At 36.6% G+C, this 72,089-nt stretch overlaps 3 protein-coding genes, 2 long non-coding RNA genes and 1 pseudogene across 5 annotated transcripts in view; 4 read left to right on the plus strand and 2 right to left on the minus strand.

The window, feature by feature from the left end:
- The first annotated feature begins 25,270 nt into the window (after window positions 1–25,270).
- LOC122296037 (protein FAR1-RELATED SEQUENCE 5-like) lies at window positions 25,271–27,518 on the plus strand. The gene is made up of 2 exons (XM_043105422.1): window positions 25,271–26,380; window positions 26,477–27,518. Exons 1-2 carry the CDS (start codon window positions 25,272–25,274, stop codon window positions 27,516–27,518), a joined length of 2,151 nt encoding a protein of 716 aa, XP_042961356.1. The 5' UTR covers window position 25,271.
- A 1,002-nt stretch (window positions 27,519–28,520) lies between these two features.
- On the minus strand, window positions 28,521–30,340 carry LOC122297745. Its single transcript, XR_006238874.1, has 2 exons — window positions 29,764–30,340; window positions 28,521–28,856 (listed from the first exon to the last, which is right to left on the minus strand). It is a non-coding gene; the product is annotated as an uncharacterized LOC122297745 (long non-coding RNA).
- Window positions 30,341–30,523: 183 nt separating this feature from the next.
- On the plus strand, window positions 30,524–44,126 carry LOC122296038. Its single transcript, XM_043105423.1, has 16 exons — window positions 30,524–30,724; window positions 31,017–31,168; window positions 31,509–31,753; window positions 31,928–32,053; window positions 32,619–33,219; window positions 33,362–33,723; window positions 33,853–34,042; window positions 37,578–38,231; window positions 38,859–39,189; window positions 40,549–40,716; window positions 40,996–41,147; window positions 41,669–41,913; window positions 42,258–42,383; window positions 42,669–43,266; window positions 43,374–43,732; window positions 43,892–44,126. Exons 1-16 carry the CDS (start codon window positions 30,617–30,619, stop codon window positions 44,080–44,082), a joined length of 4,608 nt encoding a protein of 1,535 aa, XP_042961357.1. The 5' UTR covers window positions 30,524–30,616; the 3' UTR covers window positions 44,083–44,126.
- Window positions 44,127–60,934: 16,808 nt separating this feature from the next.
- LOC122296039 lies at window positions 60,935–62,602 on the plus strand (annotated as a pseudogene).
- A 2,651-nt stretch (window positions 62,603–65,253) lies between these two features.
- LOC122295713 lies at window positions 65,254–67,988 on the minus strand. Its single transcript, XR_006238230.1, has 2 exons — window positions 67,204–67,988; window positions 65,254–65,495 (listed from the first exon to the last, which is right to left on the minus strand). It is a non-coding gene; the product is annotated as an uncharacterized LOC122295713 (long non-coding RNA).
- A 643-nt stretch (window positions 67,989–68,631) lies between these two features.
- Window positions 68,632–72,089, plus strand: part of LOC122297158 (laccase-15-like) — a 4,837-nt gene continuing 1,379 nt past the window's right edge. Inside the window, exons 1-5 of the mRNA XM_043107072.1 lie at window positions 68,632–68,791; window positions 69,299–69,450; window positions 70,218–70,462; window positions 71,234–71,359; window positions 71,510–72,089. The exon at window positions 71,510–72,089 is cut by the window's right edge and continues 18 nt beyond it. Of these exons, the coding sequence (XP_042963006.1) occupies window positions 68,684–68,791; window positions 69,299–69,450; window positions 70,218–70,462; window positions 71,234–71,359; window positions 71,510–72,089 (1,211 nt within the window). The 5' untranslated portion in view covers window positions 68,632–68,683. The remainder of the gene's footprint in view (window positions 68,792–69,298; window positions 69,451–70,217; window positions 70,463–71,233; window positions 71,360–71,509) is intronic.

Below are 72,089 nucleotides of genomic sequence, written 5' to 3' on the forward strand. Positions count from 1 at the left end.
TGGAAAAGCACTGTCCGTTACTGCTCCTCCACTTTCGGCATCACCCGTGATCTTGTACATCTTTCATTTTTCAGATTTATTACTTTTAAAGTGATGTAAGTATTTTCCAAACTTCCTTTAAAATTTAAATATATTTTTACTTTAACAATACATTGTGATTTGGTTTGATGTGTCAGACTGAGTCCAAGTAGTCGAGGGTATGATGGATTCGAGGATCGAGTTATTTATATTTGGATGATGTTGGGTTTATTGAATAATTTGTCTTGTAATTTGCATTGCATGGTGCATGCATATACATGTGTTGGAAATTGAAAACTAGGTTTTCAAATGCTAAAGGATTTTTGGGTGCATGTGTATCACAACTCCAAGCTGGGATGGGATATTATTTCGGTGGAGCTCTTCTGGTTATTTGGGAGTAGAATAGACTGAGTGACATCCCATGGGTTGTAGCTAGGTGACAATAGGCTCGGACGATACGGTAACGCTATTGTGCCAACTCTGTGATCCCTCAGCTGGTGGGAGTTAGAGGATGTCTGGTCATGGTATGCGCTAGACGCGGAGCTGGGTATCGTTCGTTAAGATGTCACATGCATAGTCGTTACCTATGGTGTGACATGAGAGTCAGGGTGTGTGGATGATCCCTAGGAGAGATCATGGTACATAAGGATAAAATTGAAAATTGGTTTTTACATTGGTTAATGGGTCATTTTCTGGAAAAATTGCGAGATTTGGTTCAAGGATATTTGTTGGCCATTTTATGGGAAAATGAAGGGATTTTATTAATGGATTTTCGTGGACCATTTTTTGGAAAAATGGTGGATTCTTGTTTTGGGCCATTATTTGGGATAACGGAGAGGAAATGTGAAAATGCAGTGGTTCTACACAACACTACACCTAGAGGGGGGGGTGAATAGGTGTAATCTAATTTTTATGGCCTTTTGAAAATTAATCAAACAAGCAGATAATAAATGAAACAAATAACACAAATAATCAACACATGATTTTGTTCACGGAGTGGAAACTCATTTGAAGAACCTCTTCAAAATCTAAAACCACTCCGGGTGTAAGACACCACCTCAAATCCACTATAGAAACTTTAGTTTGTTACAACCAATTTAGAACACTCACAAAACCTTTGTAGTAGCTAAACTTGGCTTGCAACACCACGAGTGACCCACTCGATCTCTACACGCATGTAGTGTCGGAACTCCGACCTTCCTATAGCTTCCCACGAGAACCTCTCGATCTCTGCATCAACGGCAGCTCCGGACTCTTCCGGCCAACAGCAATGTCCACTTCAATGGACTCAAATAAGAGTTGATTTTGAATGTGTTATGATGGAGTAATATTTTTCCAAGAGAGAATCAACCAAATGGGGAAGAGGTTGCTCTAAGAAGTTCTTGGAGGCCCTTAGGGTTTTTGCTCTGATTCTCCACACATAGAACAGAAGCTAACATGTTCTATTTATAGTTCCCATCAAATGAGGCGTTCAAAACCCTACATTGTAAGTGATCTGGAACATTGGCTCGAGCGAAGGGTCGAGCGAAGGTCGAGCGCCGAAATCTACCTGAGTTCGCTCGAGCGCCATGTCGAGCGAGTATCGAGCGGTCGACTCTGCCTGAGTTCGCTCGAGCTCAGTGTCGAGCGAGGGTCGAGCGACACACTCTGCCTGGGTTCGCTTGAGCTCAGTGTCGAGCGAGGGTCGAGCGGTTGAATCTGCCTGAGTTCGCTCGAGCCGTATGTCGAGCGAGGGTCGAGCGGTTGAATCTGCCTGAGTTCGCTCGAGCGCTCTGTCGAGCGAGGGTCGAGCGAAGTCGCTTCTTTTGACCAATAATGAGCACACTACAAGCCCACTTCAATCCTTCCGCAACAACACTTGTTACAACACTATTTTACACAGGTTTTCACAAGAATATGCCAACACGCTCATTCTTCCCTCAACAATCTCCCCCTTTGGCATTTCTGTGACAAAACCTCTAACCTATACATATGATCTAATCCTAGCACACCCAATTAGATCCATATTCTTGAACATGTTGAAAATTTTCTGCACACGCTTAGCAAACGGTTAAACATACCCATTCACATATGCACAAAAACGTATTTGCAATTCTCAAATCATAATTAGAAAAGAAATACTTTATTAAGCAACAAATCAGGAGTTCAAGAAATATTTGTCAAACAATCAGCAGCTAACAAGAAATATAAGTCAACAGAAATAACCAAAAGCTGCTGTTCCCCCAAAACAAAAAATAATGTGTTAGTACAAGTAACACTCCCCCTGAGTTAATACTGTACTACTCCCCCTCAACAATATCTCCCCCTCAACAATCAATCTCCCCCTTTTTGTCACAAGAAGCCAAGGGTCTCAATCATCACCATCGACATCCTCATCATCCTCATTGAGCTGCCTCTCGATGTCATTGAAGCGTTGAGTCACAAGTTGTTGCAGGTTGTCAACTTTCACCTCAAGACGGTCGAACCGGGCGTCAAGGCGAGCTAGATACTCAAGTACCTGCTGAAGACCGGGCTCCGACGAACCGGGGGCTGAGGAAGATGGCTGAGAGCTGGATGGGGCCGAGGTAGACGGCTGAGAACTAGATGGTCGAGAGCTCGAAGGCTGAGAGGAGGGAGCGGGAGGGTGCTCAACACGGATAGGCTGTGGAGTTGTGTGAGCACGACTCAGCTGAACCGTCCTACGACCAATAGGAGCCTTAAGAGCAATCCTAGGCTCCTGAGGATGGAAAGCAACAGATTGGGAGAGAGCTATTCGGGTGATCAAACACGGTAAGGGCAAACCAGTCCGTGTTTTGGAGGACCGATACGCCTCAACAATAACCCGACACAAAAGACTTCCTAGATCAATGGAGACACCATTGATCAAGGCATACAGCAGACGGGCACGGTCAAGACCCACATCACTATTATGACCAGTAGGATCTAAGTTCGTAAGAACAATCCTACTAAGAATGAGGTGATCGGGGGTAAAACGAGCAGTTGAAATAGGGGTTGTCCCTTCCCAACTACTAGGTCGGCCACAAAGACAAGTAGCAATGACTTGTGGACTTGGAGGAGATGTCCGTGAGTAGGGAAACTCAGGATAGAGCTCACGAGGGGCATTTAGCAGAGTCGCTATCATGCCCGGAGTGACTCGGAAAACAACATTCCTGAGACTGACTTCAAATGAGTCATCAACAGATATGTCATGAATATTGGAGTAAAACTCCCTAACCAACTCCACAGAAGGAGTGGGATGACCAGTGGTCAATGCCTGCCACTGACGAGACTCAAAAATACGGGGAATTATAGTCTCGGTAAGCTCACCTAATGTCACTTCACGCTCGACTATGGGAGTACGATGCGAGAAGTTCTGAGAGTATAACTCTTGGGCTCGAGCACTATGGAATTGGGCTTGAGCGGGTGCAGGGGGGTTTTGGCGAGGACGAACACGTCGAGACATGGTTTCAGCTGTAGACAGAGTCAACGACGTTAGACAAGGCTAAGGCAATGCAAAGATGTGATGAATGCATGCATGCTGACGCAACAATGCCAACTAACAATGCAAGACTCGGTGCATGCCCGATGTCACTCCTCATTTTTCAAAACAATAACAAATGCATAGGTCAAATTGTCCCATATGCATGCTAATGCCTACTCATGTGAAAGACCAACATGCATGCTAATGCCAACCACATTCATGACACATATGCAATGACAACTCAAGCCATTTACAAGCTAATGCCAACCCATGTGCATGACTCATGTTAAACGATGCCAAACCTCATGCATGACCCATGTGCAAACCAATGCCAATTCTAAACCAAAACACCTTCAAAACATAATGCAATCCTATTTAAACGGTGTCTCAAACCTAGGATAGACATGAAATAGATATGGGAGCAATGCTATGCCAATGCATGATGAAAAACCAAAAACACACTTCATTGAGACATTTTATCGAACACTTGGAGTGCATCCAAGTGAGAAACTCGGGTATAGACCCATGGGAGTTTCAAAAACCTCCTAAATACAACCAATCCCAACAATGGCTATACAATAGCCTCAATAAAACAAGATAAAAGAAAAACAATCGAAGAAAGACTCTCAAACACCCAATCCGAAACCCAAATGCATAACAACACACGGAAAACCCTAAAATAAAAGCATCAAATCACGAAAATACAAGAGAGAAAAGGATTTACCTTGGTTTGAGGATGATTTCGGGAGGAAAACACTTGTTTAAACGAAGAAATTTGAGAAAAGGAGGAAGAAAATCGCACGGGAGGGAGAAAGAGGCCACTGTGCTCGAGCGGCTCGAGCGGCGCTGGGTTTTTATACCAGGCATTCGCTCGAGCGAACTTAAAACCCTCGAGCGGCTGTCGAGCGGTTGTCGCTCGAGCGGTGTAGAGCGAGGGTCGAGCGAGACCTTCAGAAAAACACATTTTGCCCAGTTTTGAAGCACATAACACTCACATGACTTGGACAAAAATTGGGAATGTCAATTTTCACACCAAGAGTACTTATCTAATGTAGAGAAGCATCATATTCCCATAAAACACGCAATTTAAAACAAAGTATCACAAGTAATATAGACGTGCGTGTTTAAAGCGGTCCTTGCTCAATCAAGAAATTTCAACCGTAAGGCGTGAGTGGGGCTAGGCTGAACATGAAACCATAGGTGCTTGGGAAGCTCATTCAAGACACAGAAAGTCAAACCTAATGCTGCTAGGACCTAAATCTTTCTGTTTAAAAACTTGTCTCAGTATGTTCAAGAAAACAGAAAACTTATTCTGTTTTTCACCCTCCTTTTTCTTTTCCCTTCTTTTTTTTTTTTTTTTTTTTTTTTTTTTTTTTTTTATTTCAACTTCACTTTTTCTTTTCCTTTTAAGATACATATTTTTGCACAAATGAACCATGATGAGGTCATCTAGCCCGTGGTCAATTCTGTATGAAGATAGAGCTTCCTACCACTTTTGATTGCCTCCCCAATAAACTCACAAGTGGTGAAATGTCAATTGACCGAGTTTGGAGTGAAGTGTGTGATGCCAGTCACAGATTACACGAGATACTCATGTTCCAAATCTTTGTAAAATATAGAAATATGATACAAATCTCAAAAGACACATGCACTTAGATTTTAGAATTAACAACCCCACTATCATATAGCCCAATCATGAAGTGCATGTAGGGGCAGCAAACAACGATAAATAAACTAGACAACAACAAACAAGAAAAATAAACAACAACAAAATAAAACAAAAATGCATGTAATGTATGTAATGCATGCCTGTCAGTCTACAGCACCAAAACCATGTGTGGCTCGCGTCTTTCCCTTTTGGATGATCCACCTTGGTATCCATTTCTTTGAGAAAGGCTTTTCAATTTTCTTGGTGTGCCTCTTAAGCTCAAAACAGTTTGGTCGGATGTGACCAATCTTACCACAATGATGACACACGGGGCTTGCTTTGTGAGGTCTTTGTCTCAAGAAGGTTGAGACATTCTTAGAGTCATTCATGTAATTCTTACCCCTTCCAGAAGGATAAGCAGTTCTACTATTAACAAATGCAGGAGCATGCACAAAATGACTCATTAATTTAAAACAGTTTGGTCTAATATGGCCTAGCTTCCCACAATGATGACATATGGGGCTCATGTTGCGAGCTCCTTGTCTTTTGGGAGGAGGAACAGACTTTTGCACTTGCACAGGCTTCTTGCCCTTTTCAGATGGATGAGCCTTCTTTTTCTCAGTCATTTCAGGAACAAACACTGTGGTTCTCACATTTTTACCGAAAGCTTTTGAGCTTGAAGGAGCATCAGGATTCTCTTCAAAATAGCCTAAACCACTTTTATCACTAGATGACTTTCCTAAACCTAGGATTTTGTCAAGCTGGTTTGTCCCAATGGAGAATTTTTGCAACTTAGTATTTAACAAAGTTAGCTCATTTTCATGAGTTGTCACTTTATCTTCCAAAGTCACATTTCTCTTTTGCAACTCATCTGTTAGACCAATGGCTTCTCTCAGTTTGCTCTGAAGCCCTTCATTTTCTCTTTTGCATAAATCTATTTCCTCAATATGTGCTTTATTGAGTTTCCTCAATTTCACACATTCCTTGTACAACTTCTCATAGATTTCCTGCAAGTCATCTTCATCCCCGGATTCATTTTCAGAAACACTCTCAATTTCAACCACAGATTCACTGTTATGACTTTTTCCTGCAACAGAGGAAGTGAAAGCCATGTAGTTGAAATTTTTCTTCCTGGGAGAACTCTCTTGTGAGTCACTTGACTCAGACTCACTATCAGTCAAGGAAGCAGCATTCGCTTTCTCTTTGGCCCTTTTGTAATTTGCACACTCAAGTCGAATGTGACCAAAACCATGACATTCATGGCACTGAATATTGTCATTGACAGCTCTAGTTTCTCTCTTATACCTCCCTTCTCGGTTTTCTGAACTAGAACCTCCATTGATACCCTTGAACCTTCTCTTTTCTTGTCTTGGGTTTTTCTGGGCAAACATCTTCCTGAATTTTTTAGCATAAAATGCTATCTCCTTGTCACTCATGGCAAGTTCGTCAGAAGATTCACCAGACTCTTCTCTAATAGCTTTGAGGGCTATGGACTTGTTTTTCTTATCCATAGGAAGAGTATGTTCATAGGTTTGTAAGGAACCCACCAACTCTTCAACTCTCATGTTGTCCAAGTCTTTGCTTTCTTCTATAGCAGTGACTTTGGGACGAAACCTCTCAGGAAGAGATCTAAGGACTTTTCTCACAATTCTGTCCTCAGGAATTCTATCCCCTAAATTAAAACGAGAATTGACAATATCATTAAGTTTGCTATAGAAGACATCAAAAGTTTCATCATCCTTCATCCTAAGTTCTTCAAAGTTGGTGGTCAGCATTTGAAGTTTAGAATTTTTTACAGCCTTGGTACCTTCATGGGTAACCTCAAGAATGTCCCATGCCTCTTTGCAATTTTCACACATGGAGATTCTTTTGAACTCCTCCTGGGACACGGCCATGAATATCGCATTTAGGCCTTTGCTATTCCAACTACACTCGTTGACTTCATCCCTAGAGTAATTTTCCACACCCTTGGGGGTTTCGACTCCCTCAATGAATACAACCGGTTGTTTCCATCCCTTTGTTACAGAGGTCCACACTCGTTCATCCACAGACTTAAGGAAAGCTCTCATTCGAACCTTCCAATACGCATAGTTACTTCCATCAAAAAATGGTGGAGATGTGAGTGATTGAGACCTATCCATATAAACCACTACAGCAGGATCACACTCAGGAACTAAATCCTAGCGGAGTGAACCCGCTCTGATACCAATTGAAAATGCAGTGGTTCTACACAACACTACACCTAGAGGGGGGGGTGAATAGGTGTAATCTAATTTTTATGGCCTTTTGAAAATTAATCAAACAAGCAGATAATAAATGAAACAAATAACACAAATAATCAACACATGATTTTGTTCACGGAGTGGAAACTCATTTGAAGAACCTCTTCAAAATCTAAAACCACTCCGGGTGTAAGACACCACCTCAAATCCACTATAGAAACTTTAGTTTGTTACAACCAATTTAGAACACTCACAAAACCTTTGTAGTAGCTAAACTTGGCTTGCAACACCACGAGTGACCCACTCGATCTCTACACGCATGTAGTGTCGGAACTCCGACCTTCCTATAGCTTCCCACGAGAACCTCTCGATCTCTGCATCAACGGCAGCTCCGGACTCTTCCGGCCAACAGCAATGTCCACTTCAATGGACTCAAATAAGAGTTGATTTTGAATGTGTTATGATGGAGTAATATTTTTCCAAGAGAGAATCAACCAAATGGGGAAGAGGTTGCTCTAAGAAGTTCTTGGAGGCCCTTAGGGTTTTTGCTCTGATTCTCCACACATAGAACAGAAGCTAACATGTTCTATTTATAGTTCCCATCAAATGAGGCGTTCAAAACCCTACATTGTAAGTGATCTGGAACATTGGCTCGAGCGAAGGGTCGAGCGAAGGTCGAGCGCCGAAATCTACCTGAGTTCGCTCGAGCGCCATGTCGAGCGAGTATCGAGCGGTCGACTCTGCCTGAGTTCGCTCGAGCTCAGTGTCGAGCGAGGGTCGAGCGACACACTCTGCCTGGGTTCGCTTGAGCTCAGTGTCGAGCGAGGGTCGAGCGGTTGAATCTGCCTGAGTTCGCTCGAGCCGTATGTCGAGCGAGGGTCGAGCGGTTGAATCTGCCTGAGTTCGCTCGAGCGCTCTGTCGAGCGAGGGTCGAGCGAAGTCGCTTCTTTTGACCAATAATGAGCACACTACAAGCCCACTTCAATCCTTCCGCAACAACACTTGTTACAACACTATTTTACACAGGTTTTCACAAGAATATGCCAACACGCTCATTCTTCCCTCAACAAAATGTTTTAATGGAACTGTTTGGGCCAAAAATGAGATTTTTGGCGTGTGTTGGAAAAAAGTTTATTTTTGGGAAAAGATCTTTTTTGGATCTCATGCATATGACATCCTGTTCATGCATATTTTTTAGGTTTTAATATATTTCTACCGTGTGGATTGCTTGGATTATTACTTACCTGCGGTACCATCTTTGGTACCGTAGATTTTGATGTAGATGAAGAGGAGGCTATGGTTGACGAGGCGGCTTCGCCAAAGGACTGATTAGGAGTTTGGCTTGTTTTATTTGGAAATTATTTTCCGTCTTTAATTATGTATTTTGTATTTGTGACATTATTGGGACTTGTAATATTTTGATAAGTTTGTTTTAAGCGAGTTTGTATTTTTTAAAAAATTCTGGTACTTAGTTAAAAGACTTTTATTATCCGCTGCGTTATTTTTTATGTACACGTGTTGCATGTACACACACTTGAAACTTGGCAATGGGATGCATGATCCATGTTGTCATCATTTCGAGGCCTCGATTTCTGCGTGTCCGAATGTGGGGGTTTCGGGGGTGTGACATTCATCTTCCATATAGCCTTTCATCGAGCTTGCTATCTACTATCATTAGAGCTTTCTCTTGGGAATCAATTGGGCTTTTCTTAATCAATCTATAGGCACTTCTCACACTAAAATTTCCACTTTTGTCTAGTGACCTTGTCCACTTATCAAGCTATTCATCATGATAGATGATAATCTTTTCGATGTCTGTAGCTACATTTGGATTGAATAAAGCTCTTATCTACTCCACATGCTGCCATTTTGTATTCCCATCAATGATACTATCCATTATATCATCCCTAATCTCTTCCCCTATATCTCCATTTGTAGAGCTTGATGCCCCTGGATCCAACTGTCTCTCCATATTTTAGCCTTCTTTACATCAATAATTCTCCATCTGCTACTTAGGACCAGCCACTTTTTAGCTTCCCAAATTCCTCTCCATGTATATGATAGATTATGCCCCAACCCAGAATCAAAGAATTGACCATTTGGAAGGTATCTTGCCTTACAAACTATGTCCAACCTAGTGTTCTCCTCTTGTAGAATTCTCCATCCTTGTTTGGCTAACAAGGCTAAATTGAATGTCTTCAAATCCTTAAAACCTAAACCCCCTTTACATTTAGTTTCACACATTTGTTCCCAACTTATCCTTTGATTTCTCCTCTCACTATTTTTTTTTTTTACCCCACCAAAATCTGGACATCATGGACTTTAATTCTGAACACAAACTACCAGGTAATAGGAAGCAACACATTGAATAGGTAGGGATTGAAAGAGCTACATCTTTTATTAGCAATTCCTTTCCACCTTGAGAGAGCAGTTGTTCCATCTAGCTTTGTAGTTTTTTCTAAACTTTAAATTTAATATCTGAGAAGAACTTTCTTTTTTATCTACCTACAGCAAGAGGTAAACCGAAGTACTTCTTATACTGTTGAGCACTACCGACCCCCCACAGTTGCAATATTTCCTCTTGGACCTCAGCTTTCACACTTTTGCTAAAAACCATAAAAGTTTTTTCCATATTAATTTTCTGTCCTGAAGCCTTCTTATACTTATTGAGCAACCTTTAGAGATTTCTATTATGCTGAAGGTCTTCTTTGCAAAAAATAAAACTGTCATCTGCAAAAAATAGATGATTTATTTTAGGGCCCCATGCAAATGTTGATAACTAACATTGTGTGATCCCTCTCAACAACTTCAGTAAAGAAATAAGTCCCTCAGTGTATAAAATAAATAGATAAGGGAAGAGAAGATCCCTTTGTCTCAAACCTCTACTAGGAATAATAGGCCCTATTAGATCTCCATTAATCAACACACATAAGGAAACAGAAGATACATAAACTTATAAACTACATTGCAAAGACTTATAGGCTAAAAGTTAGCCACTTTAACAAGAGAGTTTTTTCTTTAGGATCAATGTAATAAATGTGTGATTCAGGGAGCTGGGAAACTCACCTATGTTTAAGGCAGTAAGATACCTAGCATGACTAATCTACCCATTATATGCCAGAATGTTTGGAAAAAGATTGGAGCAACGCCACTAGGTCCTGGTTCTTTGAAGAAATTATTTGCTTCAATGCTTCAACTACCTCATTCTCAGTATAATCCCTTGCTAACTCTTCATTCATTGCAATAGTCACCCCCTTTTATGTCTTTCCAAAAAATCCATAGTGTCTCTTTGAGCAAAAGTTCAGAAAAGTTGCTGAAAATAATCTTGAATTAGCTTGTCTCAAGACTCTCCTTCTTGCTACTCTCCAGATTCATCTTGAAGTTTTAAAATTCCTATTCTTTTTTCTTCTGGGTGAAAAAATCTGAATTTTGGTTACCTTCCTTTAGCAACAATGTCTTTGATCTCTGTGTCTACATAATCTCCTCCTTCTCTAACCATTTATGAACCTCAACTCAAGCACTATTATGTTCTTCTCATGCCTCATATCACTACAACAAAAAACATATTTTGGGACGAAAATTTTCGTCCCAAAATATATAGATTTCATTCCGAAAGATTTTTTAGGACGAAAAAATTTTGTCCCAAGGTCGTCCCAACATCACTGTCCCAGAAGATATATTGGGACGAAAATCACAATTTCATCCTAAAATATATCTTTTGGAACGATTTTGAAATTGACCGTTCGATACCGTTCGAACGATGGATTTTTTTGTCACGATTAAAATTCGTTCCAGAATAGCGTTTGAATGCTTCTCATATACCATTCGAACGTTAACGTTTCTTTTGAACGGTTATCAAGATACGTTCAAACGATCAGTAGAAATACGTTCGAACGTTAAATGAGACGATCGAACAGTATAAGAGATCGAACGGTGATGATCAACGTTCGAACGATATGGTATTGTCTTGCGTTTGAACGGTTTTTTGAGCATCTGGTATCGTTCGAACGGTTTGCGCATTGTTGTTTAAACGGTACATTATCGTTTGAACAGCATGCCCATTAATGTTCGAACGTGACTCGGTCGTTCGAACGGATATTATTTTTATTAAAACCAATAATTATAAAAAAACTAAATAGACATCCATATTATTTGAAAAACATAAATTAGGAACTGTTTAATTACTCACAAAAGTTTTATAATAAGTGCGAAGAAATAAATAACCATAAAACTAGTATTGTTCATACATAATTAGATAATGTCATAAGCTAGACGTAAAAAACCATCAGTTGGTTAGAGGCCTGTACTGTTGCATAAGCTGTTGCATTTGGAGTTGCATATCTCTCCTGAACTCTGCTTGTTCTTCTTCATGTTGTTTGAGGCGCATCTCCATGTCTCCTTGTCTCGCCAATTGAGCCTCTAACTCTTGTTGTTTTGCAACCAATTCTTCAATTCTACGATTCGTATTCTCTTGAGCTATAGAGGCAGACCCAGAAGAAAAGGAAGAGGGAGAAGGTTTTACACAACGATCCAAACCCCTCAAATATCCTGAACGTTCACCCAGAACTTGTGTAAAAATCTCAACATCTGTATTTGAGGAATTTTGATCTGACGCAGATTCAGCACGCAGGGCAACCATTTTATCCTACACATAAGATAAAGAGTTAATATCATCATAAATATTCAAATATATTTATTTAAAACAAATTATAATACTTACATAATTTTCACGGGCATCAGGATGACTCCACTCTCCATTACGATTAGTATGTGATGCAGCATATAATTTTGTCAGATCATAATTGGCATCTGAATCTTACTATAATAAAGATTTGTTAAGATATAAAGTCATTATGATTGATATATTCAGTTAACTATATACAAATGAAAGAATAGCAATACCAATTTTTTAGAGAGGCGGTGGAAAGATCTTGAGCTTGCATGATGAGTAATCTTCAATTTTGATCTATTTGTTTTGTTTATAGAACTTCGCTCCTACATAAGAATTGAAAATATTAGAAAACGAAATTAAAAATAGGACTAAAATAATTAAATTAATTATACATTATATGATGGATCCTCAAACATGTCACAAAGTTTTTCCCAATCAGAAGGTTGCACATCTTGAAAAGGATGTTGGCGTGCTTCTTCACTATTCTCAAACTTATTATAATGCTCATGACACCTCGCCTTATACTTGCAGAATGCATTACTCATAAGCTCTTCCACAGTTTTACGCTCCTCTCTCCGACCAAAATTTAATTCGAAATCATCCTTACAGAAAAAAGTTTGGACAAAAATATTATCATTTATAATATTCTAACTTTAAAGTAAAATAAAATTATAAGTCCAATTAAATTTCATTTATTAAACATTACCAAACAACGCTTCTTGATAAGGTCCTTAACATCTTGGGGGACTTTCTTCCATGAACTTGTTGCCAAAGGTGCATAAGTTCGTGTAAGAGCACCCACATGCGATGCAAGCCAAGCTGCTGGTTGTCCTTCACCTCCGGTATGTTCATCAAGAATGTTAACTTTGATCTTACCCATCTTACGATATTTTTCCAACGTCACGCCTCTCGTAGTGCCTCGACCTTGACGAGATTGTACTGTGAAGTCATCATGATATATAACATTATAATCAATTTTCTATTATAATCTTAATTAATAACTTTTATGACTATTAGAATTTTACCTTGTTCTGTAGAGTCAATCTCTAATGGTGAGTCTGAAGGAGAGCTAGGAACAGGTGGAGATGGGTTGCGCACTTCCTTTCTCTTCGGAGGCATAATTTCAAAAAACTGATACAATATTCATTAAGTAAAATAGTGCTCATCATCACGTAATGTGAAAATATAATTCGTCAATTACTATCGGTATCAGTATCATTTGACAATTCAGTATCATGTGAAAATATAGTTTGCGAGAATGATCTTACAATTCCAAACTGTCCACTCTGGACAATTCAAGAGTTATCAATCTTTCAATTAAGGCAGATTGATAACTCTCAAACGGGTCTAAGGTTAATATTGATGAACAAGCAATATAAGATATGCCAATATTTAACATGTATCAAACAAATAATTCAACATCATAAATAATTAAGTTTTGTAATAAATCTTAGATGATTTGTAATTTAATTCATTCTCATTTGATTATTTGAATCTTTTAAGTATTTAAGTATTATTAAATGTAGATTATAATTAATTAATTTTTAATTACACTCCTGCATTTAAAATGTTAATTATTTTAACACTGCCCAAGAAATCGTTCAAACGGTGCTCGTCACCATTCGATCTAATATATTACGTTCGAACGGAACACGAATACCGTTCGAACGGAACACGAATACCGTTCGAACGGATTACTTCTAGAAATTACTCGTTTTCAACCTCCGAAAACCCCAAAATTTACAGTCCATATTACATCAAAAGATAGCAAACTATATGACGAACTCATGTAAGCAAACGAAAACACTTATATAAAAACTAAAATGAGGTTAAATTTAAGGAGAATACCTGATTTGGAGAGATAAAGCGGAAAATCCACCAAACGGTAAAAACAACCTCTTAATCCGAAAATACAAGAGATTGATAGGAGTTAGTAATATTTGAGGGCTATATTGAAGAATAATGGCGTTGGTTGGAACAAAATGAGCGTGGGAGTGATGCTCGGTCGACTGGAACGAGTGCGAGATTGTGAGGTTCTGTCGTGTAAATGCAGAACATTTACGTTCGAACGGTTGTTTAATGAATGTTCGAACGTCAAATCGACAAGCGGGAAAAATTTCCCCCTCTAATTTAACGTTCGAACGTGAAAATATACGTTCGAACGTTTTTATTAAACGTTGGAATGGTTATATTAGACCGTTCAAACGTCAAATCGATTAGCGGGAAACATTTTCCCCCCTAATTTAACGTTCAAACGTTAATATATACGTTCGAACGTATTCTTAAACGTTTGAACGCCAATAGTAAACCGTTCAAACGTTTAAGTTATATTGTTGATCCAAAGTATTTTTTTGAATTAATTCTTTAAATATAATAATTTCTAAATGTACTATAGTTTAGAGCCATAGTAATATAACTATATAATATATAATCAAACATATATTATATAGTTTAGTAACATATATAGTATAAAATATCATATTACATCTAATATTATAGTCAAGTACATATATTAACCTATTATATATAACATATATATGGTATCATAGCATAGGGTTATATGTATCACATGCATATATATATAATGTTTAGTACTATAATATTAATAGTAGATATTTAATAATAGAATATCTAATATTAATATATATAGTGTCATCTATACTAGTATATATATATGTGATACTAGTTAATATCACATATAATATATATGTTATATAAATACATGAACATAGCTTCATGTATATAGTAGTCTATATTATATTAATTATACTATATAATATAACTTATACTATATACTATATAATATTCAATAGTATAATATATTTTAATTAAATATAATATAATATATATCATATATATAAAAAATTATATATATAATACATAGTGTTTAATAATATATAAGTGCATTAAATATATTGCATTTAATATATTTAACAATTAAAATATATTATAATTGAATTAATTATTATATTTAATATAATTAATACCGAATATTACATTTAAATATTATTTATTATCATGAAAACCGATTAATTAGGGATGGATATTAATATTCAGTTAATACGTTCGAACGGTATTAACTTACCGTTCGAACGGAACTGCATATATAAGCCCATCCTGACGTCATTTTCATGCATTTCCTCCGTTCTAAGCCTCCAAACCGTCGATCTCCGCCGTTGAACGCCGTCTTTGCCGCCGTCAACAGTGCCCACTCGAAGCCCCTACCTCTAACTACCAGTATTTTTCATTTTTAAAGCATTTTACCGTTTAGATTTAGGTTTTTGATAGATTAATTGTTTAAGTTAGGGTAAACCGATTTATACATCAAAATAATCGGTAGATTTGCATAAATCCATGTTAGGAACGTTTATTTAGGTTTCTATTGCATTTATTTTGGTGTAAAATCCAGGGAATCGAAGGATTCCATGGATTTCAATGGCCGAGTCGACTCGGCCTGGAATCCCGATCGACACGAAGATCGTTCGAACGCTATGCGTAGCGTTCGAACGATATAACTTAACGGTCGAACGGTTTGTCTATAACCGTTCGACCGTTACAGTAAACGTTCGAACGATATAACTTAACGGTCGAACGGTTTGTCTTTAACCGTTCGACCGTTACAGTAAACGTTCGAACGATATAACTTAACGGTCGAACGGTTTGTCTTTAACCGTTCGACCGTTACAGTAAACGTTCAAACGTTTTTTAATATTATATTTATATTATTAATATTGATATTGAGAAATATATTTATTGTTGATAATGTTGTTCAGAATATCAAATATTATTAAATTGCTGTTTGTTTCAAACTACTGTAAATAGTTATTTATTGTATTTTTCTTGTTAATGTTATATATCTAGTTTGTAATTATAAATTTCAGGTTGATTATAATGTCTACTTCTAGACCGGCACGTAAGCGACGCAATCTTGGTGAGAGTAGTACTGGTCCAGTTCGGGAGAGGACAGTTTCACTGGAGCGACCAGTGAAGATTTCTGATTTCCAGAGTCTTCTCTGGGAGGGTCATTCATTGCCCTCAATATTCAGTGATCGTGGTTGGGGACCTATCTTGGATGAACGGGAGGAAGCATGGGAGCCAGTCTCCTACATTGACATTGTTGCCGAGTTCTATAGAGAACTCGGCAGTGCCAGCGCAGATGATTCTGGGGCCTACAGTATCACTGTCCGAGGAGTACCCGTTGTATTTTCACGAGATGGACTTGCTGAGCATCTCGGTATTCCTAGGCTGCCAGATGCATATCCGAATGTGGTGCCTAGAGAGTCTGATCCTTCAGTTGAGGCGGAGACAACTGAGGAGGAGGCATCAGTTTATACTGATGAGGTCGATACCCTTGTTGATCACGAGGTGAGGGATTTGGTTGTCGGTCCAAATGCTCCACCGTATGACGGGACGAAGAGCATCAAACAGGCAGATTTATCTTCTTTTTTTAAGATATTAAATTTGATAATTGCCAATAACATTGACCCTCGGCAGCACAAGACAGAAGTTGGCATTGATCGGACGAAATTTATGATACGGGTCGCTCGTGGCATTCCTATCGACTTGGTGGGGTATATATTCGATAGGATTCGATCAGAATCTCGGTACATTTCGATGGATATACTACCATTCGGAGTCCTGATCACCCGATATCTACTATGTGCTGGTGTTGTGCCAGATGTTGCTGAGCGTAAACGGGAGCCGATGGGACCGATAAACAGCACCACCCTCTCACGCAGCACGGGACACTCGAGACTGCGTTTTCGTGCATATGTTCCAGAACCAGTTGATCCTCACGGAGATGCACAGCCGGGAGATCATGGAGTCTCAGCTGCAGCTGCAGAGACATCTACACGGGCCGAGGCATCAGTCCACAATGTTACTCGTGAGGAGATGGCTGACATAGTGCGTGCAGCGATCAGTGAGCAGACATCAGCAGTGATCGATGCAGTGCGTATGGAGATCCATTCTGCTGTGTCTGAGCTTCGTACAGAGTTTGCTGCCATGTCTGCGACTTAGGTCACCATCAGTACTTGACTGACACAAATAGAGGAACGTATAGCTGCAGTCGAGGAAGTGTGCAAAGACTTGGGGTCTTAATTACTTTATGATCAATTTTATTTATTTATTTCCTGTTTTTTGTATGGACAATATTTTGTATTTTGTAAATTCAGTATTTAAGTTATATGAAATAGTATTGTTTTATATTTTCTAAACTAATTCCTAATTTAGATTATTCATATTATTTAATTAACCAATTTTTTATAATTACTAGTTAATCTAAGTATAATTTAGCAAAAAACTTAAAAAATTAAAACTCTGTCACCGTTCGACCGATTCAAATAACGTTTGAACGGTTAATATTAACCGTTCGAACGGTTTATCTATTTCCCTCCAAAATATTTTTGCCTATCGCGCCAATATTACGTTCAAACGGGAAAAATTAAACGTTCGAAGGGTTAATTATTAACGGTCGAACGGTTAACTTATTTGGGACAAAAATTTTCATCCCTAAGAATACCGTTCGAACGCGTTCGAACGGTCTGGCATAACCGTCGTCATTTTGGAACGAAATTCAAATTTCGTTCCAAAATCCCACTTTTTGGGACGATTTCCAATTCGTCCCAAAGTAATTTCGTCCCAAAAAATATTTTTTGTTGTAGTGTATATAGGGTCCCTCTCTTGTAGGTCCTTCAATTTTTGTATGGCCTTGTGAAGTTGGTGATGAACATTGCCAAATTTAGTACAATTCCAAATCTTTGGCTTCTAATTGCAATTTGAGATAAGTTCCATCATCTCTGCCATATTATTCCTACCCGGGCCATTTCTTCAGGTTTCTTCAATAATTTCTCCAAGTTTATCCAAGTTACAAATATATTTTCTCATAATTTTATCACAACCCTTTTCTCCTATCCACATGGCCTTAAATTTAAACAACTTATCCTTTCTTTTCTGTATACACCCCTTATTTGTATCAAGCCAAATAAGCAAGTGATTTGAGTAGGTTGTTGTACCATTGGTCACGTACACTGGCATGTGGAAACAGACTCCCCCATTGTGGATTGGCCATGAATCTATCTAGCCTTTAACTGATGTTATACACTTTCTCTTTTTTGTTACATCATGTGAATTTTGGCCCTCTATACCCCAAGTCCCTCAAGACACAATCATTTAGCACTTTTTGGAAAACATTCATTTGCTTCTCAAGATGTTCCCTTCCTCCCCATTTTTTATCATGGTTTAAAATTTCATTAAAATCACCAAAAACCAACTATGCCTCCCCCATTTTCTAGACAATGATCTAAGTAGTTCCCAAGTAACATGTCTATGGTTTGTACTAGGGTGCCCATAGATATCTATGATGAACCATTCACCATTATTAACATCATTCAGCTCCTTAACACAACCGTCAATGCAAAAATTAGAAAAATTTAGAATCAACATAATAATCTCATCATTCCACAGCATAGAAATTCCCCTACTCCTACCATCACAATCAACTTCCAAACAATTCTTATACCCGAATTTATACTTACAACTTTCAAATTAATAGCGAGCTTTCAATTTGGTTTCCTGCAAAAACAATATGTTGGGTACTTCCTTCTTGACTAAGTCTTGAAGAGTATGAATGCACCGTAGGCTCCAAAGCCCACGGACATTCCAACCGAGGATTTTTATTACTCTTAGCGGGGCTGGACGCTAGCCAAAAGATCAGTTTTGAGAACACATCCATCTTGCTCAACCCCAGCACGTAGTACTACGAGATCGATCGAGTACTTCTACAACATGCAGTAATCCACCCGCCCCCAACGTACGTTAAGCTTTATATTGCCAGTTTTGTCGCTGTGCATTTAATAGTGTTGATCAGACAAGCCTCCGAACACTTCAGGGTGGTCGATCCTATATTTTAGCTTGATCAACATGCGCATGCAATTGATAAATAAAGTCTTCCGGTCCGGCAGTAGTTCAACGCTTGAAGGTCCTAACTATAATTAATGAAGAGTTAGGTGGATTTTCATTTCTAAGTCAGAAGGAACGACTTCTCGTTGCCTGAAGTTCAAAATCGCAAACCCCAAGTCCTGGTCTATTTTTAACAAGAATGCCAGCAACTAGCCAGCTAGAGATCTAAGGGCAGAATCTTGAACTGAGAGCCCTCGTCGAGATGTGGAAATTGAAAACATTAGATATGCAGTACTTTTCCCAACTTCCAAAGGTCTCATATTCAACAAATTAGACCAACAATATCCGCTTAGAGCTCTGGTATTAGCCTAGTAAAATGTCAATTCTTAGTCAAATTTTGATTAATTTGAATAAAAATGATCTATGTTGAAATAGTCAAAATATCATAACTTGAGTTTACAGCTATAATAATTTCAAAACTATTTTTAAATTTAACCAGCTATTATTCATCTCTAAAATAATATTTTACTTTAAAAATATTTTCAAATATGTTTGTTGGATAATTAAGTTGAGAAAAAAAATAATTGGAAAATAATAATTTTAAGTAAAAATTAAATCATTAATTAATATATAGAGTGTATTTACAAAATATAAAAAAAAATTAAAAAATTATTATTAAAATATATAATATTATAGTATTATTTTAATTTTATAATGGATAATCCAATATAGATTAATATCTCCATTAATTTTGGGTTTAGCCAAAATTTAAACTTTTAGTAAGATTTTGAATTTGGCTATGGTCTATGCTCTAAGCTTGGATGGGTTGCCATCTGATTCGTGGCAAAAGCTCCTGGCCTTTATACGTACGTTCATGCAATATATATATCTTCTATATATAAAAGGTGTGTATGAAACGGAAAATCTTATTTTTCCGTTAAAGTTAACACCGTTTGTTTTAACGGTTTGGCACATAAAATAAAGACATAAATGTTGAGAGAGATAGAATTCAATGTTGTTATATGATTTATTAATCTCAATAATTATAATACTTAATAGTTTATATAATAATAAGTAATTAAAGATTAGTTATTATATTTTTCTCTTTCTCCTTAACATATACACGTGTATTAGGTGCATAAGACGTGAATCCCTAAGTATAATATACGTGTATTATACGTTTCATTAACTCAAATTATTGAGTATTTCAAATTTAAAAATCTCATATAATATATAATATAAGTGTGTTTAATCAAAGTGTTTTTTTTCCCCATGTTAGTAGGGCGTAGCTTCCGCTAAGTCATATTCCATACATGGGCTTGCTATGATAGGCACGTGACAAAGGCCGTGATCCTTGAGCTAATCAAGAAAGAGTAAATTCGGCCAACAATTTTAAAATATATTTTATGATTTATATATATGCTATATATAGAAAATATTATACCACAAATTTTATAAAAAGATTATGTTTTAACTTTATGTTGTCCCTGATCGACTCAACCAACAACAAAATAAGAATTTCAATGTTGTCTCTATTGATTGTCTACAGGATGACATAAATTGATGAATTATAATACAAACATCAAACGACACATATTTTGAACTACCGTTTGTGTTAGACTTTTATTAAATTTTTCGTATACATCTTTGCTAAAATTATAGATGTTATAAACATGTATTAGATTATATGATACTTTGAACTAATTTTTTTATTTTCTCCAATATGCCTTAAATTATTAAGTGACATCAATAATTTTTATAAAATATATATTATTTTTTACAAATAATCATTTCATAAAATTAGACAAACGTGCTTTGCACGTTACTCCCACCTAGTATATATATATATATATTTAATATTACTCTTCTCATCTTCTTCATTAATGCATTAGTTAGTAGAAAAAATGTGGCATCTAGTTTATCATACGTGCAATTAGATTCTTACAAGAGAGGATTTTTTGGCAATTGTATAATACTACATATTTATATGTATTTTTACTAAATGATTATCTAAATTATTATAATAAGTGATTCTTTTATTTTAAATTAAACGTATTTTTTGTTATATTGTTTTATAATTTTTAAGTTGTGAGATTTAAATAATAAGTCTTCTTTATATTAATAATTACTTCGCATTTAAATTATTCTTTAACTTGAATTATTTTATTGTTGGGGCTTTAACTATTTTATTTTATTAATATTGAGTTATAGTATTTTTATTTGGATTTTATTTATTTTATTGTGCTCTTTATTTTAAAATAGTTTATTGTTGAATTCTAATATTTTATTTTATAAAGTCATTATGTTTAAATTATTTCATTTAATCCGTCGTTTTAAAATTTATTTTCGTTGGATCAGTTTGAGACTCCAAGTTGAAAAAACTGGATCTCATTTTCTTTCCCTTCTTTTTTCTTTTTCTTTTTTTCTTTTTTCTCTTTCCTTTCTTTTTCTTCTTTCCTTCTTTTTTCCTCCTTTTCCTCCTGTCTCTAACCTGTGCATGCCCCCCTCCCCTCTTCCCTTCCGTGCGTCTCTCTCACTGCCGTTGGTACCACCGTACATCGTACACCACCGTCTGGCATCACCGCCTAGCCTACCATCTTCCCCACTCTCTGACAACCTCCCTTGCACCGGCCACCACCCCCCAGAGCCCACTCTCTCTCTCTCTTAGCCGTGTAGGGCCCGAAATGGCCATGAATTTACTAGGCCGCCGTGTGCCGCCCAACGACGCCACCACCACCACAGCTTCCCCTCCCGCCGGCCAACATCCTCCACCAAGCTCAGCCCCTAACTCACCACCATTCGCCACCATGAAGCCCACCAAGACCCATGGCGTTCCCTCCGTTCCTTTGCCGTACGCCACCACCAACAGCTTCCCCATCCACCGGTGACCTCCCCTGTCCAATCTTATGCCCCACCGTGACCTATAGCCACCACACTCTCCCACGGCCTCTTTTCCCCAAAGTGGGCCGATCTCCTCCGTGCACCGCCACCCACGACCACCAGCCACCACGATCAACTCCATTGACCTCCATGAGCCATTCCCTAGCCTTCCCTAGCATTTGTTTGCCTCCATTCAGATTTGAATATTTTGGTATCCACGGCCACTGTGCATTTTGTACTGTTACGTTGCTTTGTTAACGCCTTTTGTAGCTAGTTGATCTTCCAAATTTTATTTTATAGCGTTATAAGTATTTTTCAAACTTTATTTAAAATTTAAATATATTTTTTTTAACAATAAATTGTGATTAGTTAGTTATGCCGAATTGAATCCGAAGAGTTCTGGGGTCGAATGGATTAAAGGATAGAGTTATTTGTATGTTAGTTGATGTTGAGATTTATTAAATATTTTGTGTCTTGATGTGTGCATTGCATGGAGCATCCATGTTCATGATTGAAAAGGAAAAATTGAATTTTTCGCATAATGGCATGCATGTACATGTGTTGGATATTGAAAACTAGGTTTTCAATTGTAAATAGATTTTTGGGTGCATGTGTATCATGACCTCAAGTCGAGATGAGACATTATTTCGGTGGAGATCCTTTGGTCACTGGGGAGTGCAATATATTGAATGACATCCCATGAGTTGTTGCTGGGCGACAACGGGAGCGGGTGGGATAGTAATGCTCTTATGTCGCCTCCGTGGCCCCTCTGCTGGCAGAGGTTAGAGGATGCTTGGCTACGTACGTGTTGGGCGAAGAACTTGGCATAGCTCGTTATAAGGTCACACACATGGTCGTTACTCATAGTGTGATGAAGGGAGTTAGGTTGTGCGGATGACCTCTATGGGAGGTCATGGTGCATATGGTTAATGAAAATGAATTTTGAGTTGAGGCTTGAATTTTGGACTATTTTCTAGGAAAAATGTGAGGAAAAGTTTTTAGAAGAAATATTTTGGGCCAAATGTGATTTTTGGCATAAGTTGGAAATGGAATTATTTTTTGTGTGCGTTGGAAAATAATTATTTTCGGATATCATACATATTATTGAGGTTTTAATGTATTTTTATCTTATGGGTGTTTGGATTATTACTTACCTGCGGTACTGTTTTCGGTACCGTAGATTTTGAATGCAGTTGAGGAGGAGGCTGAGTCTGAAGAGGTGGCTCCGCTGGAGGACTGATTTGAAGTTTGGCTTAATTTATTTGAAAATTATTTTCCGTCTTTAAATTATGTATTTTAGATTTACGATGTTACTAGAACTGGTAATATTTTTAGTACGCTTGTTTTAAGCGAGATAGTATTTAAATAAATTGTATTTTTATCTTGTGGGTGTTTAGATTATTATTTACTTGCAGTACTGTTTTTGATATCGTAGATTTTGGATGCAGTTGAGGAGGAGGAGGCTCTGCCGGAGGACTGATTTGAAGTTTGGCTTAATTTATTTGGAAATTAAATTATATATTTTAGATTTACGATGTTATTAGAATTAGTAATATTTTTAGTACGCTTGTTTTAAGTGAGATTATATTTAAATAAATTATGGTACTTAGTCGATCGACTTTGTTATTCTACTGTGTTATTTTTGTAGTACACTTTTGCTTGTACACACACTTGACACTTAACAATGGGAGATGTGACCCATGTTATTGTCATCCCAACATCTCGATTTCCACGTATCCGTACGTGAGAGTTGACAGCGTCACAACGTACATGCAATATATATATTTATATAATATTACTCTTCTCATCTTCTTCATTAATGCATTGTTAATTTGTTATTGTTCTGGTTAATTTAGTAGAAAAAATGTGGCATCCAGTTTATCATCCGTGCTATTAGATTCTTACAAGAGACGATTTTTTCGCAGGTGTGTGGTTTTGGCATTACTGTCACTTGGATCGACATCTGAGTTGGGGTATAAACACAGTATTCACAGTGAAAAATGGGGTCACTGCTGAGAGTCTGAGACAAGCATCCACCAACCCCCAGCCTACATGCCACTTGTAAAGTTCCATTAAGATCTTCGCTGGAAAATGATCATCAGGCCGGATGTGTTGGACACGACAAATTGAGAAAATTAGGATCAGTCACGCTAGCTAGACTTGATCATCATCATCATATATTATTGTATGGATAATGATACGTTTACACCCCTATACCACTCATTTACCACCCATCCTCACGTGGCTTTATTTTTTTTTTTTCTAACTCTGCTGCTGCCGGTTACTTTTTCCTTGCGTCAGACTGCTTTACTGCAGATGCTTTGGACTGAAATTTCTCTACAGTGAAGGATGTGATTTGGTCCAGCTGATTGAAACTATTCCTGTCAGAAACATGAATTATCTCGCGCCAAAACATCTCACTTTCAACCCTCTCCTCTACTCTCTCTCTCTCTCTCTCTCTCTCTCTCTCTCTCTCTCTCTCTCTCTCTCTCTCTCTCTCTCAAGTTCATCCAAGCTTTTATTTCTTTACGACGGGAACTGCATTCGTTTCCCGTTCTAAAAAATTTTTCCGTCCGTTTTCCGTGGGTTGCCACCGTCGAGCCCACCATTCGAATCCAGTCAACGTTGAGCCCACTCCTGAAGCCCAGACAACGTCAAGCCCACCCTCCAGCCCAAACATCGGGCCCACTTCCAGCCCACCCCTTCAGCCCAAACGTGAAGACCATCCAGTCAGATCCTCCACGACGCACCACTTACAGTGGGTATAACTTCTGTCTCACTTCCATCGTTACACCTCCTATGATATGAAAAAAAATTAGTTATTCGTGTAATGAAATTCTTAATTTTTGATTGTAATTAATTGAGTATTCACAATGAATTTTTTGATGTATTTTAGACTTCTATGAGTGAATTTAATTTGTTATTAAAATTTTAATTTTTACTTATGTAATCTGTTAAATATTTTTCATACTGAACCATATGTGTATTTGCCTCCAATATAAGTGAATTTAATTTATTATTGTAATTTTCCTTTTTACTTGTGTAATTAGTTGAATATTTTTCACAACAAACCCCACTAGTACAAGTGAATTTAACTTTTTGTAATTTTCATTTTTGCTTGGATTTGATTATCTGGTATTATGCCATGATTGGGGTAGGACAATCATTTTTGCCTACTTTTGTTTGCATAACTTTCTTTAATAGTTTTAGATTCGAAAGTAAAATTTGATGATGAATAAAAAATATACACTATATTTGGAAGTTAAAAAAAAAAAAAAAAAAGACTATCATTTCTAAGATCTAGATATGCTATCATAAAAGGGATTTTATTATATAATTTTAGACATTTTAAATGCTTGCTAGTTGTGGTTTTGACCCATAAATAAAGTTAAACCAAAATAAATGGAAATGATAAATCCGAAATTTTGAATTTGCCTGCTATGAAGTTTAGTAGTGATATATACAAAAAAAATGCATTGGATGTACGATGTGTGTATGTATGTATGTCTTTATTTGTTATGTTATATCTATGTAGGGATGGAACCAAATATTGGAGACGAGGGTGTTGTTGAAGAGCCAAAGGAGGGAATGTCATTTTCATCAATTGAGGAAGTAAGGGCATATTACACGAGGTATGCAAAACAAGTTGGGTTTGGAGTGACAAAACGAAATTCTAAAACTGGAGCCGATGGGCAAATAAGGTATTTCACACTTGCTTGTGTCCGTCAAGGCACGTATGTTAGCAAAGCGTCGAATATTCTTAAACCGAGGCCAATGGAACATAACGGATGCAAGGCAAAGATCAATGCTATATTAGGTTCCGAGGGGAAGTTTCGTTTAACCCATGTTGTCCTTGAGCACAGTCATGTTCTTAGTCCTGGAAAAGCAAGATATATTAGATGTCATAAGAGGTTGGATGAGTCGAGCAAAAGAAAACTAGAATATAATGATATGGCTGGCATTCAATTGAGCAAGAACTACAATTCTTGTGTTGCTGAGGCAGGAGGATATGAGAATCTCACGTTTGGAGAGAGAGATGCGCGAAATTACATACGTGAGGTTAGATTACTTCGGCTTGGGTTAGGAGGCGCCGAAGCACTACAAAACTACTTCACTCGTATGCAGGCACAAAATGATGGTTTTTATTATATTATAGACGTTGATGATGAAACCAGATTGAGGAATGTGTTTTGGGCGGATGCCCGTAGTAGAGCTGCTTATGAATCGTTTGGTGATGTTATAACTTTTGACACGACGTACTTGACCAATTCATACAAAATGCCATTTGCTCCTTTTGTGGGAGTTAATCATCATGGTCAATCGATTTTATTTGGATGTGGCTTGATTTCTGGAGAGGATACGGACACGTTTGTATGGTTATTTGAGTCATGGCTTAAGTGCATGAATGGCCGAGCACCACAAGCCATAATAACAGATCAAGATAAAGCTATGCAAAATGCAATTGCAAGAGTGTTTCCAAAATCTCGACACCGATTTTGCTTGTGGCATATAATGAAAAAGGTTCCCGAAAAATTTGGAGCGTACAGTCAATATGATGACATCAAAAGTCAGCTGCACAGGTATTTGTTTTCCTTGATTATTTCTAGAATACTATGATATTTTGTTGTGGCATATTGTGGGTAATTGACCCATTGATCGTTGGATTGTTCACACAGGTGTGTTTATGACACGTTGAGTCGTGATGAATTCAACAAGTGTTGGCTGCAGCTTCTTGACAATTTTGATTTGCATGATCATTCATGGCTTGAATGGTTATATTCTGAGCGTCATCTATGGGTGCCAGCCTACGTCAGAAATGAATTTTGGGCAGGAATGTCATCTACTCAGCGAAGCGAGGGTATGAATGCATTTTTTGATGATTACGTAAATTCAAAGACAACGTTAAAGCAATTTGTAGATCAATATGATAATGCACTTAGACGCAAAATTGAAAATGAGCTTGCAGCTGACTTTAGTTCATTTCACACGCAAATTCCATGCATAACTTTTTATGGCATTGAGAGACAATTTCAAGCAAGTTATACGAATGCAAAATTTAAAGAAGTTCAAGAAGAGTTAAGAGGTTTGATTTATTGCTGCGCATCATTGATTCAGAGTGAAGGAGGGATTTTTATATACCATGTGGCTGATCAGGTCCAAGTTATAGATGGATTTAGAAAAAGTACAAAATATGTTGTTGAGTTTAATGAGATAGAGTGTGAAGCAAACTGCACATGTCAGTTGTTTGCTTTTAAAGGCATTTTGTGTAGACATGTCATTCGTGTATTGACACTCCATGATAAGGAAGAGTTGCCTGCAAAATACATACTTGATAGATGGAGGAAGGACCTGAAACGAGATTATACGCTTGTTCGAAGTAGCCGCGATGATCTGAGTTATAGTCCAAACGCATACCGAATGAATAAACTAAACAAGGCCTTTTACGAGATTTCTTCAATTGCAGGCACCTCAGATGATGGTTGTGCGAAGTTACTGACTCAATTAAGTAAGTTAAAGCTGGAGTGGGTTGAGGTTCAGCCTGTGTGTGATAATCGGTCTACTGAGTCATTAGGGGTGACAAAGAGATCTGACAAATTAAAAAGTCCAGTTGCTGCTCGTAGTAAAGGTAGGCCAGTTTCTAAAAGGAAACAATCATCAGCTGAGAAAGCGATTAATCGCTTGAAAGCAAGGAAGACTCAAAGGGCTCCGGTAAGTTAGGCAGTTTTTATATTTTGTGTTTCTAATTATATTTTCAAACCTATTTGGCATTAACTGCAATGTCTTGAAATTTTTAAAAGAAGAATAGGTCACACCTAGTCACAATCGCTGTCACAGACGTTAGCTCACCTTGTTTGCCAGAGCGTGATTTTCCTATAGCCTCTACTGCTCAATCGACTATGGTAGTATTGTTGATTTGTTCATTTGTTTTGTTTGAAGATATTTATTATCTGAGAATATTAATTTTGATTATCTTATCTTGCCTTGATAGGTACAACCGTCTTTACAGCTCTTAGACGATGAAGATTTAAATGTCGACATTCGTACGTATATTATATTAATTATATTAAAATTAAATTTTACTTAAAATAGCATAATCATTAGTGTAATAATATATTGCAGGTTTAGGACTGTAGGTCCATTCTTTAGGGCCATCTTGCAAGGAAGTTAATAAATTAAAATAGCCTAGCTGCTGTTTATGATGGAAGGTCATGATATTTAAGATGTCTACGTGCAGGCTTTAGTTGTTAAGGTTCATTTTGCTGATTTTGGTGTAAATGCTAGTCGTATTATTTGCGATGTGGCAATTTTGTGCTCAACCTGGAAGATGGTTATTTGTGGTCTGCCTTGTATTCATTCTCAACAATTGATTTTTGTGCGAAATTTCAAGCTGCTGTAAATTAAACCAACTATATACTCATATGAAAGGTTGAGTTATACTGTGTTGTTACTAGCTTTGGAAGAGTTTCTCATCATAGTTCAGATGAGCTATACATTCATTTTGCCATGCCATCATTTCATTAGTCCTCCAATATATTGCAAAAAATCTATAATAGTTTTTCTTAATATGGAATATTGCCAATAAAAAGCAAAATTGTCAAGATCGGATAACTCAAAATTATGTTTTCTAAGTGGGTTTGGAACAAGTTAAAATAATATTTATTGTTGTTCATATAAATATTTCAAAAAATTAGAATTAATACTTGTTTTCATCCTTCCAAATACAATAAGCATAATCCTCATCTCATTTTTGTCAAATACCATACATATTGAATTTGGCATCAAAGAGAAACTGTCAGGGCAAAAAAACAGAACAAGAGAATAAATACTACTTTTGTCAGTGAGACACACATCAAGCTAAAAAAACAAAGCCATACAGGCGTCACTAAGGAACTTGGATAACAAGGCCATATAGCCACTAGTAATCAAAGTCCAACATCATATACGATATTTTTGACAAAAAACCAGCAAAATATCAAAGATGGTTTGGACTTCATTTTGTGTGCTTCATTATGAATTTGTACTTGATGTCCTCTTCCTTCTATCTCCTTTATTGACCTGCAATCATTAATAGACTATCCTAATTAGCTGTATATTAAGTACATAGGTAATGAATAATGTCATTTACATTATGAGTTAATTTATCTATTGTCAAGGGCCTATTTGGTTTCACAATTTTTGAGAATTTTTTAACATTTGTTTTTATATTGGATTTTATAAAAGAGCAGATAAAATTTTAAATACTATTTAGTCCAAAATATGTTTCGTATTGAATTTTTGGGAGAGTGAAAAACTAAACATGCAACTAAAATTATATATTTTCCTTCCCTTTTATTTCTATTTGTTTCTTACTTTTTGTGCTAAATTTGCAATTCTCCAATCAAGTTGCATGCAGCTTATTAAAAATGCAAAAAAGCTCATGAAAAAAGGATGGATAGTGGCCAAAGCTAAATCAAATCTTACAAAAAAATTTAAAATTAAGTCACCATCCCAACAACACCCGAGAGCTTGGAACAACCACAACCCATCCCAATTCCAGAAATTAACTGCAAGCACCAATTAATTCTTTAGGCCTCGATTATTATCCAAAATCGTGCACCTTAATGCCTCAAAGACAACATCCAGTTACACATACAAGCTCGACCTTGAGATTTCAAGATACCCACTCCAAAATCTGGCTTAAGATTCATTTTAAAGCTCTCAAAAGTTTCAAACAAAAACCAAATACTAATGCTAATAATAAGCTTAATATACAACAAGAATAGCAATAATTTCAGGGATAAGATTCGAGAGCGCCCAAGTCATAAACAAGCAGTACAGGATTGAATATTCAACATTATAACTGAAAAGAGAATACCCTTACAGCGATTGAAGTTTAAGTCAAAAGCTCTCTTGTTCTTCGCATCAATTAGAGAAACAGAAAGAGAGAGAGAGTTGAAGGGGAGGGAGAGAGAAGTATCCTTACCTTTGAAGGCGCTGTTGTCTGATGGCCACACCGCAAGAGTCGCGACTTGAAGGGGAGAGGACGCTGGGATGTTCGTTCTCAGCCTGCGTTAGTGAGAGCCCAACGAAAATGAAAATAAACCGTGGGAGATTTGAATTTCAAAATGAAATTTTATTCTATACGGCAGAAGTAGTCTGACACAAGCAAGAAAATCACATCATTACAAAGAGAAAATTTATAAAAAGTAACCGGCAGCAACAGAGTTGAAAAAAAAAAATAAACAAGACACGTGGAATGGGTGGTAAATGAGTGGTACAGGGGTGTAAACGTATCATTATCCTTATTGTATTGCTTGCGACAGTTAGTTGCAGTAGTACTAGCTAGCGCTGTTGAAGTACGACTCCAATATATTTATTGAAAGCTAGGCAAGTAACGGATATATAATATATATATACGTGTGTGTGTAACAAGCAAGCGAAGTACTGCTTTACCCACTATTCAAAGTTCTTTCTTTATTTTGGTTTTAACACATGATAAAATGATTTTTTTTTTTTTTTGGATGGAGCGTGACAAAATGATTTGAAGCTAGGTGGCTTAGATCTGGAATTGCATATATATATGTGAATCACGTGCATGCCTTGCCTTGATCATGAACTTCGATCGACAGATTCATGCTTCTTTTATTTGAGAATGTTTGGTGGGTTACTATTACAGTTAGTTGACAACTAGATAAAGACTACTAGGTAATTTATAGCTTTGATAGGATCCGTCGTTCATCTTAAAGGTGGATCTCATGCTTGTTCTATATATGTGAAACTTAAGTTAGTTAAGAAAAAGTAGCATCTTTAGGCCGTGTGAAGAGCAGGGCAAGAAAATGAATTCGAAATATAAACTAATTTTAGAGATCATTGTAGGCATTTTGCTTCTTGCTGGACAATTTTTCTGCTTGGTTGAAGGCGATTTGCATTACTATGACTTCGTTGTAAGTACTTCGATATTCCCGCTTTCCTATTCTTCAGTGATATATCAATGATGCATGCATGTTCACTTCCTAAACTTCATCTTGGGAACAGTACCATAACATGATCACCTATTATATATGTCTGTGCTTTCTCCAAAGAGTGGGCTTTTTGTTTTTCCTTTTTTGGGCGCTCAATCATGCATGGGGGTTTGGATTAGAAGGTTTTTAGCGTATTAATCGCAGAGCATTAGCTTAATTAATAATGTATATGGGAGATTGCAAATGAATCACTATCATATTCTCCTTTTTGTAGCTTAAGGAGAAGAACTTCACGAGGCTCTGCAGCACAAAGAGCATGCTGGTTGTAAATGGCAGTTTTCCAGGGCCTGTAATCCATGTTCACAAAGGAGATACGGTCTTTGTAAACGTCCACAACAAAGGATATTATGGTGTCACCATTCACTGGTACTGATCTCTTCTCCTACCATTAATACTTATAACATCCATGCAGCATGCACTTATACTAAGGCTATTAGAATTTATCTAGCCGACCAGCAGTAAACAAGAACCAACATACAAGAATATCATGTTGCGTGCTAACTATTGAAACCAATCAATTCCCTCAGGACATGACTTCATGCAACTCGGTAGATCCACATGAATAACGTACTGAACTAAATAATGTAGGCCTTGTTTGTATCTTTCTCTGGTTAGAATTAAAGCAAGGTCCTAACTACAAGAATTCGATCAGAAAATTTCTTGAAATCCCAATCAATCCTATATATCGGATGATATTATCGTGCAGGCATGGAGTAAAACAACCGAGAAATCCATGGGCGGATGGTCCAGAATATATCACACAATGTCCAATAGAACCAGGTTCAAATTTCACATATGAGGTCATTTTTACTACGGAGGAAGGAACTCTTTGGTGGCATGCCCATAGTGACTGGACGAGATCTAGCGTCCATGGCGCCATTGTTATCTACTCGCCTGATGAAACAACTTATCCATATCCCAAGCCCGATGATGAAGAAATTCTTGTACTCGGTATGTTTAAGTACTCCTTTCCATATACGTACATTCATACATTATATATAATATGTTGGCTGAATTTTCCAGCAGCTAATTTAACACAACAAATTAGCAGCAAAGTGAATATAGAAATTAACAAAAGATCATGATTTTCAATACCATTTCTTAGTCGACATAAATTGCAAACAGGATCGTGGTATCTTGGAGATGTTAACAAGTTAGTAGACGAGGATCTCCAAACTGGTGCAGATACACCGCGTTCAAATTCTTATGTGATCAATGGCCAACCAGGAGATTTGTTGGAATGTTCTAAAGGTACGCACGCATTAATTAAGATTGTGAATTACTAAGAATTAAGCCTTAGCAATTAAATCATCGTCCTCAAATGGCCTAATTAGTAAAAGAATAAGGAGGCCAACTTAAATACATTTTGGTAAAGACATTATGACATGCCCCATTTTTAGGATCATTATACTTATAATCTTGACTATTGATCAAAACTTGCAGCTAGTTTCAATGTTAGTACATTCCATACTTCTTAATTAGGAAAACAACACATTAGACATACACACTATCACACATTAATCTTCATTTGTATCCTAAATTATTACAGTTTTTCTTTACATTTTCCATTGATCAATTTGACTATTAAAATGTTCGATCGATCCAATCAAAATTTTCACTCATCCTTACTGCTATCAGGATACAAATTGAAAAATAGAAGTAGTAGTTTAGGAGAATAAGTGATAATAATTTATAGGTAAAAAAATATAGTTATCCATTAAAACAAGTATAAGATATAAGACCCAAAACATGGAAAAAAAACCAGATTGATATTCCAATTATGTATGATTTTTATCACGTTATGTATAATTTACAGACTCGACATATCGTTGGGTGGTTGATTATGGCAAGACATATCTAGTCCGGATAGTCAATGCAGCCATGAATGCAGAACTCTTCTTTGCAATTGCAAATCATAATCTCACAGTGGTAGGAATGGATGGAAATTACGTGAAGCCCATAAACACAGATTATGTAGTGATAAGCCCTGGACAAACCATGAATGTCCTGCTCACGGCGAACCAGTCTCTCGGCCATTACTACATTGCCGCCAGACAGTATGATAGTGCCCGGCCGGATGTCACAGATTACGATCAAACCAATGCGACAGCAATTCTTATGTACAGTGGCAATTATACTGCTCCCAACCATCCTGTCTTCCCTGCCAGCCTGCCTACCTACGAGGACTTCATTGCTGCTGACATGTTTTTGGACCGCCTTAGGAGCTTAGCAAGCGAAGATTACCCTGTAGATGTCCCACTAAATGTAACAACCAAAATGTATATCACAGTTGAAATGAACCAGATTCTCTGTCCAAATGAAACCTGTGAGGGGATCAATGGCAACAGGCTTTCTTCAAGCTTAAATAACATCAGTTTTGTGAACCCCAGCACTGATATACTGATGGCCTATTACAGGTATATACAAATGTGCTCTTACTTTTATTTAATTTACTTCCATTGATAGGGTTTTTTTTTTTTTTTTTTTTTTTTTTTTTTTTTTTTTTTTTTTTTTTTTTTTATGCACGTTTGACATTGATCATTTGAAAATACGAAACAGGAACTTGAGTGCTGGAGTATACACCGATGATTTTCCAAACTGGCCACCATCTATGTTTAACTTTACTCAGGAAGATTTGCCGTTTAACACTACAGTACCAATTCAAGGGACCAAAGTTAAGATGTTGAACTACGATGAAGAGGTGGAAATAACATTTCAAGGGACAGAAGTACTAAATGCATCAGAGAATCATCCAATGCACGTGCATGGTCATAGCTTTTACGTGGTTGGATCAGGTTATGGCAATTTCAATAATGAGACTGATCCCAAATCCTATAACTTGGTTGATCCACTTGAAGTGAGTACCATAGGAGTCCCCAAAAACGGATGGGCTACCATCAGATTCAAAGCAAATAATCCTGGTAATTAATTAATTAAGCTCTTTAACGTTTTGCTATATATATCTTCATCTTGAGTTTTTGGGTTCATTAATTTTCATACATACACCAGAAAAACTTGCTCTAATTCTTTGAATGATTTACATATACCAGGAGTATGGTTTTGGCACTGCCATTTAGATCGACATCTTAGCTGGGGGATGAACACTGTAATGATAGTGAAGAATGGTGGCACTCCTGAGACAAGTATTCGCCCACCCCCTCCTTATATGCCTGCTTGTAATGTACCCTACCTCCCTTGGATCGAAGATTTCGATGATTCTAGTCGCGAAGATGTGTATTAGTTATTAATTATTAATTATAGAAAAAATTTAGTTGTAAGTATAATTGCATATTAATATGTACATTAATTTAATGTAATTGATCAAAAAGTAGATTTTATTGAAAACAGTACTAATTTAAATTTTAAATATAAAAAAATTAGTATTGATATATATATTAGTACACGATTTTACTTATAGGTAACAAAACTCTTAATTATAAGCTATGCACATAGCTAGGAGCAAATATGTTGGACGGTCTGTTGATTTTCTCCGGTCTGATCATACTTCAAAATAAATAAATAAAACGATGTTTATGGTAGAAACAAAATTTGTCCTATATATTTGGAAATCGAACCGAGTCGTTCAGATTTGACTTGAATTGCTAGCTAGGCAGCCAACATTCCTAACTAGACCCACGGAAAACAAAGAATATCAGGTCTCTGATCTGGATTCGTGGGAGACTTGCAGACGACCAGGAACCGCAGCGGCCTCGAGTCAAAAATTTTCGTTGGAAATATGCAAGTCTACCATGAATCCAGGAAGTCTACCTAATATATTCCAGGAAGTAAGAAATACGCGCGTTCTATAATAATGAAATAAAATATTATTCTTTTAATTATTTTATAAGCTGTACTATAATAAGTCTCATGAAAAATAGTGTATTAATAATGATTGTGTCTTAATTAGGATGTTTTTATGCCCAAACTTACACCATTTAACGTTTATTGTTATACAAAAAACATCATAAATATTTTTATTTGATATCATTGGTGACCACACCCACAATGATAAATATTAATTTTTTAACTTTTTTTTTCTTCTTTTCAACATTTTTTAAACATCTGTAAATACTTTTTAAAAAATAAAAAATAAAAATATTAATATATTAATAGTCACTTCTTTAACAATTAATTAAAAAATAAAATACATGAGCAATTAAATTATGAAAACAAACTCAAACGACATAGTATTACTTTATATGATGTAAAACTCCAGATTTATGTGAATTTACACACTAAATATATGAGACCAACTCGTATCTCATAACACACCTTGAAAGGAAAACAAAGCAATATATATATACATATATATATATACACACAACTCCCCTGATATATATATATATATATATATGCTCTCCAATCAAATAAATAATATTATTCCCCATACTTTCTTCATAATTTAATTTAATTTGGGTGTTCGGGAAAAAGTGGACAGCGACTTCATTTGGGCCAAAGAAGAAAAGGTCATATGCACGTGTATATAGTTTGGCTTATAGACAGGCCAGGCGTTGACTTGAATGGGTAGCCAACCGACATTAATTCCTCCAGGAGGGTACAAGGAAAACCCAGGATACTTTGAAGGTTGGTTAATAGTGGATTAACAGTTGGGACTTTCTTCGTAGCTGCGAGTTGAGAACCTTAGTTTGAAAACATGAAAAAGTAAATTAAAAAGGAAAAAGCTAGTATGCCGGCTACGATGTACAGTTCAAACCTAAGGTGTATTGTTTGATATATTAATAAATTAATATTTCTTTTATTTTTAAATATATTAAAAAAACCCATTAAAAAAATTAAAACCTGACGACGACGAGCGATATCAACTTGCGGGATAGTAATCCAATCCAATTAAAAACAATACTGCTACATACCCTGGGGCGTAACCCCGTCATGTCCTCATGACTGATGTGGCAGTTGTCAGCCGGTAAATAAAAAATTAAAAAAATTAAAAAAGAGGAAAAAGGCAAAGAAAGCAAAGTTGAACACGGGAGGAAGCTTTTGACATGATTTTGAAGAGAAGCGAGCAAAGGTCAAAACCGGAACCTCCCATCGCCAACAAGCTTGAACTTGATTTTTCTGTTCTTTCATCTGTATTTGTGAGTAAGTAAGAGAACGGTTGGTTAATCTTTGAAGAACAGTAAAGAAAATTGTGCAGGATCTCAAAACCCCAAGCAGAGACGTTGCCGAGGAGCTAGAACTGGCTTTTAGCTTATTCTTTCATCTGCATTTGTGGGTAAGAGAACGGTTTTAACTGAGTTTGTCTTTAAACATTTGATCTGGGTTGTTGTTACACATTTTCTCGTTTGTTTATTTGTTCTCCTTTGTTATTGTTTTTTTTTTTTTTTTGGCATTTTCTATTGCTTAGTACTGGGTTTTTTTTGGTATTTTCAATAGCTTAGTTTCCGATTGAAATGGGGTTGCTAGAGAGGGGATGTGTGATCTTTATATTCTGTATGATGGGGTTCCTTCGTATATATATCGGCCTTACCCTACTTAATTAATTTTATGGGAAAGTTATAATATTTCTTTGATTTGGCCCCTAGTACTTAACGCGTATTAATTAGTTAAGATGGATTGTTAGCAGACAAAAAAAAAATTATGAAGAATCTAAGCAAGTCAGCTAAACCATAAAACAAATTATCTTCATTGATTTTTGTTTCATATATAATTGAAGCTAGCAAGCTTCAGTTTGTAACTTAAGTAAAAAAAGATCACTAACCTCTTCATTATTATTTTGATAAGGTAGGGTGGCCAGGTGGGGATGATCTCCATGTAGACTCCTCCAAGCTCTCTTATGAGAAAGGAGACAAATGATCCTTTCAAATCACTAACTTCTGCATATTAATTATGCAGATGAGTGCCATGTTACCGTTTACTTAAAGCAAAGGACCAACATAAGTAGCTACTATACGATTTGATTGATAGCCTGATTTTTGTCTTCATTTTGCTTCAACTCCAAAATGCACTAACATAGATATTCGAGATCCCAGCTTGTCAACTTCTATGGAGTTCATTCCATATGAATAGAGTCCATTTGGTGCCATTCCTTATTCTCTTTGGTTGTTACTTGAGGTTGCAATTAATACCATGTGTTCATTTGATTAAATGCCTTTAAAAAGTATTTAAGATTTCATATTTATGTTGAATTACTTAATTTGTGGTAGTTCTATTATATTTTTCAAGCATGGGAAACGAGAAAGAACAGCCAACTATGCAAACATCATTTAGCTCAAATCCTCCATCGGAGTTATGTATCTTATATAATTGTGCACTTCAATAACATTGGTACTGTTGATATTTCTTTTTTGAAAATATATCAATAACTTTATCTAATAATGTTAGGCCATACCATCAACTAGTGAAAACATTCCAACTTACATACCTGGTTACTTTGGACCAGTGCCTACGTGGTCACCAACTTTTCTACCATATCTGGCTGGTAACCAATATCCAATCAACATACAAATAGTGATAACTTGTAGCTCGATTTATTCTTAATAAGTTGGCTTTTTTGCAACTATTACAAAAATAAGGTGGCTTAATTGTAGCAGTTTAATTGATGAGCTTTTACAATTTGTTGCAGAATTCTGGTTACTCTTTTCAACATATCATGGAACCTTCGACTCTTATCAGCAATATAAGCTCTGCCACGAGCAAGATAGTTAGTTCAGAACTTGATAATAAAGCTGATGGTGGGGGAATCTGAAGCGCCATGTGGATCTCCTATAGTTGAATAGCGTACTAAGGAATGACCAAATCATACGGAATCTAATAGTGGCAGTCCCTTGAAATCTCAAAATATCCAAGTGGTTGATGATGATACAATTGAGGAGCCAAAGTCGGAAATGGAGTTTAATTCCCTTGAAGAGCTATTATGTTATTATAAGGAATATGGTAAAAAATGCGGGTTTGGAGTGATGACAAAACGGACTAATAGGGAAGAAGATGACTTTGTTAGATACATCACTCTTTGTTGTACCCGTGGTGGGAAGGCCCGGAATAGGACGTTGAATGTTGCCAAGTCACATCCGACAGGAAAGACAGAATGTAAAGCAAGGTTTAATGCCTTAAGGCAAGATGGAGTGCTGAGGTTGACGACATTACATAATATCCATAACCATGGCCTCAGTCCAAAGAAATCCTGCTTTTGTCAATGTAATAGAGAAGTTAGTGATGCCGTAAAAAGGGTCCTAGATACCAATGATTTGGTTGGCATCCGAGTGAGTAAGAGTTACGAATCTCTCATTGTTGGAGCTGGTGGATTCGAGAATCTCCTATTTCTCGAGAAGGATTGTCGCAATTATATTGACAAGACAAGACATCTACGACTTGGCGTAGGTGGTGATAGAGCGCTTCGACAGCATTTTTTACGGATGCAATACAAAAATCTTGGATTTTTTTATATGATGAACATAGATGATGATGGGAGGTTAAAGAACGTCTTTTGGGAAGACCCCCATAGTAGAGCAGCGTACTAATATTTCAGCGATGTGGTGACATCCGACACCACATACCTAATAAATCGATATGGGATGCCCTTTGCACCATTTGTTGGTGTAAACCACCATAGGCAATCAATTCTATTGGGAGCCGGCTTGATTTCTAGTGAGGATACCGAGAAATTTGATTAGTTATTTGAGACATGGTTGCAATGCATGGATGGTATCGCTCCGAAAGCTATTATTACTAATCAAGATATAGCGATGAAAAATGCAATCACTCTTGTCTTTCCAAATACCCGGCATAGATTTTGTCTTTAGCATATACTGAAGAAAGTTCTCGAGAAACTTGGCTCATATGGTTCCTACAAAATTGGGATGAAAAGTGCCTTGATGAAATGTATATATGACACCCAACGTGTTGATGAGTTTGAGAAGTGTTGGGATGAGTTGCTTACCACTTACAACTTGTATGAGAATGCGTGGTTGCAGAGCCTATACGTTGAGTGTGAATATTGGGTATCGGCATTTTTGAAGGAGTGTTTTTGAGTTGGAATGAGTACAACGCAGCGAAGAGAGAGCATGAATACATTCTTTGACGGTTATGTACATTCTAGGACAAACTTAAAGGAGTTTGTAGACCAATTTGATAACGCGTTGAAAAAAAAGATTGAGAATGAAAATCTCGCAGACTTCCAGTTATTTAATGTCACAATCCCCAACATATTTCGATCTCTGATTGAAAAGAGATTTCAAGAGTTGTACACAATTGCTAAGTTCAAGGAAGTTCAGCAGCAAGTCAACGGTATCATTGACTTGAATCCAAAGTTACATAAAAGTGATGGTGCAGTAAAGACATATATGGTTGAGGACGAAATAGCTTTGGAGGAGTTCACTAAGTTGGTTCGGCATTTTGTGGACTTTAGTGAGGATGTTTGGCTTTGGATGGTTGAGCATCCGCCAACCCCAAGCCCATATGCCACCTTGTAAAATTCCATTAAAATCTTCACTGGAAAATGATCATCAGCATGTTTTGGACACGACAAATTAAGAAAATGAGGATCAGTCACGCAAGCTAGATAGCTTGATCATCATCATCACATATGCCACCTTGATCATCATCACCCAAGTTCTACAGTCACTGCCCAATTGTCTTGATTTCAGATCTTCAACTAACATGGCATGCCACGTGACTTTTTTATTTTTTTTAAAAAGAACAAAAAAAAAAAAACAAAAACAACAACAAACCAAATTTTCATATGCCAACGGCAACAAACACCCAAACCCTATATCGACACTCATCTATCCAAACCAGACCACAACCATGGCTTCTTTCTTGGCTAACGGTACTATTTAACATTTATCTCCCAAAAGATCCAGACCCAACTATGAATCACCTAAACTCCCAAGAGCGTTTTGCCCAAAACCCCCAATTCCCAAGTTCCAAAACCCCAAAATCCCAGCTTAAAGGCCTTTCAAGATTCCAATGGATGTCCTTCTTGGAGCAGAGCTAACGTTGATGGAGGCTTCAATTTGGGAGAGGGTGGAGTTCGGGAGTTGAAGCTTGAAATAGATCCATGGTTTGGGAGAGGGTGGCATGTGGAGCAGATCTATTTTTTCCTTCTTAGATCAAAGACAAATTTTTTTAATATTAAAACATGCCACATGGTATGGGCCTTGTCAGTCAGGATGGAGTATCGGGAGGATTTATCTGTGGGCGTAGCTTTTTCCAGGCCTTATTGTATTGCTTGTGACAGTTAGTTGCAGTAGTACTAGCGCTGTTAAATTACGATTCTAATATATTTAGAGAAATTTTATTTAAAGTTTTTATTTAGAAATTATATATGTAGGTCTTTTATTAAATGAGAAAATACATTATTTTAGGATGGATAATTTTATAATTTTAAAAATTATTAAAGATAAAATTGCCTAAACTTACATTAAGTGTTTTCAAATAGAGAGTATACGTAGTAATGTATATTTATTAAAAGAGGCAAGTAATGAATATTCAAGTGAAGTACTGCTTCACCCTCTATTCAAAGTTCTTTCTTTATTTTGGTTTGAACACGTGATGAAATGATTTGAAGCTAGGTGAATCACGTGCATGTCTTGCTTGATCTTCGACAGCTTGATGCTTTTTTTATTTAAGAATGTATGGTGAGTTACCATTACAGGTAGTTCACAGCTAGACATGCACGTGATTCATGCACCCAGCTTTAAGAAGATTACGAGGTAATTTATAGCTTTGATAGGATCCGTCGTTTATCTTAAACCTGGGTGGATCTCATGCTTGTTCTATACATTTAAAAATTATCGAAGTTAAGAAAAAGTAGCATCTTTAGGCCGTGTGAAGATCAGGGCATGAAAATGAATTCGAAATATACACTACTTTTAGAGATCATTGTGGGAATTATGCTTCTTGCTGGACAGTTTTTCTGCATGGTTGAAGGCGATGTGCATTACTATGACTTCGTTGTAAGTACTTTGATACCACTTTTCCTATCCTTTAGTGATATATCAATCATGCATGGACGGTCATTTCCTAAATTTCAGCTTGGGAACAGTACCATAACATGATCACCTATCATATGTGTCTGTGCTTTCTCCAAATTGTGCGCTTTCTGTTTTTCCTTTTTTGGACACTCAATCATGGGGGTTTGGAATAGAAGCTTTAATTTTAGTGGATTAATCGCAGAGCATTGGCTTATTAATTAATATTGTAAATGATTCAATATCATATACTCTTTTTTGTAGCTTAAGGAGAAGAACTTCACGAGGCTCTGCAGCACAAAGAGCATGCTGGTTGTTAATGGCAGTTTTCCAGGCCCAGTAATCCGTGTTCACAAAGGGGATACGGTCTTCGTTAACGTCCACAACCAAGGATATTATGGTGTCACTATTCACTGGTACTGATCTCTCTCACTCGCGGCTCCCTGGCGCGGGGGAGGGGGCCACAGTACACAATACATTATTGCACAAAACACAAAATATTATATATCTGTAATCCGGTGGCCGGTTACAAGCCGCGACAAAATTAAAGGCAACGTTTGATTTAGGAAAGTTTTTCAATTAAGATAGAGTGAATTTCAAAGAATTTACTCCATCTTAATTCTACCAATCATTAGTAAAATATTAAAATCAAAACAAATTTTACAAATACGTACAAAAACAAAAAAACTTTAAAAAAAATTATATTAATTCAAATATCGAATATCTTATAGTTGAATTAATATATAGTTAGACATATTGTAGTACTCATGTATTTATAAAGGGCAGAATTAGATTTTTGAGTGTTTTGCCCTTAATCATGTGTGTGTGTGTGTATGACACACTTAACACTTGTATGTATGGATTTATACAACTAATATTTAGGTATATATATGAAGTCATTAATCGATGTATGGTAACGTTATGGATAATATGACAGGCATGGTGTTAAGCAGCCAAGAAATCCATGGTCAGATGGTCCAGAATACATAACACAATGTCCGATTCAATCCGGAACAAACTTCACATATGAAGTTATATTTTCTGAGGAGGAGGGAACCCTTTGGTGGCATGCTCATAGTGATTGGACACGAGCAACTGTTCATGGTGCCATAGTTGTCCTGCCGGCTATTGGTTCCGCCTATCCATTTCCCAAGCCGGATGGAGAAGAAGTTGTTGTGCTCGGTATGGTACTTTGACAAACATATAAAACAAATCAATTTGTAAGTTTTTTTTTTTTTTAGCCACTCAATATACCATTTAATTAAGTACTGAGTTGTACAATAAGAAGAAACATTTCTTTTTATTTTTTTATAATTATAATAAATTACACGACAAATAGTATTGTATGTAATATTGATATATATACCAAGCTTGTAATTAGTAAAATTATATATGTATATATAGATCTACACATGATGTTCGACTTTCGAGTCAAATGAAATTAATATGGCAATGTAGAAGCATGCATATATATATATATAATCCCATTAGTTTATTTAATGTTTCTTTATTAATCGAACATGCAGCGGCCTGGTATAAAGGAAATTTGAAGGAATTGGTAGATGAGGCCATGGAAGACGGTACCGACTTGCCACATTCTGATGCATATACCATAAACGGCGAACCAGGAGATTTTTGCGATTGCTCCAACGGTATGTCTTTCACTTCTTATTGAATTGGCAGCTCGAGGATCAAGCCGATCGAATCGAGGCAGTACCGTAAAAACATGATGCATTCTCATATATTTGTTAAAATATAATTTTAAAGATAGATAGAGCTTAGAATTAGAATTCAAATTCAAGTTTCTAATAATTTTTTAATGCACATTACTCGTCGGCCATGAGACTCTATGGTAAATTCAATATGATCTTTGGAACCACCTACATACGTACTAGAATCCGATTCAACCATGCAGTATCTTAATAATATTATTGCAGGAACGGCGTACCGTTGGATGGTTGATTATGGCAAAACCTATCTTCTTCGAGTTGTTAATGGTATCATGAATGCAGAAAACTTCTTTGCAATTGCTCAACACAATTTCACAGTTGTTGGGATGGATGGTCATTACATCAAACCCATTGCAACGAGTTATATCATGATAAGCCCAGGACAAACAATGGACATTTTACTCACAGCAAACCAGTCTCTTGGCTCTTATTACATGGCTACTAGACAATTCTCGAGCGAGGATGCCACCGTCACTGGATTTGACCATGCCAATGTGACAGCAATTCTCGAATACAGAGGAAATTATACTTCCCCATCGCCTCCCTTCTTTCCGATTACACTTCCTATGTACTTGGACTTCTACGCAGCCTTGAAATTCACCAAAAGTATAAGAAGCTTGGCAAGCCAAGACTATCCGATAAACGTCCCCATGAACGTAACCACAAGAATGTACGTAACAGCTTCCATGAATACGATGATTTGCACAAGCTGCTCTGGAGCGGACGATGATCAAATCATAGCTTCAAGCTTGAATAACATAAGTTGGGCCAACCCACATATTGATGTTCTACAAGCCTACTACAGGTCCAGCTTCTTCTCTGTCTTCCTCTGTTTTGCTCTTGGTCGGTATATATCTACGTACTGCACATATGCTGAAAATATGATTAGGTTGAATCGAAACTTTTACACAGGAATATTAGTGGGGTGTATACCACGGACTTCCCGGACTTCCCGCTTTCATTCTACAACTTTACAGGCGATGAATTTGAAGATAACCTTGACAAAACTGTGCAAGGGACCAAGGTGAAGGTGCTGAAATATAACGAATCAGTGGAGATAGTTTTTCAAGGGACCAACCTGATTAAAGGCTCGGTGAATCATCCGATGCATCTGCACGGATATAGCTTCTACGTGGTTGGAACAGGAGGTGGTAATTTCAACAATGAAACCGACCCAAAAGAGTTTAATTTGGTTGATCCTCCCGAGGTGACAACCTTTGGGGTCCCTAAGCTTGGATGGGTTGCCATCAGATTCGTGGCAAAAAATCCAGGTATACGTACGTACATGCAATATATAATACTTTCTCATCTTCTAATTCATTAATGCACTATTTAATTTGTTATTGATCTGGTTAATTTAGTAGAAAAAATGTGGCATCTAGTTTATCATACCTGCAATTAGATGCTTACAAGAGACGATTTTTTGGCAGGTGTGTGGTTTTGGCACTGTCACTTGGATCGACATCTGAGTTGGGGTATGAACACAGTATTCATAGTGAAAAATGGGGGCACAGCTGAGACAAGCATCCGCCAGCCCCCAGCCTACATGCCGCCTTGTAAAGTTCCATTAAAATCTTCGCTGGAAAATGATCATCGGGATGTGTTGGACACGACAAATTAAGAAAATTAGGATCAGTTACGCTAGCTAGATAGCTTGATCATGATCATCATATATTATTGTATTGCTTGCGACAGTTAGTTGCAGTAGTACTAACCGTTGAAGTGCGGACTCTTCGGTCTATATTTAATGAAAGGAAATAAAAGTTTGATTTATCACATTAATAATGGCCACCAACAACCCTTAAGATCGATCTAGATCTAAAGAGATCTAACCTCGAGCAGCGTTGTAAACCCCCGCTTCTAGCTGAGACCGGAGGTTCATAATTAATATTTCCTTAAGTAACTCACCAACCGCTGCAAAGGGTAATTAATTGCCACGTTTAATGCACAGTGCATAATATGTATTTTTTTCTTCCTATATATATACTAAGACAAGATCAACGTGCAAAAAACATTTACTTAGTTAGGTGAAATAATCATTTTTTAAAAAATAATATATATTTCATAAAAGAAAATTTCAATTAATAATTTACAAAAATTTTATTTGCAATCACTTTTGCATACTCTTTTATGCACTCCACTTATGTGATTGGTTGTATATTAAAAAATTAATACAATCAATCACATCAGTAGAATACACAAAGAATATGCAAAAGTAAGTATACCTAACATTACTCAATAATTTATGGCTTAAGGAAAAAATGTGAATTCTAGCAAATATTTGGGCATAATAATAGTGAAGTAGAGTATAATAATTACATGCTTGCAAAATATGAATCCTTTGAAGTTTCTATTATGATCCATCATTTTGTGTTATCCTATACAGAATCAATAGAGATGACATTGAAATTCTTGTGCTACTATTGGTTGAGTCAGTCAGGGTCTACAAAAAGTTGAATTATCCACTCTTTATATGAAACTTGTGCTACAATATGTTCTATATATGGCAAATATTCCTGCAAAATAAATTTTTAATAGCCTTGCATGATTAATAAAAGCTTAAAGAACTTATAAACTGGAAAATGATATTTTGTAAATTAACACCAATCTTATAATACGTACAATGTTTTTAATTAAATTACTATGCATGTTATAAAAAAAATAAAGTATATAAATATCAATTAAAATGATTTTTGTTATAATTTTCTTTCAATAGTGTTATTTTTAATATTTTCTTTGTAGATGCATGAATTGCTTCATCCCCCCAAAACGTCCCGGATCCCCAATTTTTATAGGATAATCTGCCTGCTTGGACAACCACAATATATTATAAGAGATCATCTAGGACTTGAGTAAATAGTTTTTTTTTTTTGTTAGAACTTGAGTAAATATTCACACCATTACAATCATTGAGGCCCCTTTTTTGATCAGCACAATGTTCTCAACTTCATCCAAAATTAACTACCAACTATAACAAGTTTAGTAAATGCATTTGTCATTATTATAACCATCATGCCTATTAACAAAGCCCTCTAACTTTCAAAATTCGACTGGATAGCCCAACTCATCTTGCAAGTAAAGCACGTCTTCGGATCTCAGTGATATCTTACAACTGTCGAACTTACCAAAGAACCGTCATATGGGAATAATACATGGTAAAAAGTAATACTAACCTGCTCGCAAATTTCATCGACAACCCTTGAAATCACCAGAACCTTTTTACCAGTCTCATGCTGGAACTCTCTAATTCAAAATCTTCCTTCATAGGCCCACAAGTCTAGCAATTGAAAACTATCTAATTAAGTAAGTTAATGATCATTATCAATAGAGGAAAGATCAAGGACACGTACTACGTAGTGCATAACCTAGTTATGGTCCTAGCTTATGACGGAAAAATCATGTATAAATTAAGTGTAAAGCCACCTTCAATAATAAAATCAAATAAATCAACATGCGTGCAACATTCATGGCAGAATACTAGAACTAACTGTAATAAAAAAAATATTAGAAACAATAATCTTTGAAATAGCACATCAAGCGAAATATCTATTCCAGATTTGCATGCTTAATAGTCTAGCTAGCAAGACGAGGAACAACTTTTTCGCCATTTGCTAAAATAATCTTCCTTTAGAAGGATCCAAAACCCGTATAATACAGTAAATCCAAAACAAAACAAAGGAAGAACAATTAATAACCTTGCTACAATTAATCAAGCCACGGACTCAATGTTGAAAGCCACCCAAGTGGCCTGCTGCACCGAACGCATATGCACCGTTCGGTGCTTTATTTTTATTAGGCGTCTCCCATATTTTTAGCAGCAGATTGCTACAACGTAGTGATCTGCTCTCTTATAAATAAGAGAGAGCTCAGGTGCAGAAAGTGGGGCGCGACAGCAGCTTTGGGGAGAAAGAAAAACAGAGAGAAAGAGTGACGTGAGTGAGCGATGAGAATTTGTAGATTTTTGTAAATCTTGTACAAATTCTATAAAAGAGCCTTCAATAGACGTAGACAATTTGCTGAACCACTTAAAAATTGTTGTGTGATTTTCAGACAGGCCTGAGGCGCAACAATTGGTATCAGAGCTCTGGTTTGAGCTGTCTGAAAATTCAAGTTACTCAAAATCAATTTTTGACAACTCCAGGGTATTCCTTGCGTCGAGATGAATCCGTTGCCGTAAACGGAATCGAAAACGGAGGTCGGAGGAGCCCACACGTGCCCCAAGAAGATCGGCGCGTGCATTTGCTGCAACCCACGCGCCCCCACGTGCATCGAAGGTTGAAGACGAGTGACCCACACGCGGCCCCACGAGCTCCAGAGGAGGAAGACGCGTGTCAGACATGCGCCCACGCTCTCTCACGCACCTTACAGAGGTTCAGCGCGTGTTATACACATGCCTCACGCGCTCTACACGAGCACACAAAACTATAGGGCGTGTGATACACGCTCCCACGTGCTGCCAGACGCCCTACTCGGCGCGTGCATCCCACGCGCCAGACAAATCAGAACCGTCCGTTTTTCAGATCTTTTTTAGGCTAGATCTAAGCCATTCGGAGTCCAATTTCAACGATCAAATAGTACTTTTCAACTATTTGGATCATTCCGGACTCATCCATACGGTTGGAATGTGGAGATTCACCATCGGTACTGTCGATCTGAACTGTCGATGTGTTGCAGATCATTTTGGGCTAGATCTATGCCAGTTGGAGTCTAATTGCGATGATCAAATGGTGATGTCAAACTATTTGGATCATTTCGGACACATCTATACGGTGAGAATGTTGAGATTCGCCATCGGTACATTCGATCTGAACCGTCCATAGTTGCAGATCATTTTGGGCTAGATCTACACCAGTTGGAGTTCCATTGCGATGATCAAACAGTGCTGACAAACTATTTGGATCATTCCAAACTCATCGGTACGGTGGGAATATTGAGATTCGCCATCGGTACTTTCGATCTGAACCATCCACGTGTTGCAGATCATTTTGGGCAAGATCCACGCCAGTAGGAGTTCCATTGCGATGATCAAATAGTGCTGATAAACTATTTGGATCATTCTGGACTCATCCGTACGGTTGGAATGTGGAGATTCACCATCGGTACTGTCGATTTGAACTGTCGATGTGTTGCAGATCATTTTGGGCTAGATCTATGCTAGTTGGAGTCTAATTACGATGATCAAATGGTGATGTCAAACCATTTGGATCATTCCGGACTCATCTGTACGGTGGGAATGTTGAGATTCGCCACCGGTACATTCGATCTGAGCCGTCCATAGTTGCAGATCATTTTGGGCTAGATCTACACCAGTTGGAGTTCCATTGCGATAATCAAACAGTGCTGACAAACTATTTGGATCATTCCGAACTCATCGGTATGGTGGGAATATTGAGATTCGCCATCGATACTTTCGATCTGAACCGTCCACGTGTTGTAGATCATTTTGGGCTAAATCCACGCCAGTTGGAGTTCCATTGCGATGATCAAATAGTGCTAACAAACTATTTGGATCATTCCAGACTCATCGGTACGATGGGAATGTTGAGATTCGCCATCGGTACTTTCAATCTGAACCGTCCACGTGTTGCAGATCAGTTGTGGGCTTGATCGTAGCCAATCGGAGTCGTGACGGACTTATTTGTTTTGGGCTTGATCGCAGCCAGTTGGAGTCGTGATGGACTCATGTGTTTAGGACTTGATCGCAGCCAGTTGGAGTCGTGACAGACTCGTTTATTTTGGGCTTGATCGCAGCCAGTTGGAGTCGTGCCAGACTCATTGATTTTGGGGCTTGATGTCAGCCAGTTGGAGTCCAATGTTGCCGAACTCAGTTCGTTTGGGCTTGATTTAAGCCAGTTGGGATCGTGAAGTTTGAGGAGCAAACTTCAGATCATTGGACAATGCTGATTAACTTGTTATATCAGCAGGTTTTTTACAGTCATACAACTCATGAAACATAATGTCATTAAGAAAAGAACCGCAACGAATCTCATTGTGGCTTTCTTTGAAAAGCCAATTGCAAATAACAAAGTGTAGATGAAAAAACAACTCAACTTCAGAAAAGGCAGAAGATACTATTGTTGCCCAATAGCATTTGACGTTGTGGTCAAAAAGTTGGGAGTTCATGAGAATGGCTATGAGTAATTCTGCAAAGAAGTTAAAGTTGAAGTTTCTTAATGTAAGAGATCTTATCCTTGATAAAGAGGTGCGCAGAAGAGATTCTGGCAAGATCTCGAGTTGTTGGTCCTGAATGTTGATAGTAAGGACAGAGGCAAGTCAAAATCTGGACAACAGATGACTCGCTAGAAATTGTGGTAAGACAAGCTACAAGAGACTGCTAAAATCAGGAGAAAATTAAGAATGATGCTGTGAATATGGTGACTGAAGAAATATATGGCGTTGCATTTCTTGCAGTACACAATGCTGTTAAAGACAGCTTGAAGACAGCAATCATTCAGTAGTGCTTTCTCAAAAAGACATGGAAGGTCACGAATGATTCATTGGTCTTGGCTCGTGGTAATGATCGTGTGAATTAGATGAGGAAGTAAAAGGAATTCAGTTTTACTTTTTCTCATCTAAATCTAAAGAAATCTCCCTAGACCATGACATGAAGTACAGGTGTGAGAGATGGGAACAAAATGTCAGATGTTCCAGGGATATCTACACCTAAAGTTGGTAATCACATAACTGCCAAGACGATCAGACCTCCATGGTGGTTACTGCCTTAAACTATATCCTGCTGAATGAAGGTAGTAAACTACGGTATGAAGAAAATCTTGCAAGAATGGAGATTATGCAAGTCGAAGTTAGCAGAGACTGCATACAAGATAGGCACATCGACTGAAGACAGAATATGTTAATAGCAGGATGGGGAGTCAGTCGCCCAAGTCAGAGATGGAGACCTCAGCAGCAGGTTCTCTGATATGTGTCAAGGTCCGTACGAGACCATTGATTCCCAGTGCAGTGGGAGATGTGTTGCCCTATATAGATGTGTTGATTAAGGGCACTGTACGTGATGAACTAAAGTTATGCATCACTTTAGTTAGTCTTCTGACTTGAAGATATGAGCTGTAAAATTGTAAAGATGATAAGGGATCATGCTAGAGATAGAGGCTAGCACGTTGAGAATCAGTCTCCAAGTTGGAGATTGGTGTGATTGTAGGATGATAGAGCCTGGTTTGAAAGTTGTAAAGGCATCAGGCAGATTGTTCGCTCGGATGTGGCTCAAGTGAAGCTCAGTTCGCTTAAGGTGTGCATAAGTGTGGACTCATAGACTCGAGCGAAAGAAGAATCCTAGAGAGTTGAGATTGTGCAGTAAAGCAATTGTAAATCTCCTCTGAAAAAAATCCCTTGCAAGCTCTGTAGATGTAGACGATGCTAATGCATTTGAAGATGCATTTGGAGAGGCATCTGGACATCCATTTGAAGATGTACCTGCAGATGCATTTGATAGCAGAAGTCTCTCATGTGCAAAGAAAGATGTGCATTCATTTGAAAAATAAATTAGTTTGCAAACAGCATGATATGGCACACTTGGGTGGAGGGGGTGATTGTTGAAAGCCACCCAAGTGGCCTGCTGCACAAAACGCACATGCACCGTTCGGTGCTTTGTTTTTATTAGGCGCTTCCCATATTTTTAGCAGCAGATTGCTGCAGCATAGTGGTCTACTCTCCTATAAATAGGAGAGAGTTCAGGTTGCAGAAAGTGGGGCGCGACAGCAGCAGCTTTGGGGAGAAAGAAAAACAGAGAGAAAGCGTGACGTGAGGGAGAGATGAGAATTTGTAGATTTTTGTAAATCTTGTACAAATTCTATAAAAGAGGCTTCAGTGGACATAGGCAATTTGCTGAACCACTTAAAAATTGTTTTGTGTGATTTTAGGACAGGCCGGAGGCGCAACACTCAACCGTTGCAGCATGTCGCAATGAGGTGCCTCACGGATAAATCCCCACTGGCGACACTGCATCTTAAGCCGACAATTCTGTGACAGTATAGTAAAATATTTCCTCTCAACCCTCCCTTCAAGGGCCGCACGTTCCGTAGTACCCAATGGGTAATCCTGCTCAAATTTACACTACTCTGTTTCCGTGAGGTGAAAACAGAGGTTTGCATGTGGCGTTGCTGCGTGTAGGAGGAGGATATGCAGCTGTTGTTGGCTTGGCTTCGGGGTGTGTTTCTACAATTAGGAGGTTGCCGTGCGTGTAGAGCAAACACGATGGCTGAATCGAATGGACTTAATTAATTTGGGAAGTTTCAAGCATCTTCTTCGTGTGGTAAGTAATGGGAAGACAAACGGAATTTATAAGAAAAATTAATAAGAAAATAAAAAAACTTATTGTATTATATAGATAATCATTTATTATAATAATATATATATATATATGACTCATATGGCACATTTATGATACGTTCTATAAGGTATAATCAAAATATTATTAAACACGTTGTACGTGTTATTAATGATTAAATTCTTAGTGCTCCTAAGCCAATCATAATTTATAGTAATTGTACTTATTTAGTTGTTAATTACGAGTCGAGAGATTATACATTGTTATATTAGGAAAGTGAGTTAAGATGAAAGTTGAATAAAGTGTTATTATATTATTATTTTTTAATACTATTATTGTTTAGAGATTTGAAAAAGTTAAATTATTTATTATATTTTATGTAAAAATTTGATAAAATTGTAATGATAAGGTGAAATAAATTGAGATTAACTTTAAATTCAAATGGGGATTCTTGGTTTAACCGATTGAATGGGTAGTTAATTAAAGAATAAAACAAAAATGTGACAATAAAAGACCTAAAGTGATCAACAAATAATTTCATTTCCTTCTATATGTAAAGAAATTTGGTGTTATTATTATTATTATTATTATTTATCGTGATTTGTAAGGGGGTCTGTTTGGACATACAGCCGTTCTAAAATATTCTTATATATTTTTAGATATTTCCATTACTCAAACATAAAACACTAGTAACTTTATAATATTTTTATTTAATTTGTTCTCTCTCATTTTTCAAAGTCTAATAAAATTATAAAAAAATATTAATCAAACTATTTCATTACTATTTACAAATATACTAAAATATTCTAAGTATCCAAACGAGTCCTAAGTCTTGTCATTAATCAGACTTTTTTATATGAATAATTTCAAACTCGATAATTTTGATTACGAATTATATATGACACTTATGTTGTCTACTTAATTAAATAAGAAATGCTATATATATAAAGAGATTATATAAAAGTAAACCCTTAAACTGATGTCCTTTCGTGGGATTTATTAGATTTGTTTTACAATAAAAATAATTTTATAATCTGACGTATAATATCAAGCCACATCAGTTTGTGGGTTTACTTTTGTATAATCTTTTTATGTCTAAACTTTTTCCCTAACTAAATTGCATTGCATCTATCTATTTTCAAAAAGACTAAGGGTATGTTTGGGAATTAAACCATTCTCAGACTACTTCACAACTATTCATAGCCAATTCACTACTATTTACAAACAATTCATTATTGTTTACATACTATTCATTACTATTTATAAACTATTTTTCTATTATTTATATATTTGAGATATTCTTAATATCCAAACAGAATCCTTTCACAACATTTAAGTAGGCAACCTCGTCCAATATTTCATACTGAAATAGTATGTACTTAAGTGGACCTTCTGTTGTATGTATAAATTAAGCCGACGAGTAGGACGGTAAATAAACTAATTTATTTGATAGCCCGCTCGGTATTCATTTAGTTAAACTAGAATCAAACTCAACTCGTCAAAAACAAAGCTCGCCTATGGAAGCATATACCTGCTTGATTAGTAAATGACTCTACTCAGCTAAGACTAGTTAAGACCCACACGTTTATGCCCAAGATGACTCGTTAGCTCAACTTGATAAAACTCATTTATATATTGATAATAATATAAGAATGGCACTTTTATAAATAAAATATATAATATATAACTTAATTACTTATATCTCTATATTGAATATACTTCATAACTATATTTTAATTTATATAATAATTAGTTGATAGGATTTAATAATTTTATATACTAGTATGTGAGAACCATATACAAAATTGATATATTCTATCATATTATGTGTATATATTAATAATTTATGTAGGCTCATAATACATTGCTATTATGAAAATTATCAACTAGTTAGATATTAATTATTTATAAATTCTTAAATTTTATAATTCAATAAAGCTTCTGTTAGTTGTACAAATTCAATATTAGGTTTTTAATTTTTAATTTATATAATTTATTAATTATTAAATCTTATTCAAAAAGTTAAAAAATAAAAAATAAACAACTCGAGCTAAGTTCAAGCTCGGGTTGACTCGAGCTCGAATCAGTAATTTAGCTTACCGAGTCGAGCTTGAACAAAAATTAAATATCAAACTCTGGCTCAAGCTCAAGCTCTAGTTTTTTTAGTCGAGCCGATCTGAGCAAGCCAAAGATCGGCTCAATTACAGCCCTATCGACGAGTGAATTAATAGATATTAAGCGAGTTAGATGCAACTCTCAAGGATATTCTACTGCTGCATGATTTAATTGGTGAACTGTTTGATTTCAATTTCAAGTTAGAAAGTAAAGCAGATCATCTGTAGCTACAGCCAATACCAATAATATAATACCAATATATGTATTGCTAAATCATCACTTGTCTCATATTTCTTAATGATTTGTAAATTTTAAGTTGTGCAAGTCTTTTGAAGATGAATAATTTTATTTGAAAGCCTTTACACTACACACTATTCACGTGGTATAATTTAATTTGAAAGATAAAATTTAAAAATTAAATATTACAAATCAAATTATGTTATACGAATGATGTGAGGTGTAAAAGCCTTCAATTAATAGCACCACTCTATGAAAAAAAGTACAAACTACTCTATGTAAACCCAAAGGCTTCAGTTTTGCAAAAGCCCGATATTTTGGGAGGGCGAAAATGGAAGAGGATTTCTCAAATTAGCAAGAGTTCTTCAAACCAGTAGTTGACTAACCAACAAAAAGCACTTTCAAATAAGAGAAAGGAGGAGCGGGAGTGGGATGAGGAACAAGGCAGTTCATTGAAAAGGACTTTGATAAGAAAAAAGATAAATGTGGAAGAGTGGGAGATGAAAAAAATTGCATCGATAGAGGCTGGCATGCCTTCACGAGGAGTAATGGAAAATCCTCAATTGGAATGCATGTGGGCTTGGGAAGCCATGGGGCATTTGTACTCTTCGAGACTTAGTCAAAAAGGAAATGCCCAACCTCCTATTTCTATAGGAAACTAGATTGAAAACTTATTACTTTGAAAGTTATAAGCATAAATTCTGGTATAAGAATTATTTAGTAGTTGATTGTGATGATATGAGTGGGGGAATTTCTATGCTGTGGAATGATGAGATTAATATGTCGATTCTAAATTTTTCTAGGTTTTACATTAATGCTTGTATTAAGGAGAATGATGTTAATAATAGAGAATGATTCATCACAGGTGTCTATAGGCACCCCGATACAAATCACATACATGTTACTTGGGAACTATTTAGATCATTGTGTAGAAAAGGGGGGAGGCGTAGTTGGTTTTTTGTGATTTCAATGAAATTTTAAACCAAATGATTGCTTTCAAATAAGCGCTATGTGACTGTGTCTTGAGGGACTTGGGGTGTAGAGGGCCAAAACTCAAATGGTGTAACAAAAGAGAGGAAGCGTACAACATTAGTGAAAGCTTAGATAGATTTGTGGCCAATCCACAATGGGGGAGTCTGTTTCCACATGCTAGTGTGACCCATGGTGCGACACTTCGATCACTTGCCTATTCGGCTTGATACAAATGAGGGATGTATACAGAAAAGAATGGATAAGTTGTTTAGATTTGAGACCATGTGGTTAGGAGAAAAGGGTTGTAATAAAATTATTGTAGAAACCTAGAGAAATGGCTTGGGTAGGAAAAATATGGCAAAGGTGATGGAACATATCTCAGATTGCAATTAGCAGTAAGAGATTTGGAATTGTACTAAATTTGGCAATGTTTATCACCAACTTCACAAGGCCAGACAAAAGATGAAGCACCTACAAGAGGGGGACCCTATATATTTGGCAAGAGAAGAACATAATAGTGCCTAATGGAAAGCATATAAATGAAAAAGCAAAGACTATTATGTTGAAATGATTCTCATTCTTAATGGCCATTACATAGTACATATTTATATACAATGATGGAGAATATTCTGTGTAACAGAATAGGACACGTATACAAAACTACAAACATTCTAGACTATTCCAGCTTGTGAGGTATTTGGCCTATTTGTTGTAGAAGCTGGGCTGGACTCTTCATCAGAGGCTTTATTGCTGATACGCCCCTGCGAGCTAAGCAGTACTGGAAGGACTGTAAGGCTCGATCGAAGTGTGCAAAAAGGGGCAGTAGATAGCGGTTTAGTAAGAATATCTGCTATCTGATCTTTACTTGAGAGAAAAGAGACTTGTAAAGTCTTGTTATGAATACGATCTCTTACAAAATGAAAATCAATATCAACATGTTTCGTTCGGGAATGCATGACTGGATTGACTGAGAGGTAGGTAGCCCCCAAATTATCACAGTAGAGAATAGGAGGCTTGGACAGAAAAATTTCCAGTTCTGAAAGTAGAGACTGTACCCAAATCAGTTCACATGTTGCATTAGCTAAGGCCTTGTATTCAGCCTCAATGCTGGACCTAGTAATTGTTGACTGCTTCTTTGAACTCCAACAAATTAGATTTTACCATAGAACACACAGTAGCCCTTGTAGATTTTCTGTCATTGGGACATCCAACCCAGTCGGCATCCTAAAAGGCAGATAGAGTAGGAGAAGAGGAAGGTGTAATGCTTAGGCCATAGTCCACCGTTTGCTTCAGGTAGCGTAATATACACTTTACAGATTGCCAGTGGGAGACAGAAGGATTATGCATGAATTGGCAGACTCGATTTACTGAGAAAGCTAAATCTGGTCTGGTAAAAAGTAGGTATTGGAAACTGCCTACTACACTCCTATAAAGTGATGGATTTTCCATGGAGGTGGAGTCAAAAGCTGAGAGTTTAGTTGAAGGAGACATCGGGCTACCCACTGGCTTACAGTTAGCCATATTAGTTTTCTGAAGTAAGTCAACTATATCTTTTCGCTGAGTCAAAACAAGACCAGAGGGGTTTCGATGACATTCAATCCCTAAGAAATAATTGAGAGGGCCAAGATCCTTTAATGGAAAATCATTACCGAGTGTATGAATAAGCTGAGTAAGAACATGTGAATTGGATCCAGTTAATACCACATCGTCTACAAAAACCAGAAAATAAATGACCACCGATTGATGACGATAGATGAACAACGAAGTATCTGATTTTGACACAACAAAGCCCAACTCCAGTAATTTCTGACTTAATCTTGCATACCACGCACGAGGGGCCTGTTTGAGGCCATATAATGCTCGGTTTAATTTGCACACATAATGGGAAAATTGAGGATGAACAAAACCCGTAGGCTAAGACATAAAAATAGTTTCATCAAGCAATCCATGCAAAAAGGCATTTTGCACATCTAATTGATGGATCGGCCACTGAGAAGAAATTGCAATGGAGAGTACCAACCTGATAGTTGTAGGCTTTACTACCGAACTAAAGGTCTCCGAATAATCCAGGCCTTCGAGTTGACTTTAGCCTTTGGCTACTAGTCGGGTTTTGCGTCGCTCGATTGATCCATCTGAGAGAAATTTTGTTCTAAAAATCCATCTACATCCCACAAGATTCTAAGAAGAGGTGGGAGGAACTAGAGTCCAGGTGTTGTTGGAGAGAAGAGCATCAAATTCCACTTGCATGGCTTTCCTCCATTTGGGAAATTTGGACACAACAGTGACTGAAGAGGGTTCATCTGGAGTAACAGCCGAGGTTAGGTGGGCGTGAGGCTTGGGCCAATCAATGGTGCCATCGGTTCGAATTTTTGGGAAGTGAAGATTAGTTTTTGAGTGGGTTTGCATGGGATGACCAATCACAGATTATGACGGAGAAGAAGAAGAAGAAGATGTTGCAGGAAGGATCAAGCGTTCCCCAGATGAATTAGGGGTTTGGCTGAGAGAATGGGAAGGCTCAGTGCGAGTTGTGGGAGAGAGGGACGTGGGCCTTGAGATTTGATTATGAGGAGTGGGCCGAGGACCATGAGTGTAAGAAGAAGAGGAATTTGAGGGGATTGAAGGCGTCGACATGTTGGGCAGAGAAACAGACCGTGAAGGAGACACAGTGGGCCTTAAAATGGGATTAGATACATCGAGTGGAAGAGAAGTAGGGGAATTAGAAGCATTGGAACTGGGCTGTTGAAATGGAAAAACACGTTCATCAAATAAAACATCACAAGAGACATACATTCTCAAGGTTGGAATGTGAAAACAAAAATAACCATGATGATCAAGACTATAACCGAGAAAAACACAGGAAATGGACCGATAATCCATTTTATGTTTATTGTATGGTCTGAGATTGGGCCAACAGAGACATCCAAAAGTTTTCAAAAATTTGTAATCAGGACATTTGTTCCACAATTTTTCAAAAGGGGATTTGTTATGTAGTACATATGTAGGGAGTCAATTAATCAAATAAACCACAGTGGTGAATACATCGGACCAATATTTTTGTGGTGAAGATGAGTGAGCAAGAAGAGCTAGTCCTGTCTCGACGATATGTTGATGTTTTCTTTCAACGGACCCATTTTGGGAATGAGAATATGGACAAGATAGACCATGAGAAATGCCAAAAGAATGTAAAACATTATTTAGTGATCGAAATTCACCTCCCCAATCAGATTGTAAGGCACGGATTTTTGTATTAAGAAGTGTTTCAACATGTCGTTTAAAAGATAAAAAAGTTTGAACTACATCGGATTTACATTTTAAAGGAAACATCCATGTAAATCGACTATAGTCATCAACAAAGGATAAGTAGTAGCAAAAGCCACCCCTTGACAAAATGGGAGCAGGACCCTAGACGTTAGCAAACAAAAGCTGTAGAGGAGCTGTGGTTCGAGAGTCAAAAGCAACTTATGGACGCTGATGGAGTTTTGCTTGACAACAGGAGGAGCATAACCCAGTGTTTTGGGAGGCTTTCACTGGTAAGGATAGACTGGAGATTATTTTTTGGACAAGTTGCATGGACGGGTGACCTAAGCATACGTGCCATTGATGTGGAGAGACTTGAATAGTGGTGAGAACTTGATGAGAAGCTGACTTGAAAGGTAAGACATAGAGGCCGTTGCTAATAGTTCCTTGGAGAAGGATTTTCTTGGTGTGGGAATCCTTCACATAAAAGCAAGATGAGTGAAATTCAAAGAAAACAAAATTATCTTCACAGAATTTTTTGACAGAGATTAAATTTTTTGAAATGAATGGAACATGATATAGTTGAGAGAGAAGAAGATTGCCAGATGTTTAAGGAATGGTGGAGCTGCCAACATGCTGAATGGGTAGAGAGTTGCCATCGCCCACACGTACTTGGTCGTCTCCCTTGTACTCAGATGGATTCAGTGACAAGTTAGAAAAATTGTGAGTGAAATGGTGAGTTGCAGCAGAATCAGAGTACCAATTATTATCAACCGAAGATGCAGTGTCACTAAATGAGGGTGCATACGTGAAGTGAGCTGAAATAGAAGGAGGGGGAGGAGACTGATAACTATGGTCAAATCTATAATAGCATTGAAGAGCAATATGACCTTGATGACCACAGACTTGACAGGATGGACGGGGGGAGGAAAAATGGGAAGGACGAAAACGGCCACCATTGTGACCACGGCCTCTGCCCCTGTGATCTCCCCTATTTCGGGATATGCCCCTGCCTCGGTACTAAAATTTGTGGTGTTTGTGGTTGTAGAATTAGCCGAGAACTCAGGTGAAGAGGTAAGGATAGTTTGTTGATGAGAAAGTCTGGTTTCATGGGTGAGGAGATGGCTATAGACTTGAGATGGGGTGAGGGCATCCACTCGAGTAGTAATAGAAGTAACAACAGAGTCAAAGTCTGCACCCAAACCAGCAAGCAAATAAGTGATGAAATCGGAGTGGGTTAAGATTTTACCAGCAGCGGCAAGTGTATCTCGGATGAGTTTGGCTTTTTGATAGTAATCGGCAATGGAATCCGATCCTTTTTCTAGTGTGATGGGCTGATATTGAAGTTGCATGGTTCGTGCTTGAGATTTGGACGCAAAGAGATCCTCTAGAATGACCCAGATTTCACGGGAAGTAGAAGCACCAATGACATGAGCAATTATATTTTCCGAAAGGGAGGAAATAAGAATGTTCATGATGCCTTGATCATGCTGTTTCCAGGCCAAATATTTCTGACCTGGCTTTGTAGGATCATCCAGTTTTTGTGCGGAAATGGTTCCATCGATGTACCCATAAACATTTTGACTTTTGAGGTAAGGCATAAGTTGCGCCTTCCACTTGTCATGGTTTAATTTCACAGTAATGAAATGGGAGGGAGAGGGAAGAGAAAACTTAGATGTTTGTTCTTCAGCCATGGAAGAAGAGCTTGGACGTTAGTCCTTACGCGGCTCGTGATACCATAATGGAAAGCAGATAAATGAAAAAGCAAAGACTATTCTATTGAAATGATTCTCATTCTTAATGGCCATTACATAGTACATATTTATATACAATGATGGAGAATATTCTGTGTAACAGAATGGGACACGTATACAGAACTATAAATATTCTAGACTATTCCAGCTTGTGAGGTATTTGGCCTATTTGTTGTAGAAGTTGGGTTGGACTCTTCATCAGAGGCTTTATTGCTGATAGTGCCTAAGTTTAGCTTCATAAATGATTAGAGAAGAAAGAAATTATGTGGAAATAGAGATCATAGGCATTGATGCCAAAGGAAGGTAACCAAAATTCAAGATTTTTTTCACACAAAAGCCTCACATAGAAGAAAAAAGAATAGGATCTTAAAACTTCAAGATGATTATGGAGATCTTCTATTTCCTTCTCTGTGTTGATTAATGGAGATCTAATAGGGCCTATTATTCCTAGTAGTGGTTTGAGACAAGGGGATTCTCTCTCCTCTTTTCTATTTATTTTATATACTGAGGAGCTTATTTGTTTACTGAAAGCTGCTGAGTGGGATCACACAGTTTTAGGTATCAAGATTTGTAGGGTGCCCTCAAATAAATCATCTGCTTTTTGTAGATGAAAGGGTTATTTTTTGCAAAGCAGACCTTCAACATAATAGAAATCTCCAAGGGTTTGACAATAAGTATGAGAAGGCTTCAAGACAAAAAATTAATATGGACAAAACTTCTATAGTTTTTAGCAAGAATGTGAATGCCAAGGTCCAAGATGAAATATTGCAGTTGTGAGGGGTCAGTAGTGCTCAACAATATGAGAAGTACTTAGGTTTACCTCATATTATAGGTAGATCAAAAAGAAATGCCTTCTTAAACATTAAACATAAAGTTTGGCGAAAACTATAAAGCTGGAAGGAAAAATTGCTCTCACAAAGTGGAAAGGAAGTGCTAATAAAAGATTTAACACTTTCAATCCCTACCTATTCAATGAGTTGCTTCCTGTTACTTGGTAGTTTCTATTGAGATTTGGAGTCCATGATGGCCAGATTTTAGTGGGGTCAAAAAAGGAGTGAGAGGAGAAATCACTGGATAAGTTGGGAAAAAATGTGTGAACCTAAATGTAAAGGGGGTTTAGGTTTTAAGGATTTGAAGACATTCAATTTAGCCTTGCTAGCTAAACAAGGGTGGTTGATTATGCAAAAGGAGAACACTATGCTGCACATTGTTTATAAGGCGAGATACTTTCCATATGGTCAATTCTTTGATTATGGGCTAGGGCATAATCCAGCATATGCCTGGAGAGGAATTTGGAAAGCTAAAAAGTGGTTGATCCTAGGTAGCAGATGGAAAATTAGGGATGGAAAGAAGGCTAAAATATGGAGAGATAGTTGGATCCCATGGCATCAAGCTCTACAAATAGAAAACACATATATAGTGGAAGAAATTAGGGATGATATAGTGGATAGTATCATTGATGGAAATACAAAATGGTGGCATGTGGAGAAGATAAGAGCTCTATTCAATCCAAACATAGCTACAGACATCCTAAAGATGATCATCTGTCCTGATGAGTAACCTGATAAGTGGACATGGTCAATAGAGAAAAGTGAAAATTTTAGTGTGAGAAGTGCCAATAGATTTATCAGAGAAAAGTCCAATAGATTCCCAAGAGAAAGCTTTAATGCTAGTAGATAGCAAGCTCGATGGAAGGGTATATGGAAGATGAAGACTCCTAACAAAGGGCTTGCAAAGAGGGTAATAATCTACTAAGGAAAAAGGTGCCTACTAAGGAAGGATATTGTTTTTGTACAGCAGGCTTAGAAGATCTACCACATGCCCTCCTGTATTGTCCTACAATAAGAGAGTATTGGACAAGATATCTGCCTATGATGGAAAAATTGGAGCCAAATCTATTTGTAATGGATGTTGCAATGAAAGAGAAAGATGCTGGCATTGTTGAAGATTTAACTATTTTCTTCTTAATAGCGTGGAGACTTTGGTTTAGAAGAAACAAAATGGTATATGAAAGACCATGTCTTGAACCAAGGAATGTTATTGAACGTGCATTATCACTTCAAAGGATGTTTGCTGACATTAAGAACCTGCCAAAAACAAAGACCAAGGACTACTTTAGCTGGAAGCCTCCACCTCCAGGTTTTTTATAATTAAATGTGGATGGAGTCATGTTTAGTGATCTACATTGAGCAGGATCAGAGTTGGTGTCATAAACACAGATTATGTAGTGATAAGCCTTGTACAAACCATGAATGTCTTGCTCACGGCGAACCAGTCTCTTGGCCATTACTACATTGCCGCTAGACAGTATGATAGTGCCTGGCCTGATGTCACAGATTACGATCAAACCAATGTGACAGCAATTCTTATGTACAGTGGCAATTTTACTGCTCCCAACCATCCTGTTTTCCCTACCAGCCTGCCTACCTATGAGGAGTTCATTGCTGCTGACATGTTTTTGGACCGACTTAGGAGCTTAGCAAGTGAAGATTACCCTGTAGATGTAACAACCGAAATGTATATCACAGTTGAACTGAACCAGATTCTTTGTCCAAATGAAACCTGTGAGGGGATCAATGGCAACAGGCTTTCTTGAAGCTTAAATAACATCAGTTTTGTGAACCCCAGCACTGATGTATTGATGGCCTATTACATGTATATTCAAATGTTCTCTTACTTTTATTTACTTCCATTGATTTCTATTTTGTAAGGTATTTTTTTGTATGCATGTTTGACATTAATCATTTGAAAACATGAAATAGGAACTTGAGTGTTGAAGTATACACCGATGATTTTCCAAACTGGCCACCATCTATGTTTAACTTTACTCAGGAGGATTTTCCGTTTAACACTACAGTACCAATTCAGGGGACCAAAGTTAAGATGTTGAACTACAATGAAGAGGTGGAAATAACATTTCAAGGGACAGAAGTACTAAATGCATCAAAGAATCATCCAATGCACGTGCATGGTCAGCGCTTTTACGTGGTTGGGTCAGGTTATGGCAATTTCAATAATGAAACTGATCCAAATCCTATAACTTGGTTGATCCACTTGAAGTGAGTACCATAAGAATCCCCAAAAACGGATGGGCTACCATCAGATTCAAAGCAAATAATCCTGGTAATTAATTAATTAAGCTCTTTAACTTTTTGCTATATATATCTTCATCTTGAGTTTTTGGGTTTATTAATTTTCATACATACACCAGAAAAACTTGCTCTAATTCTTTGCATGATTTACATATACCAGGAGTATGGTTTTGGCACTGCCATTTAGATCGACATCTTAGCTGGGGGATGAACACTGTAATGATAGTGAAGAATGGTGGCACTCCTGAGACAAGTATTCGCCCACCCCCTCCTTATATGCCTGCTTGTAATGTACCCTACCTCACTTGGATTGAAGATTTCGATGATTCTAGTAGCGAAGATGTGTATTAGTTATTAATTATTAATTATAGAAAAAATTTAGTTGTAAGTATAATTGCGTATTAATATGTACATTAATTTAATGTAATTGGTGAAAAAATAAATTTTATTGAAAACAGTACTAATTTAAATTTTGAATATAAAAGAATCAGTATTGATATGTATATTAGTACACGATTTTACTTATAGGTAACAAAACTCTTAATTATAAGCTATGCACATAGCTAGGAGCAAATATGTTGGATGGTCTGTTGATTTTCTCCGGTCTGATCATACTTCAAAATAAATAAATAAAACGATGTTTATGGTAGAAACAAAATTTGTCCTATATATTTGGAAATCGAACCGAGTCGTTCAGATTTGACTTGAATTGATAGCTAGGCAGCCAACATTCCTAACTAGACCCACGGAAAACAAAGAATATCAGGTCTCTGATCTGGATTCGTGGGAGACTTGCAGGCGGCCAGGAACCGCAGCTGCCTGGAGTCAAAAATTTTAGTTGGAAATCTGCAAGTCTACCACGAATCCAGAAAGTCTACCTAATATGTTTCAGGAAGTAAGAAATACGCGCATTCTATAATAATGAAATAAAATATTATTCTTTGAATTATTTTATAAGCTGTACTATAATAAGTCTCATGAAAAATAGTGTATCAATAATGATTGTGTCCTAATTAGGATGTTTTTATGCCCAAACTTACACCATTTAACGTTTATTGTTATACAAAAAACATCATAAATATTTTTATTTGATATCATTGGTGACCACACCCACAATGATAAATATTAATTTTTTAACTTTTTTTTTTCTTCTTTTCAACATTTTTTAAACATCTCTAAAACAATTTTAAAAAATAAAAAAAAATACAAATATATTAATAATCACTTATTTAACAATTAATTAAGAAAATAAAATACATGAACAGTTAAATTGTGAAAGCAAACTCAATATATGAGACCAACTCGTATCTCATAAAACACCTTGAAAGGAAAACAAAGCAATATATATATACACACACACAACTCCCCGGATATATATATATATATATATATGCTCTCCAATCAAATAAATAATATTATTCCCCATTCTTTCTTCATAATTTAATTTAATTTGGGTGTTCGAGAAAAGGAGGGCAGCGATCGACTTCATTTGGGCCAAAGAAGAAAAGGTCATGTGCACGTGTATATAGTTTGGTTTATAGACAGGCCAGGCGTTGACAGCTTGAATAGGTAGCCAACCGACGTTAATTCCTCCAGGAGGGGTACAAGGAAACCCAGGATACTTTGAAGGTTGGTTAATGGTTTGTCAGGATCGGTGAACACTGAAAAGGATTACAGTTGGGAATTTCTTCGCAGGCTGCGAGTTGAGATTTTTTCAAAAAAGTAAATTAAGAAGAGAAAAGTTACCATGCCGTATATGATGTGCAGCTCAGGTGTTTGGTTCAGTAAATTTTTTTTTTATTTAATAATTAAAGAAGTGATTTTAAATATATTAATATATATTTTTATTTTTTAAAAATATTTAAATATATTAAAAAAATACCTTAAAATAAATTAATAAAGACCTGACGGCGGCAAGCGATAACTGGCGACATAGTTACCCGATCCAAGCTATTCCATCCCGTGCATGAACAGATCGATATTTAATAATTTTGCAATCTGTGGATCGATTTCCGAGCATAGCTCAAAATATCAGACAGATTTAATTCTTTTTAAGTGGATGGTATCACGTCATTGTCAAAGTATCAAATTAATAGTCCCCAAAAACTTGCCCTAAATTCTATATGACGCAGTTTAATTTGCAGTTCAGTGTATGGAATTCACTGTTAATATCGTAAATGCAAAAGTTTTTTTAACTGAGATTAAGTGATTAAGTTAATAAATTTGAATATGATTAAGTAATTAAAATGATAAGATTTACCCTGTCGTTATGTTTGCAATTTTGGACCCCTACAAGATATTGGACTTTTAGAGACAAATAATTTTGTCTCAAAATCTAAATTTCGTCTCAAAATATTTTTAAAGATAAAAAAATTCTATCTCTATTTTATCCCAAAAAGACTGACTCAAAAAATTTTTTGAGATAAAAATCAACATATCAAAAAATAGTTTTTAGAGATGAAATTAGATTGACCTAGTCAAAACCGTTCGAACGAATTTTTTTTTTAGACAAATCAATTTCGTCTCAACAAACCGTTCGAATGGACCTGATCTATTTGAACAAACACGTACAATTCAAACTATAAGAACTTTTTATTAAAACTAATGATCATATTTGATCATATTCGAACATAATGAATGTTCGAATAGATTTTATGCATTCGAATAAATAAATTTTTCAAATGACTTGTGTGCAAATATAAATTTGGTTCGTTCAAACAAACCTTTTATTTTCAAAAATTCTATCTATTTGAATGGGATTTTACATATGGAAAAATATAATTACAAGCACAATTGTACACTAATCTGTGTACCAATATGATGTAATTGATCAAAAAGTAAATTTTATTAAAAACGATGTTTATTTAAATTTTAAGTATGAATAAATCAGTACTAGTACACAGATTAGTGCACGACTGTGTTTGTATGTAACAAAACACTTTACATATTAATGTTGTTCGAAAAAATATTTTATTATTCAAACAGTTGTGACACCCCCAACTCCCACGTACAGATACGTGAAAATCGAGGCATTGGAATGATGACAATATGGGTTACGCATCCCATCGCTGAGTGTCAAATGTGTGTACATGCAACACATGTATACAAAAGTAACACAACGGGTAATAAAAATCTTTCAACTAAGTACCATAATTTTGTTTAAATAGAAACTCGCTTAAAACAAGCATATAAAATACTACAAGTTTCAACATTGTCTCAAATCCAAAATATATAATATAAGGGCAAGTAAAATAATTTCTAATACTACAAGAACCTCCAATTCAATAGTCCGACAGAGCCACCTCTTCAGGCTCAACTTCCTCCTCCTTATCTACATCAAAATCTATAGTACCAAAGACAACACTTCACGTAAGTAATAATCTAAATACCCACAAGATAAAAATATATTAAAACTCAACAATATGCATGATCAGGATACAATATGCATGAGATCTGAAAATAATCATTTCTAAAAAAATATAATCAATTTCTAACGTACACCAAAATTCCCATTTTTAGCCTAAAAATAATTCATTTAAAACAACTCCTCGTCATTATCTCAAATAATGGCTCAACATAAAAAATCCATCATTTTCCCAGCAAATGGTCCACGAAAAATCAACTCATAAAAATTTCGTCATTTTTCTAGAAAATGGCACACAGATATCATTTAATCAAACACGCCATCTTCCCAGAAAATGGCGCATATCCAATATTAAAACCAGTCTCCAATTTATTGTATGCGCTATGATTTTCCCTAAGGATCATCCGTACACTCTGGCTCCTATGCCACACCGCAGATAACGACTATGCATGTGACATCTACACGAGCGATACCTAGCTCCGCGCCTAGCGCGCACCATGATGAGGCATCTTCTAATCCTCGCCAGTTGAGGAACCACGGAGTCGGCCGACAACGTTACCATATCGTCCAATCCGAATGTCGCTTAGCGACAACTCAAGCAATGTCATTTAGTATTTTCTGCTCTCGAGTGACCAGAAGAGTTCAATCGAGATAATACCTCATCTCGACTTGGGGTCGTGATACACACAGACTCAAAAATCTATTTACACATGAAAACCCAATTTTCATTTTTCAACATATATACATGCATACACCATACAATGCAAACGGCAACACAAAAATACCCGCCAATCCAAATCATCCAAACATAAATTACTCCGTCTTCAAATCCTTCTAACCTCCTACTCCTCTGACTCAATTCGACATAACCAACCAATCATAATTTATTATTAAAATAAAAATATATTTAAATCTAAAAAAAAAATTAGAAAATACTTAAAGTATTATAAAGGTAAATTTTTAGAAGATCAAACACTAACTTTAACTCTTAAAAATTAGCTTGAAAATAAACTACCAAAAATACAATTTGTGAAACTAAAATGGGTTTTGAAAACAAAGGGATTTAAGGTGGGATTTCTAGATTTAAATAGCTGATTTTGCTGGGATAAAAAGAGAAGATTAATGCTGGAAAACGAGGCTTACGGTAGAGGAAAAATAACCAAGAAACTCTAAGGTGAAACTCACGGCTGGGCCAAAAACACATGCACGGGTTGGCTGAAAAACAGAGCACGGGTTGAAGAGGAAAAACTCGAAAATCACAAGAAATTTCCCACGGTCAAGAGCACGAAATTACCAGAGATAAAGAGAGGGAAAACTGAACGCAAAATGGCAAAGAAAACAGAGCACAATTTGGGGTCCAAACAGCGCACAAACCGTGGGAATCAAAGCAGAAAGAATGGGCTTTTTACACCACAATAAAAAGGAAGTAAACAAGAAGCAAAGAAGAGAAAAGAGGCACACAAGGAACTCGGCCAGACCTGCAACAATGGTGAAAGATTCATGAAATAAAATGCAAGGAAATGAAATAAATACACGGTCAGAAAATAGAGAGACCGAAATCACAAGCTTTAGCACATATTTTTCAAAGCAAAAGAAAAAATGAGGAAAGAAATGGAGAAGAGGATTCGGACAGCAGAAAACAAAAATAGAAATCAAAAACAACAAAGTTAGGGTGCAAGACACTTACCCAACGAAAATGAAGAAAAACTCTGCAGCACACTCCGGTTTGAAGAAAGAAATGAGGAAAAACTAAAATGGAAAGAAGGGGAAGAAGGAGCCGTCGGCAGCAGGGGAGGAAAACAAAATGAAGTGAAGGAGAGAGGTGCACGGCGGTGGGAGAGAAAAGAAAGAAGGAAGAAAGTGAAGCCCTAAGGCTGGATGAAACGGCGCCGTTATGGAGGATTCACTGAGCTGGGTCAAGGGGCTACGGGCTGGGCCCGAAATTGGGTGGGTCTGGGTCTAAAAATGAAGGGAAAAGAGAAATAAGAGAGCCCAGTCCGAAATATAGAGAACCAAGAAATAAAAAGTTACAATAAAAATAACAGTAAGAAAATCCAAGAAATTCTTTATAACATTGAGTATGATAAGAAATTCGGTTTTAAGATGGATATCGATTCGTAATTAATGATCCCTAAAGGGCTTTCGAAAGAGATGATCCGATTGATTTCTTCGCTGATAAAAGCACTCGATTGGATGCTGAGTTTAGATTGAATGCCTTTGAGAAATTCTTGAAAATGAGAGCCCAAATGGTCTGATAACCGATAGTCACTTATTGATTTCCAAGATCTATTTTTTCCTTCTTGGAACGGAGCTAATGTTGATTGAGGCTTCAGTTTGGGAGAGGGTGAAGTTTGGGAGTTGAAGCTTGAAATAGATCCATTGTCTGGGAGAGGGTGGAATATGGGAGCAGATCTATTTTTTCCTTCTCGAAGAAAAGATAAATTTTTTTAATATTAAAACATGCCACATGGTATGGGCCTTGTCAGTCAAGATGGAGTATCGGGAGGATTTATCGGTGGGCGTAGCTTTTTCAAGCCTTATTGTATTGCTTGTGACAGTTAGTTGTAATAGTACTAGCGCAGTTGACGTACGACTCTAATATATTTAAGGAAATTATATTTGCAATTCTTATTTATGGACTGTATATGCAGGTTTTTTATTAAATAAAAAAAATATTATTTTAGGAAGGATAATTTTGTAATTTTAAAAAATTTTAAAAATAAAATTATCTAAACCTAGATTACAGTATCCAAATAAAGACAATGCGTAACCTTGCTTATATATTTATTGAAAGGCAAGTAATGAATATACAAGTGAAGTACTGCTTCAGTATCCACTGTTCAAAGTTCTTTCTTTATTTCGGTTTTAACACGTGATAAAATGATTTGAAGCTAGGTGGCCGGCTTAGATCTGGAATTGAATCACCTGCATGTCTTGCTCGATCCTCGACAGCTACATGCTTCTATTGTTTAAGAATGTTTGGTGAGTTAGCATTACAGTTAGTTCACAGCTAGCTGCTAGAAGACTACTTGGTAATTTATAGCTTTGATAGGATCCGTCGTTCATCTTAAAGTTAGGTGGATCTCATGCTTGTTCTATAAATTTAAAAATTATCGAAGTTCAGAAAAAGTAGCATCTTTAGGCCGTGTGAAGATCAGGGCAAGAAAATGAATTCGAAATATACACTACTTTTAGAGATCATAGTGGGAATTATGCTTCTTGCTGGACAGTTTTTCTGCATGGTTGAAGGCGATGTGCATTACTATGACTTCGTTGTAAGTACTTCGATACCACTTTCCTATCCTTTAGTGATATATCAATCATACAAGCACGTTCATTTTCTAAATAGAAAACACTAAGGCCACTGCTGGTGGCTCCCACTGATGGCCACCGTTGGCTTTTTTTTTTCTTTTTTTTAGTGATTAAATGTTTTTTTAATATTATTAAAATATTTTTATATTTTTTTAAAATATTTAAAAATATTAAAAAATGATTTGAAAAAAAAAAACAAATATTTTTTTTACCTAACGGAAGCTTCTAACTGTGCTTGTAGCACCATCTTTCCTAAATTTCAGCTTGGGAACAGTACCATAACGTGATCGCCTGTCATATGTGTCTGTGCTTTCTCCAAATTGTGGGCTTTCTGTTTTTCCTTTTTTGGACACTCAATCATGGGGTTTGGAATAGAAGCTTTTTAGCGGATTAATCGCAGAGCATTAGCTTATTAATTAATGTATATGGGAGATTGCAAACGATTCACTATCATATACTCTTTTTTGTAGCTTAAGGAGAAGAACTTCACGAGGCTCTGCAGCACAAAAAGCATGCTGGTTGTTAATGGCAGTTTTCCAGGCCCAGTAATCCGTGTTCACAAAGGGGATACGGTCTTCGTTAACGTCCACAACCAAGGATATTTTGGTGTTACTATTCACTGGTACTGATCTCTCTCTCTCTAGGCTCCCTGGCGCAGGGGAGGCGGCTACAGTACACAATACATTATTGCACAAAACACAAAATGTTACAAGAAATGATATTTGCAATCGTAGTTGTGCAAGTGTCGCCCAGTCTTTTTAAAAAAAGTGAATTAATACGAGACCCACATAAAAAATAAATTTTTTAATCGTAAATTCTACTCTTTTTCAAAACGATTGCGCGGTGTTTACACAATCCACGACTATATATAACAATACTCAAATATTATAAACCTGTATTCTGGTGGCCGGTTATAAGCCGTGGCAAAATTAAAGGCAACGTTTGATTTAGGAAAGTTTTTCAATTAAGATAGAGTCAATTTCAAAGAATTTACTCTATCTTAATTATACAAATCATTAGTAAAATATCAAAATCAAAACAAATGTTACAAATACGTACAAAATTAAAAAAACTTTAAAAAAATTATATTAATTCAAATATCGAATATTATATAATTTATTGCCTATCTTTAAAGGCCAAGGTAGTGTGTATATATCTTTAGATATTATATAGTGGAAATATATGGTTAGACTTATTGTAGTACTCATGTATTTATAAAGGGCAGAAATAGATTTTTGCTTGTTTTGCCCTTAAATCATATATGTGTGTGTGTGTGTATATACATGTGACACGCTTAACACTTGTGTGTGTGAATTTATACAACTAATATTAAGGTATATATATGAAGTCATTAATCGATGTATGGTAACATTATGAATAATATGACAGGCATGGAGTTAAGCAGCCCAGAAATCCATGGTCAGATGGTCCAGAATTTATAACACAATGTCCGATTCAACCCGGAACAAACTTCACATATGAAGTAATATTTTCTGAGGAGGAGGGAACCGTTTGGTGGCATGCTCATAGTGATTGGACACGAGCATCTGTTCATGGTGCCATAGTTGTCCTGCCGGCTATTGGTTCCGCCTATCCATTTCCCAAGCCGGATGGAGAAGAAGTTGTTGTGCTCGGTATGGTACTTTGACAAACATATAAAATAAATCAATTTGTAAGTTTGTTTTTATTTTTACCCACTCAATATGTTGAAAATTTGAACCTCCGATCCCAAATTCACCCCCGTAGGATCTACTCTTTGTAGGAATAAAAAAAATATAAAAATAATAACAACACAAGAAATTTATGTGAAAACTCAAAAACAGGAGAAAAAATTATCAAACCCAGAGAAGAAAATTTACTATGTGAAAAATTGTTACAATCACATAATTTTTCTCCTCACCCTCAAACACACCTATAAAGCTTCCCCACTAGTAAAATTTTAACTTTATACCTCTTTCTCTTTTACACAGAAAAGTCAACAGAGGAATTTAACTAAATTCAAAAGTTATTAGATAAACTTTCAATTGGTGTACTTAAATTAAGAGGCTAAGCCTCTTATTTATAACTCAGGCCTATGCCATTTACTTTAATTCCACCTAAAAAGGAGCAACATTTCAACACAATATACCATTTAATTAAGTACTGAGTTGTACAATAAGAAGAAATATTTGTTTTTATTTTTTATTTTTTTATAATTATAATAAATTTCACGACAAATAGTACTGTATGTAATATTGATATATACACAAAGCTTGTAATTAGTAAAATTATATATGTATATATAGATCTACACAATGTTCGACGTTCGAGTCAAATGAAATTAATATGGCAATGTAGAAGCATGCATATATATATATATAATCCCATTAATTTATTTAATGTTTCTTTATTAATCGAACATGCAGCGTCATGGTATAAAGGAAATTTGAAGGAATTGGTAGATGAGTCCATGCAAGACGGTAGTGACCCGCCACATACTGATGCTGATACCATAAACGGGGAGCCAGGAGATTTTTGTGCTTGCTCCCGAGGTACTACTTCTTTTAAGTAGCTTCTCATTCTTAATATATTCGCATTTGTTGTGTTTTGCCCAATAAAGTCGTATCAATTTCATCTTCCAAATTAATATGGACATACTGGACTCAGATTAATATTCAACCACGAACTTATTGATGTTGCAGACACGACATATCGTTGGACGGTTGATTATGGCAAAACCTATCTTCTTCGAGTAGTTAATGCTCTCACGAATGCAGATCTCTTCTTCGCAGTTTCTCAACACAATTTCACACTTGTTGGGATGGATGGACATTACACCAAACCGATTGCAACGAGTTATATCATGATAAGCCCAGGACAAACAATGGATATTTTACTCACAGCAAACCAATCTCTTGGCCACTATTACATGGCTTCTCGACAATTCTCAAGCGAGGACAGCACCATTACTGGATTTGACCACGTTAATGCAACTGCAATTCTCCAATACAGTGGCAATTATACTGCTCCATCTTCTCCTTCTTTTCCCAGTACACTCCCTATGTACTTGGACTTCTACGCCGCCTTGAAATTCACCAAAAGTATAAGGAGCTTAGCAAGCAGAGACCATCCGGTAAACGTCCCCCTGAACATAACCACAAGAATGTTCATTACAGCTTCGATGAATTCGGCAATCTGCAAAACCTGTTCGGAAGGGATGGAAGCAGAAATCATAGCTACAAGCTTGAATAACATAAGTTGGACCAACCCAAGAATTGATGT

The sequence above is a fragment of the Carya illinoinensis genome, chromosome 15 (assembly GCF_018687715.1).
Source record: "Carya illinoinensis cultivar Pawnee chromosome 15, C.illinoinensisPawnee_v1, whole genome shotgun sequence".
NCBI classification, from domain to species: Eukaryota; Viridiplantae; Streptophyta; class Magnoliopsida; order Fagales; family Juglandaceae; genus Carya; species Carya illinoinensis.

Excerpts from the sequence above, each read along its gene's own strand:
- LOC122296037 (XM_043105422.1), top strand. The coding sequence starts at position 25,272 with ATGCATTGGATGTACGATGTGTGTATGTATGTATGTCTTTATTTGTTA. Across the intron at positions 26,381-26,476 it reads ATCAAAAGTCAGCTGCACAG|GTGTGTTTATGACACGTTGA; the intron begins GTATTTGTTTTC and ends TTGTTCACACAG.
- LOC122296038 (XM_043105423.1), top strand. The coding sequence starts at position 30,617 with ATGAATTCGAAATATAAACTAATTTTAGAGATCATTGTAGGCATTTTG. Across the intron at positions 31,754-31,927 it reads TGAAGAAATTCTTGTACTCG|GATCGTGGTATCTTGGAGAT; the intron begins GTATGTTTAAGT and ends AATTGCAAACAG. Across the intron at positions 40,717-40,995 it reads TGCATTACTATGACTTCGTT|CTTAAGGAGAAGAACTTCAC; the intron begins GTAAGTACTTTG and ends TCTTTTTTGTAG.